At 39.6% G+C, this 72,089-nt stretch overlaps 1 protein-coding gene across 1 annotated transcript; it reads left to right on the top strand.

Moving 5' to 3' along the window:
• The first annotated feature begins 47,545 nt into the window (after positions 1–47,545).
• On the top strand, positions 47,546–67,879 carry Hhla2 (HHLA2 member of B7 family). Its single transcript, XM_057764642.1, has 5 exons — positions 47,546–47,906; positions 50,606–50,872; positions 51,623–51,940; positions 66,808–66,895; positions 67,804–67,879. Exons 1-5 carry the CDS (start codon positions 47,546–47,548, stop codon positions 67,877–67,879), a joined length of 1,110 nt encoding a protein of 369 aa, XP_057620625.1.
• Positions 67,880–72,089: the final 4,210 nt, after the last annotated feature.

Below are 72,089 nucleotides of genomic sequence, written 5' to 3'. Positions count from 1 at the left end.
AGTCATGTCTCAGGTTAGATGTCTGGGTCCGGGGAGTTTATAAAAAGCCAGAGTATTGAAGAGAGGCCCTGAATGGAGTTCTAGAGAATTTGAGCCCAACTGTCAATGTTGAATTTGAAAGAAAAACAAAAAACAAAAGGACTACAAAGGAAGTACTAAGCACAGCTCTGGAGGACTGTCCTGCGTTTCTTGTTTCTGAGCTCCCAGCGTCCAGCCGTGTTCCCTCTCTCAGAAGTCAGAGCGGAGCATTTTGCCCAAAGAAGATACATCTGTAAATCTGTACAGAGGGCTTCCTGGAGAAGAGAGCAGGAGATTTTTTTTTCTTGCTGATTTTTTTTATTAATTAATTAATTTAATTATTAAAGATTTCTGCCTCTTCCCCGCCACCACCTCCCATTCCCTCCCCCTCCCCCAATCAAGTCTTCCTTCCTCCTCAGCCCAAAGAGCAAGCAGGTTTCTCTGCCCTGTGGGGAGGTCCAAGGACCACCCACCTCCATCCAGGTCTATTAAGGTGAGCATCCAAACTACCTGGGCTCCCACAAAGCCATTACATGCAATAGGATCAAGAACCCATTGCCATTGTTCTTCAGTTCTCAGTAGTCCTCATTGTCCATTATGTTCAGCGAGACCGGTTTTGTCCCATGCTTTTTCAGTCCCCGGCCAGCTGGCCTTGGTGAGTTCCCGATAGAACATCCCCATTGCCTCAGTGTGTGGGTGCACCCCTCGCCGTCCTGAGTTCCTTGCTCGTGCTCACTCTCCTTCTGCTCCTCCTTTGGATCGTGAGACTTCAGTCCAGTGCTCCAATGTTGGTCTCTGTCTCTGTCTTCTTTCATCGCCTGATGAAGGTTAATATTCAGGGGGATGCTTATATGTTTTTCTTTGGGTTCACCTTCTTATTTAGCTTCTCTAGAGTCACGAATTATAGTCTCAATGTCCTTTATTTATGGCTAGAAACCAAATATGAGTGAGTACATCCCATGTTCCTCTTTTTGGGTCTGGCTTACCTCACTCAGGATAGTGTTTTCAATTTCCGTCCATTTGTATGCAAAATTCAAGAAGTCATTGTTTTTTACTGCTGAGTAGTACTCTAATATGTATATATTCCATACTTTCTTCATCCATTCTTCCATTGAAGGACATCTAGGTTGTTTCCAGGTTCTGGCTATTACAAACAATGCTGCTATGAACATAGTTGAGCATATACTTTTGTTGTATGTTTGGGCATCTCTTGGGTATATTCCCAATAGTGGTATTGCTGGGTCGAGAGGTAGGTTGAACCCGACTTTCCTGAGAAACCGCCACACTGCTTTCCAAAGTGGTTGCACAAGTTTGCATTCCCACCAGCAATGGAGGAGAGTGCCCCTTTCTCCACAACCTCTCCAGCAGAGGCTATCATTGGTGTTTTTGATTTTAGCCATTCTGACCGGTGTAAGATGGTATCTTAATGTTGTCTTGATTTGCCTTTCCCTGATTGCTAAGGAAGTTGAGCATGATCTTAAGTGTCTTTTGGCCATTTGAACTTCTTCTGTTGAAAAGTCTCTGTTCAGCTCAGTGCCCCATTTTATAATTGGATTGATTAACCTTTTACGGTCTAATTTCTTGAGTTCTTTGTATATTTTGGATATCAGACCTTTGTCAGTTGCGGGGTTGGTGAAGATCTTCTCCCAGTCAGTGGGTTGCCTTTCTGTCTTAGTGACAGTGTCCTTTGCTTTACAGAAGCTTCTCAGTCTCAGGAGGTCCCATTTATTCAATGATGTCCTTAGTGTTTGTGCTGCTGGGGTTATACGTAGGAAGTGTTCTCCTGTGCCCATGTGTTGTAGAGTACTTCCCACTTTCTCTTCTATCAGGTTCAGTGTGTTTGGACTAATATTGAGGTCTTTAATCCATTTGGACTTGAGTTTTGTGCATGGTGATAGATATGGATCTATTTTCATTCTTCTACAGATTGACTTCCAGTTTTGCCAGCACAATTTGTTGAAGATGCTCTCTTTTTTCCATTGTATACTTTTAGCTCCTTTATCGAAAATCAGGTGTTCATAGGTTTGTGGGCTAAAGTCAGGGTCTTCTATTCTATTCCATTGGTCGACTTCTCTGTTTTTATGCCAGTACCAAGCCGTTTTCAGTACTGTAGCTCTGTAATAGAGTTTGAAGTCAGGGATGGTAATGCCTCCAGACAATGAGCAGGAGATTTTTAACCCGTTTTCAAGATCGCCAGCTTCTTATGTGGGCTGTCCAGAGCTTTCTCTCAGGTCTTTGAAAAATGGTGCCATTCCCGGGCAGCGCATCTGTCTAGTCTCACCCCGCTTGGTTCTGGGCTGGCTTCCAGCTCCTACTTGAGGATGTTGGCCATCCATCCTGGGGTTCATTCAATCCTGAACTGCAGGAACCCGCCTTCCCAGGCCACGCCTCTCTTGTTTTTACATTCATTTTGGTGGACATTTGGTGGAGCGCTTTTCCCCACAGCTTCCTAACAAGGGGCAGATGGGTTATTTCTCGGAGGCTGTGTGAGTCTGAAAATGTCATTCTGCCCTCATAAGCTTTGAGCTGGATGTAATTCTAGTTTAGAGGTCATCTTCCATTAGAATTCCCCACGGCAGAGAATTTTCTTTTCGCTTCAAAGTCATGCTGTTGTGAAGCTGAAAATTGTTATGATCCGTGATCTTTTTCTTCTTGGGAGTCTGTAGAGTTTTTTTTTTTTTCCCCCCTTCTTATGTTCTGAACTATCAGAACGGAGACTCTTAAGTTTTTCCATTTACTGTGTCTGTTCAGTAAGGGTTTTCTGTCTTTGTGTTTCAGTAATAGACACTTATCTGGTATGTTCTGGAAATTTTGTATAGTAATTTTTCTCAGCTTTCTGTTCTTTCTCTTCTTTCTCCCCTTTCCCCAGCTTTTATAAAGCTGGCCTCAGAGTTTTCTTTTTCTCCTGTTTTGTGCCTCTGTATCTTTCTACTCTACTGTCAAGCAGCCCTCTTCTAGTTTCTCTTTTGTTTCTAGTGACTTCACCTCTGCTTGTTTCCCATCTCAAAACACATGGTCTGTTAATTTTTATGGCATTCCACTGCTCTTCTATGGATGCAGCATTTTCTTATCTCTCTGGGAATAAGAAGACAGTTTTATTGCAGGCAGTTTACTGTATTTGTTGATCTCTTACCTACATATTTATTTAATCAGGATGCCTTTTGTGGAAGATGTTGTTGTGTTTTATTTTCTGTCTTCTAATGACAGCTTTCCTCCTGGTGCCTGGAAGTCACTGACTGTCTCCTTAATATTAAGAATGGGAATCTAAGAAGCCCATAGAAGGTTGCAAGAACCCGTACTTAGGACCATGCTGATCATCCAGGTTTGTTACAGAGGCTCTTTGGCAGTGCAGTGCAAGGGCCCCTATACAGCAGTGGATTCATTCATTAACTATTCAATCCTCTTCGCAGTCCAGCTCTAAACTGTGTCTGGCTTATCAACTTGGATATTCATGCTTTTTAATTTCTGTAGGGAACAAGCCTCCAGGTATCTCCCAGAGTAGGTGCACTTGCTCAGCTAAGAGGGGTGGATGAAAGAGCCTGGAGCAATGCATAATTATTCCTCTTGTGTGCTGCAATAGAACTTGAGCCTTTTAGACTTTTAGACAAGGCCTCACTGATCTGCCTGGACTTCTGGAGCTCCCTATGCAGACCAAAGTGTCTTCATACTTACAGAGAGTCACAGCCTCTCCCTCCACAGATCTGGGATTAAAGGGGTGCGCCACCATGTTTTGTCTTGACTCCATTAAAAAAAAAATAATCTTTGTCTGCTGCGATCTATTCGTTCCACTCTCTTTCAGTCAGCTGATGAGGAAGCTTTTCCCTCTTTCCCTTGGCACAGCAGAGGGGTCAGAGCACACAGATAAACTCCCCACAGTTTCTCTCCTAATATAAAACAGATTCAGCTACTCCCATTCACACCAGCCCCAATTCCCTTGGCCACAGAGATCCCGCAGGCAAATTTCTGGGCAGCTTGGGCACTCTCCTGCTCTTCTTAGGAAGGTCTGTGATGATGAGGCCTTTGCTTCTTATTTTCATCTGTAGATGATATCACCAGGTAGGACATCACACCTACTTTTCCTTCCTTCCTTTTTTCTTTTTTCTGATCATTTTAAAATTATCTTATTGTATTTTAGTACATTTCTCTAATCACACCTTTCCCCTTCTCTTTCCTCCTTCAAGCTCTTCTATATACTCTTATACTCTTCATTACTTTTTTTCAAATTTATGGTCTTTTTTTATTAATTGTTTTTATACACACATTCACACAAATACACACACACATGCACGTAGACACTTCCAAATACATAAACACAAACTGCTCAATTTGCATAACTTTACTCTTGCATGTGTGTTTTCAGGGCTGACCAACTGGTGTTGGATAGCCAGTTGGTGTGCTTTTCCCCAGCATTCCTTGGTTGCCTGTAGGTTTTTGTGTAGGGTTGTGGTTTCTTGGGCTTCCCCTCTTCCACTGTCCATTGCTGTCGTCCTTGTTCAGCTCATGTGTAGGCAGTCATGTTGGTGAGACTTTATGGGCATAGCTTCTGACATTGCTAGGAGGTGCAATCTCATAGCTCCTATTAACTGAGATGGGTCCCAATTCCCTGTATTGGATGACTATAAGAAACTGTCTTCAGAGAGGGCTGTTTTGTCTTAATTATCCCCTCATATCCCTTCCCCCTAACCAGTTCCAAAAGCAGTTCCTAAGTCTTCTGGACACCCTCATACAAACTGGTTGACTCTCACAGTTTTCTAGTACTGTATAAATACTAATTTTCTTAGGCCTACTAAGTTCTTATCTATTGTTATGAACCCCTAAATTTTGTCCGCTATTTTTTTCTTTGCCTCTTTTGTTTTTTAAATAAATATCTTTGCCAAGTGTTTACTGAATTAAGGAGATGAGGAAACAATTAACGGCAAGTGTCTAATCTGTGTTGCTATCTCAGAAACCTTCCATGTGCTCCTTCTTCACACCTTGTGGATGCTATCACCCCGGGACTGCTGAATTCCTGAAGACCACACATGATTTGCTCTTACTGCTCTCAGAGCGCAGTTCAACTACTTTACTGGATTCTGATGGAATCTGCTGTCTGCATTACTAAGAGCTTAATGTTAGTTTCCCTATGTACAGTTGACTCTTGATTTCAGCCGTTTGGTTCACCTAAATCTGCTTCCTCTTATTAATAGCCCTCCATTGTAATAGAGAGGCAAACCCTTCAGTCATCAGTCTAGAAAGAAGTTACAATGAAAGGAAATTAACTTATCTGGCTAAAAAATCTTGTTAGAAAATGCTAAAAATAGAAACTGAAATAAGGTTGTTTGTTTGAAAACAATGATTTCATCTATTCGTAATACTATTTTGTTTTCATAGCTAATTTATAAATGAGTAAAAGTTTTATTGTTAAAATACAATTTCAAAGTAATCTTCACAATAAAAGCATAAAGATGCAAATTAATTTTTTTAGCATTATATACCACAGTTCTAGTCTCTGCTCCAAGTCAGTGAGCCAGAATAAATGTATTATTTATCCTTAAAAAAATGACTGTATGATATAATCATGATAGGAGTACATGAGCTTTAAAAACACAAAGAATAGCATATTTTGCCTGCTATTCTGTGTTAGATCATATTTAACTATGTTTCTGAAGATTATTCCATAGTCAGACAATTACATCTGCCTTATTCTTTTATTGGTTTTTGTGTAATAGAATAAAATAAAACCACATGAAACGGGGCATAGCTAAACAAATCAGCACAAAATAAAAGCTTCTCAGGTTAGCCAAGCAGTAGAATACTCTCAAGATTGTGCAAAACTGCTGAGGTCCCTTCCAAATCAGTAGTGTCTCTGCTTCCCTCACACGATGCCTCTCCCTACTGCCTATGGGCATTTCTTCTTTGTCTTTAATGTTGCTGCCTAAATATGGAGCCTCATGCATACGGTTAAGACACATCTGCTTTGATTATTTCAGGTAATTAGAATTGTACAAGAGGAATTGCTCTGTGTCTAACTTAGTGTTCTCATTTGTCCTTTCTGTTCTGTGTGTCCCTTGCCTGCCCTGCCCAATCTTCCTTCTGTTGGAACCTTACGAATAACTTATTATTTCAGTTTTCCTTACTCATTATATTGGTTACTTTTCTTTTGGCTGTGATAAAATAACTTAAAAATAGATAAATAAAAAGAAAGAGTTTATTTTGTCTCACAGTTCTGGGAAGTCACAGCAACCAGAGCTTGGGACAGCTGGTCACATCGTGGTCCTAGCTGGGGACTAGAGAGTTGAAAGTTTGTACCTAGACTTGCTTTCTCCATTTTGTTCAGTACAAGATCCCAGACCATGGAATGGCACTACCCTGCTTTAAAGGGTTTGCCTAGATCTACATAATCTCCCACAGAAGTGCCCAGAGATTTATTTCCATGGTGATTACAGATTCCATTGGTGGACAGTCAACTTTAACTATCGAGTCCTTTATATTCTTCTGCAGGATTACTAGCTGTGTCCTCGGTTCTTAGGACTGTAAGTCAGTTGGTAATTTACTGTCTGTATAAGGAACGGGAAGCAACTAAGGTTTCGTTTAGCCTTTTCTAAACTTTTGAGGCCCTTATTGTCCCTTCCTGTTTTTCATTCAGGTTTAAAATGTGTGTGTCAATAACGTACTCAAGTTGTATCTGAAATGTTTATTCTTTAAACCTTATTGGCATTTATTGCAGCTATGATACATGCAGAAATTAGTCTCATGTTCACCAGTTTATAGAGTTGAGAGGTTCTTTTTTCCTTTTAGCACATAGGAGATATTTTATTATTTCTTATCCCTTTATTTCTATTATGAGTGTTTAAAAATAAGGCATCTTTCTAATATTTACAGTTTTGAAGGCAGTCTATCTTTTTAGTTTGTGTTCTTTTGTCCTTTCTGGTTATTTAAATACTTTCTTTTTCTATTATTTGTGACAGTTTACTATGGTGTAACTTAATTTCTTTTTGTTTGAGGGTTTCTATGCTTTTTGAATCTTGCTAATTTTATGTTTTAGAGAATCTTTATGCATTATTTCTTCAAATAGTTTCCATATGCACTATTTTTCCTTTCCCTGGGGTATCACTTAAGGAATATAATAACACACACACCATTATCTATAGTATTCTTTGTTTCTTGTCTTCCATCCTAATGTCTCCCGTCATTTTATTTCTCTTTGCATTATGATGGAGGTTCTTTCTGATTAACCAGAATCTATCCAAGCTTCTTCCTTACTATTATTCTTTTGTACTGCTGAATTCCCTGGCCTTATTTCTTTGAATAAAATGAGTATTTTATGTTTAAAATGAGTAATTTGTGTTTAAAACCTTCAACATTTAAAGTTTTCGTGACTATTTGATAATTTTCTTGTCGTTGAGTACTTGTTATATTTTTTATCATGTGTCATGATTTGTTTGAAAGATATTGAAATAATTTTCAACCTGGTATAACATCCCTCAAAGAGGATTTATGTTCTGTTTTGCTGGGACACTCATCCTCTGGGTCAAGTTGATCTAATTTCATTAATACAACATGAGGAAAAACACTAACATGCTCAAGGTGAGATGATAATAGCCTTTTCTGAATTATGCCAAAGCTCACAAAGCATCCCCTGTAGTGAGTTGGGAGGAAAGCAATCAAGTTCAGTATGATTTGTATAGATATCTATTTGATACATACATATACATTTTAGTTGCTTTTCAAACATCATTAAGACAACCCTTGGAGCAATGAAACTGCAATGGTTATATAACCCTCCCAGGACTTCAGATGTGAAGCTGAGGCAGAGGGGAATCATGCCTTTTGGTCATGGAATAACTTGTGCTTCAAATCCATCCATCTGATTTTAGTTGTTATGGTAGAAGAACATCTAATATCTATGCCGATTCTTCTGAACTTGGTTATATTCCTGACTTTTTTGGATGTGCGTAACTAGAAGGAAATGCTGTTAGAATTATTTGGTTTCTTCTTTCACGGGCAAGTTTTGAGAATGGTCACCAGGCTAACTAAAGGACTGAATCTGTATAGTGACTCCTAGTCACACTCATTTCCACATAAACACAAACATACACAAATTAGAAGCTTGGATCCTCACATGAGAGCACATGCAGTGTTTATCCTCCTGAGCCTGGGTTACCTCACTTGATACAAGACTTTCCAATCTCATCCACTTTCCCGCAAATTTTATAGTCTCAGCATACTCAGTATACTCAGTATGACTGAATGAAATTTCATTGTATATGCGAATGACATTTTGATGACCTCTTTTTTTGTGGATACAAACATCTAGGCTGATTCCGTCCCGTCCTATGAAATACAAACACTTGTATCTCTGTGCTGTGGTGTACAGTCCTTTGCATATAAACCTCAGAGTGGGGTAGCTAGATCATATGACACTTTGAATCTTAGTTTCCATATTGACTCCTACTGTGGTTTCACTGGTAAGCATTCCTATCAAGAGATGTTCATGAGATACAGGGCAAAGCTATTTAGAAGAGTGATGTATAGGGCAACAGAACACTTGTGATGTGGAAGTGCGAGGGATAATCCTGTAGGGCATAAGAGGGGAGAGCAAACGGGGAGATGAGGGGGTTGATCAACTAAAACTAACCATGTACAAAAATGTCCTAAGAAAACCTACAGTTTATATGCTAATTATAAAATGAAAAGGAATTGGGTGGGTATAATACATTGCTATCACAGTCAATTTAGAATTAGGACAGCAAATTATCCTGTGGAATGGTAAATTTTAGCATTACATTATAGGGGGCAGTTAGGAGGGAAATTTTATTTTATTTTATTTTAATTTTTTTTATGTATTCTGCCTACGAGTTGAGAGGCTCTAATTTTATTTTTTTTAAATATTTATTTATTTATTATTTATACAATATTCTGTCTGTGCGAATGTCTGCAGACCAAAAGAGGGCACCAGACCTCATTGCAGATGGTTGTGAGCCACCATGTGGTTGTCGGGAATTGAACTCAGGACCTTTGGAAGAGCAGGCAGTGCTCTTAACCACTGAGCCATCTCTCCGGCCCTATTTTATTTATTTTGTCTAATGATTGTAAGGTTTAAATGTATTATCTACATGTCACCTCTGTAACTACTGGGTCACTGTGAGCAGAGCACCTGAGAGAAACAACTAAAAGAAGTAGAGGGCTTCGTTGGCTCATGGTTTCAGAGGATTGCAGTTCCTAGTATCTAGCAAGGCATGGCAGAGTGGCTCCGTCTCGTGATGGTGGGAGCTTACAGGTGTGCCTTATTTACATCTCAGTGGACCAAGAAGCAATGAAGAGAGGCTGAAGCAGGGTCAGTTATCATCTTCAGAGCCCTATTCCTAGTGAGCTGCTCCCACCCTCTAGGCCTTACTTATTGAAAGTGCTGCACCCATTAAAACAGCACCAGAGGGCCTGAGGAGATGGCTCATCCAGCAAAGGAGCGAGCTACCAACCTTGACTGTTTCAATCCTTCGGTCCCACATGATGGAAGAAGAGTACTGATTTCTGCAAGTTGTCCTCTGACCTCCACTTGTGAGCCATGCCCCCCCCCACTTCAATAACAAATGTAAAAATAAAATAAGATAGAACCATAAGCTGGGTATTATGCATTCAAATCATTAACCAGTAGGAGACATTTTAGACTCAAACAACAATGGATTCTTAAGAGAGAATGAAATAATGTCTGTGATGTGGGGAGAGGGACTCACTGGAAAAGAGCCCAATGTGCTGCTGTTCCTAATTGGGAGGAGGGAGACTTTGGGGTTGAGTGAATGCTGCCAAAGGCTCTTCTGCACCGAGAGCAACAAGTACGGGGAGACTGCATCTCAGAGCTTGGAAATGTTTGCTGGATTCATGTGTGACATTTGTTTACTGTGTTGCTTTCCTCAATGACTGCTCAGGCTGCTTCAGTTTGGATGGTTGGCTCAGTACCCAGAGGGTGGTTGATTAGCTAAGTTTTGAAGCAAACACATACACTGTAGAAGAAATTTACCCCAGAACAAATGCAGATCACGTAGTCAAAAGGCTATATTTTCAGTAATGTTAAGTCTTCCCTGGGAGAAAATGCCACAGGAGCTCTCTTAGAAGCACAGATGAACAAAACACATTTTTTTTTGTACCCAAAGAAACAGAGATGTGGCCTAACATGTGATTCAGAACCAGTCAACTTGACCTTGGAGAGAAAGAGGCCATAAAAGGAGAAAATTAAAGAGTGAGACACAAGGCTGATTCTGCAGAGACTATTTACCAGGCAGAACCATCATTGAGAGTGGCAGAAATCAGATGCAAACCAGCTTAATCACAGATATCGAGATGGAGAAGATGAACAAATTGCTGTGTTTAGCTTGACTATGAGTCATATCAATGTGAATTTATTCTCACTGAGTTGGGGAGAGAGACAAAATGCTTTAGTAGGTTCAAACATACTTAGAAGACTATGAACTTGAAATGAGTGAGGCATGCCTCTTGCCACAGTCCCAAAAGCAACATGGACAAGTGGCCTTGATCGGAACTCATTACGATCAGAAGGCAAAATAAACCTTCCCCTTTTCAAGTTGGTTTTCCTAAGTTTTTAGTCATGGGTGATGGAATTTGACTAACATGGCTATTTACTGCTGCATGACAATTTTGCCCTGAAGGGAAGAGTCTGCCAAAAGCACAGTGTCTCCTGTGACATTTCAGTTAAGGTGTGGCCAAGGATGTGGTAGCTGAAGTTGTTGAAGAAACTGCTTCCAAGCCATTCATACGAATTGCTCTGAAACTTTGACTTTTGTTCCTTGTCGTGTGGGTCTTCACACAGGATTGTTCATCAAAAGAGCGTAGCTATAGAGGGAAACAGATGAAATAATCATAAAAGTGGAGTATCACGATTTCTGCTGTGTTTTCTTTTTTATGTTTGTGTGTGTGTGTTCACACGCGTGCGGGCGTGAGCACGTGCATGTTCATTTATGTGTGTTTCAACCATCTCTGTTTCTATTCTGCTTCCTGGACTACAGGAATATTCATTCTGATGAGACAGATTGCTAACGCAGGCTGCAGAATCCTTTGAAATGCACATTACTCCACTTCCAAGGCCAGGACTACAGGTGAGTCAGCCATACAATTTAATGGATTCTAAAGTAGCACAGATCAGTGTCATGCCAAAGACAAAACACCACAGACTCCAGATGGCCACGGCCATGAATCCAAAGACACTTCTGTATACAGTGCTTAGGAAATAACCCAAAGAAGCAGAAATCTCTGGCTCAAACTAAATATAGGAGCTTCTGGGATTAATTAGAGCCAATCTTTAAAGCCTGTGTTTATTTATCTTCACTTTAGAAAATGAAACAAAAAAAATTTATTCTCGAAGTGTCATCAAAGTTGTATCACAGCCAAAACAAAAAATTAGAAAGGAAAAAGGTATAAATATCCATATGTCCATCCTTCTATGCTTTGAAAACATCCTAGAATGTAGTATTATTTTAATCTACTAGTTTGAAGAGCAAACAAATTGCTGCCCCCTGGCTTTCCTAATATACCACATTTCTATACATATAAAAAATGCAAGGTAGCAATTTGGGGACTCAGAAAGTTGGCAAGAATAGTCATGTAATCAGAGAAAAGCCTTAATTATAGACCCATGGGTACTAGTGAAAATGGGATGGTTGATACCCAGTGTATTCAGAAAAATATCATTCACATCAAGTATGTTTAATAGAGGGAGCTTAATGTAGGGAACTGGGCTCGAAAAGCTGAAAAACCAGCAGACAATGACAAGAAACCCAGCTGTAGTGTGCCTCTTCCTGGGGATACATAAAGAAATGGCTGTGTGCTCCAGATAGGCTAATGACAGATGAAAGAAAGGTTCCATTCAAGTCCAGCTTGGTGAGCCAATGAATTTATTGGGGTTATGTGCAAGAATACAGGGTGGCTTAGAAGCAGCTGTATCACTGAAAGGTACACCTTAGCATGGGTGATAACTCATGAAAGCTGCACCACTAGTGTCCCAGTCTGTAATTAAATGCCCATCTCCTGTGTACTGTAGCACCTTCCAAGGACATGCGTAGTTGGGGACAGGCAGGTGGGGATGGTGGATGGAATCCCAAGTAAGAATTTACTGATGCTCAGCCCCGCTACTATGGAATAACCTCATTATTACCATTACCATGGGCTTAGTCATCATTGTATTGCTTTGCTTATTTTGTTACCACGATGTAAGCCTTGATATTCTATATACTACTCAAATGAACCACACCTGAAATTACAGAGTACCACACCTATTAAGCCAATTAAGAGTGTAAGAGTTTATTATGGGATAGTGCCTCAGAAAGATTCTTGTTGGAGAAGCTCGGGGCACAGCATTTTTAAAGCCAGAAGACCTCACAGACCACATTTACATCAATCTTAAATTGAGGATCAGAGTAACATTGTAACATCTGTTTTGGCAGAACATAGTTATTTCAGATACAAGCTCATTAATTAAAAGATTTATGCTATTATCTGCTATTTTTGTTTATTCTTAAATTGTACAAACATTAATTATTTTGGTTAATGCATCCAGAACATGGTCAAGGTCGTGGAAAATCCAGAGTTGTCAAAACAGATGTGGCTGTTAATGGGGGGGTGGGTAGAGGGCTGAGAAATGTAGAAGCAGATGCAGAATAGAGTCAGGACAACATGGCATTACCTTAGTCTCTTCACCATAGTGACCAAGCCTCATTATCCAACAGTTATGTCATGCCCAGTGGAAACAGCTCCACTACACTGCTTCACCCTCTTCTGGCTCATACATTAGTTCTGCTCCCTTTTCCATTATGTTCCCATAGTCTTGGATAGTGTGTGTGTGTGTGTGTGTGTGTGTGTGTGTGTATCAAAGAGGGGAGAGAGGGTAGAAGGAGAGGGGGAGAGTATGCATATGCAGCACATACTGGGTCACTATGCCACACAAGCAGTATAACCCACAGCAAGAGCATGACAGAATAAACCACAGTAAAAGACACTTGTTCTCAGCAGCTAAAGTGTCTGAAGTATCAACAACTGCCAAGGAGGTTTTCTTCCATTATTATAGGCAACAGCAGTCATCTTTGGTTGTGAATACAAATGTTCAAAAGAGAATTAGGCAAAAACATTTTTTTAAACAAAAACAATATTAATAGCCTTCTCAAGGGGACTTATGATTTCACAATCACAGGTTTTACCCTCAAGTATATGAAACACGGGCTCCCTTCTATAGAACAGGACTTAAATACAAACCAAAAGTAATTGGTTTTACCTATAGCAGTAATGCCACTATTACACCGGCAGGCACATATGAGCTCGCATACTCACAGAGGAACATATGGGATTCAGAGCCAGACTGGACCCTTGGTGATCACCCTTCCAAGCAGCCTGCAGAGTACGTTATGGTACTACAGCATACAGCATACTCACTCTGGGCACTACTCTAGCAAACCTCATGGGGTCTGCGTGGCCAGCAGCTCAAAGGAAATTCACCCTGGGCCCACCAGTCATCCTGCCTGGTCTTCACAGGTAGACACACAGACCACTTAGTTAAAGAAGAAACTGGGACTAGCTATTACAAACCATGGAAACTCCTTTTGTGATAATTGTGATCTGTTACCCCAGGATTTTATCCTATGGAGATAAGGGATGATGAGATAGGTAGGTAGATAGATAAATAGATAGATAGAGGGATGGAGAGAGAAATATCAACCAACATGTTAATTGAAAAGAAAGTAAGAGAACTTGTACCTGATTGGTAATGAAGAAGAGTTCTTCCAAGACAAGATACTGTTCTAACTTCAAGAACACTGCCATGTCCTTTTTTAGAGCCCTGGAGCAAAGGAAACAGTAAGGGAGCAAAGGCTTTCTGTCTTCTCAAACACAAGCACAAGTTCTGGTTCTCTGTCATCATTTTCTCCAGCAACTCCTGCATGATATATATTTTGCCAGTTCCTTTCAAGTGACCCAGACGAGCCCCTTTGTCTACTTTACCCTTTCCTCAGCCCCTCTTAAATGTTTTAGTACTTCACAAATCCAATTTAAATGATGACTTCACTCACTCAGGTCCACCAAAGCTAATCCTACCTCATGAAAAAAATAATCATGTCCTACCATGAAACTCAATAAGGCCACTAAAACCTTAAATAGTCCTGAATTTTCCACTAAATTAAAGTATGCTTTTGAGACAGAACCTCCCTCTGTAGCCCAGATTGTCCTTCACCTTAAAACAATCTTGCCTCACCATCCTGAGTGCTATGACAGGCACATGGCATCGTCGCTGACTTAACTTCTCTTTTTACTATCGTGTCTGACCTGGTATATTGGACCTTAAACATTGCCTCTCTTGGGACCATTAAGTTTATTTCATCTCCTCAGTGCTGTCCCATTTACTGATTTTCCCCAATGCGCCTAGGTGTTTGAATCTCAGGAGGGGTTTAATCGACACAGTTTTTAGTGCCCCCTTACCCTGATGCCCTGCCCCTAGCTGCAAGTATCAGCATCTCATTCTTCCTCTGACCTTATTTTTCCTGGTAAATCAGGGCTAATAAGGAAGATTCTTCCACACATCTCTTTCTTATTCAGGACAGCTTCCCCTGGGCAGAAAGCGCAGCATCATTTGTGTTTTATCACTCACAGCAAAGGCCTCACAACTTGCCACAAGAACTTCCTTATAACCTTATTTTGTATGTGTTACTTTCAAGGACTGCAATGCATGACCTAGTCCATCTGGAATTTTGAGGGTATCCCCAGACTCATATGGCAGACCGCATTCACCAGGGAGGCGTGCTACTGGACACCATATACAAGATGGTTATTTTAGGATTTATCCTGTGGATGCTCCACCCGTAAATGAAACAACCTCACTTTTGAAGCACAAGCTATAAAACTGGTTCACTTAGACCTATCTTTGGTTTTGTTAATTTCTCATATGTCTTCCTAAGGAAATATAAAGAAATCAGTAGGGAGTTGATTGTGTGTTGCATGGGAAATTAATGAATTTACTGGTTTCAGTGGTCATCCCATACTCAGAAAAATTGTTTTGCTGAAACACTAGGCACATGTGGAAGTCACTTTCAAGCTAGAAATAATTCTATCATTTTTCAGAAGTCAGGTTACTTCAGGGAAGTTAGGGCCCTAGTAGGACTTTAAGTCATAGAAAAAGAAAACCTTCCCAATATATAATTAATTAGTCTGGTGTTGATTCTTAATGAAATTGTTATTCCATATGTTATCTCCTTAATAGAGCAAGTTTATGCAATGACTAAGGCAGATCCAAATGCTGGAAAATGCCTCTGGCAAATGCCATTAGAACAATTGCGACACACATGCTCAGATTTTGGAGAAAAACTGCTACCTTTTGCTGGGCTATTATTTTTAGAAACCTTGCTGATTCAGATTCTGAATCAAGAAGGTTCTAGAATTTTAAGTTCCATGGTAAAGAATTCAGAACCACAGCAAAGAAAGGAAGGACAAAGATATATTTTCCTGGCAGAACTCCATCAAATAATAAGTAAGTTTTATGAGTGTGTTGATTTCATGCCCACTGAGATTTCCATGCTTGTGATCCTTCCTCACAAGTTGTTATGGCTCGGTGAAGAGATGCTTTGGACCGACAGGATGACTCAGAGAGGAAGTATTTGCTTTACAAACTAAGTAACTAGAGTCCAGTCCCTGGGAACTCACATAGGATAGAAGGAAAGAATTGTCCTCTGACATTGCTTGTGGGGGCTTAAATGAGAACGGCCCCCATAGGCTCATATATTTCAATGTTTGGTTCCCTGTCAGTGGACTGCTAAGGGAGAATTATGGGGTATAAGGAGGTTGTTGAATTTTTCTCAGCACTTAGGGAAAGCCACCAAAGTCAGACATGTGGCGGGGGAGTCTTTGTATGAGGGCCTGGAGAAGCCATTGCATGAAGCTGTGAAGGTGAAGCCTAGACTGCATTGAAGTCCCAGAGATGTTGGCAATGCTAGAACCATAAAATACCTCGCAGGGAAAGCTGCAGATAAGACATGGAACCAGCCCTAGAGAAATAAGTATGTTGTAGTCAGCAAACCTGGAAGGAGCGGAAGACACAGAGCATAGATACAGAATTTAGAGTTCTGCTTTTGCTTTGGTCCAGCATTTCTTCACTATGCTCTCTTTGTCCACTTTGGGAGTGAGAATCTGTATTCTGCACCACTATATTTGGAAGTATGCAATTTGCTTTTTGATTTTACAGAGGGTTACAGCTAAAAGATTGCCTTGAGTCTCAGAAAGGATGCTAGGTTTTGAAATGGTATTAGGACTGAAAGACTATGGGAACTTTTAGAGTTGGATTGAATGTATTTTGTATTATGATATGGCCACAAGCCTATGGTGGTCAGGGAGCAGAATGTGGTAGATTGATCGAGAGTGGCTCCTATAAGCTCATATATTTGAAAGTTTGATTCCAAGTTGGTAGACTGTTTAGAAAGAATTAAGAGGTGTTGGTGTGTGAAGTCCTTCTGTCTATGTGTTGCTTTTATTGGTTAATGAATAAAACTGTTAGGGCCAGTGCTTTAGCAGAATAGGGTAATGCAGAAGTTCCAGGCAGTTAGAAGAGGAGAGAGTAGGCAGAGTTAGGGAGCTTCCATGGAGCCACTAGAGGAGAAAAATGCAAGCTGCCAGCCGGAACCTTGTTGATAGGCCACGAGCCTCATGGTAAAATATAAAATAATAGAAATGGGTTAACCAAAGATATAAGAGCTAACTAGCAACATGCTTAAGTTATTGGCCAAATAGTATTGCAATAATATAGTTTCTGAGTGATTTTTTTTTCAGGTCTGAGTGGCTAGAAAACAAAGGAGCAGCCTCCCCCAACAAGGTGTGACCTTGTTGAAAGAAGTGTGTCACTAGCCATAGACTTTGAAGTTTCAAAAGCCCAAGCAAGCCATTCCCAGTTCTCTCTTTCTCTCTTTCTCTTTCGCGTTCTCTCTCTTTCTTTCTCTCTCTCCCTCCTGTTTGTGGATCAGGATGTACAGGATGTGAGCTCTCAGCTACTGCTCCAGCACCATGACTTCCTGCCTGGTGTTAGACTCCCTGTCGTGATGGTCATGTACAAACCCTTTGAACCTGTAAACAAGCCCCCAATTAAATGCTTTCTCCTTTGAATTGCCTTAGTCATTGTGTCCCTTCACAGCAATAAAACAGTACCTAAGACATCCCTCCTTTACCCCCCCCCACACACACAATAATGATGAGCAATAAAATAAAATAAGGCATAGGAGAATGGCTTTTAAGGATACCAAACATTATCAGTACTGAGTAGTGTCTTCACAGCCACCCCACTTTTGGCAGGGTTACCTTTGGAGGACCATAGATGATGAAGGAAAACTTCCAAGTAGATGGGATATTGAACATTGTATCTCACTGCATTTTTTTCTTGGTGAAAAAGACAGTATTGGTATCCATTCTGGCACCTGCCACTCAAGAAAACAAAAAAAAAAAACTGACTAGAGGACTGAATTAAAAAATCTGAAACCGTGGATCACTGAGAATGGATCCAGAGTATAAGATAGCCCTGGAGGCTACTGAACAAGCATGTCACAGATACTAGACCAACCCAACTGTGCAGATGCTCCTGCACATATCTGAGAGTCTCTTTCAAAGTTGGGTTTTCCTGAGAGTGAAATGGAGCATGGAAGATAAAGCCACTGGAGTAGGAAAAGAGGTTTTAGGCACACTCCATAGATAACCTTCTTGTTATCAAAGCAGACAAGGCTACAATCATATATGAGTGTGCCATCTGCCTACCTTCGGGACCTGCCTACATCTCTGATTCAGCATCACCGTCAGCTCTATGTTGTGTTATGTTTAACCACTCCAACCAAGAAAGGGAAAGACATTCCATTTTCCTTCTTTCCCTTGGCTATGCTTCTGCCAGACCTGTCAACCCCAAACTTTCTTCCAAACACTTCATACTCCATCTTATTATTCCACCAAACTGGTTGTGAAGGAACTTCCTTGGTTAAAGAATAAAGCTGGTGAGCAAATTCAAAAGAAATTAGTTGTTTCATCTTCTCTATTGATGAATGTGATAGCCTCATGACTGGGTCAAATGGCCTCTAATATCAAGTCCTAGAAACTCACAGGACATCCTTTACCATCTGATTCTGGCCTCAAAATAATGTGCTGTTTCTTGTAGCTAGAAGACATGGAGTGGAAGGGGCAATGATGTGCCAAACAGTTCCAACTCATTAACTCTCTTGCGAAATCTTGACTGACTACTTCTTATAGTGTCATTCATTGCTCATTAGTGCCCAAGGGAGAAACCATGGAATACGTTTGATTGTTCTGAATTGGAAGACGAAATGAGCTACTTGGGTTCTTTGAGGTTGGATAAAAGTGGCAGAAGATGGAATTCTATCCTGTCTGTGGTGATGGGGCTTGTCTAATAAGGGGAAGTACAAATATATTTGGGAGAAACATGATAGGTAGTAGATCTTTTTCACTTCCTAGTCTGCTCAGTGACAAGGGTTCATAGGAGTCTCCTTTCCTTCCTATGGGCAAAGCCACTTAGAACTGACAGAGATCAAGCACCAAAAGCACAGGGTACTCCAGTGGGGAGATGGTTGAGGGGTGGCAAAAGTTAGTAATCACAGAGTCAGTAAGACAAGAGGGAAGATATTTATCCCTAAACCAAGGATGGTTTAGGCATAAGTGACAGAAACATGAGGCTTTTTTTGTTTGTTTGTTTGCTAGCTGTATTATAGCTTAAAACAAATGCTATCTTTTGTCTCCAAATTCTACAGAGGCTGGTGGTGGTACAGGGTGTCTCTTGGACTGTGTAAAGCAGAACTGGGCAGCAATGGGTATCATCTGGGTCAGTACAAGTCAAAGTAGAGGAACAGTTAATAGGCTAGCACCAGTGCACAGAAACGGAGCATTGCAATATTACTGTGACATTGGTGCTGGAAATCCTGTGCTTATTGTGTGTGATAATAATTTGAGGTTTGAAGAGGATGCCCTTTTAACTTAATTTTTACCAATTCACTTTTATTGCATTTCTCCAGTGATTTCACCTATAGCATATTAGAAACAAATGTTATTGCCCCTTTCCTACAGACAGTTTGATAAGCACTGACCTCCATGAACAGCAGCAGCCTACAAAACAGGACTTTGATTCTTGATGCAGTAGCCCTGTGGAGCTTCTGCTTCCCATTGTGAAGGGAAGTTTGCCACTTTTATCAGAGTATTTATTAGTGTTAGATGAGGAAGCTTTGTGAGAGAGAGAGACAGAGAGAGAGAGAGAGAGAGAGAGAGAGAGAGAGAGAGAGAGCTAGAGGAATGAGTGTGGATTGGGCAGTCAAAAGTAGTACACAGAGATTTGAATAAGCTGCAGTTTTTGTCTTTGTTACCTTCTCTCTTCCTCTCCTAACCAGTTGGTGTATTAGCCGTGGCTTCCTTTCCCAAGGACAGAAATGCATAACCAAATATTAGTCTCTATAAGAAAGCTGGATAGTAGAACAAAGACCCATCAGAGTAGAAGTTGATTGGAATCCAGTGGGCTAGACTTCTATTAGTCTCTAGTGTTCTTACTGCTGACATTCCTGGACTGCCTGGGTTTCTGCTGGTTTTGATACTTAGTTGATCCTTGTTCAGTAGCAGAGTTGTTGTTGTTGTTTAATCTAAGAAGACATAGGTCCTTCTACTCTTCTAATCTCTCTCTCCCCTTGAAACTCCCTCCCTTTTGCATAACTTTCACACTTTTTTGCAACCTGTTCTTTTGTCACTAAACCTACCTTAAATGATACTGTCTTGTGCTGTTCTTTTGCTGTGAAGAAACACCATGACCAAGGCAACTCTTATAAAAAGAAAACATGTAACTGGGGTCTGACTTACAACTCCAGAAGGTTAGTGCGTTATCATCATGGCAGGAAGTGTGATGGCATACAGAAAGGCAGGGTGCTGGGACAGTAGCTGAGAGCTTTACATCCTCATCCACAGATAGCAAGCAGAGAGATACTGGGCCTGACTTGGCCTTTTGAAACCTCAAAGCTCATCCCTAGTGACATGCTTCTTCCAATAAAACGACATGTACTCTACCAAGGCCATACCTTCTAAATCTTCCAGTGATCTTAAACAGTTCCAGTCACTGGTGACTAAGCCTTCAAATATATAAGCCTTCTCATTAAAACCACCATAAAAAAAGGACTTTACAGTCTTAAAAGTGTTTGATAAATATCGCTGATTTATTTTTCAGAAAAATTAAAATTTGTCCATGTCATTATCTGAGATTTAAGTGACTGTTTCCTGGTGTATTTCCCACAACAGAAAAGCAAATGCACATGTATATAAGTATATGCATGTGAAAAAGTGTGCTAGGTTAAACATGCCCAACCAAAAATTCTGAAATGAAATATCCTAAAACCAAAGTCTTTAAACAATAACAATGATGCCACAAACAGAAATAGTTGCCTCATGAAACTTTGTTTCAAGTACAAAGTTATTAAAAGTGCTATATAAGATTACATATAGGATATGTGTGTATGTAAGATATCTTACTATGTATATGTTAATATTCCAAAATAAGAAAGAATAGAAAACAGTTAATGCATGAAGCCTTTTGGATAAATGAAACCCAGTCTGTAGCTGTACATCTATCCATATATGTCGCTTGGACTAATGACACGAGCCTGTAAGTATGCATCTTTCTATATATGTCTCTTTGACATTCTTCTAAGTTGGAAATGGGGCAATATTTGCATTTTTTCATATCTTTTTATAAATCATTGACGGGTGAATTGGGTGATAGGAAGTGTCAGAATATTTTTATCTGCAAGTTATAGAAACTGAATTCAAATTAAATAAGACAGAAAGGGTTTTATTAGCATATATGCAAAGACACCAGTGTAGCTGATAGAACTGAATGAAAATGTATGGACCCAAGTCAGGAGAGCATGTGTTTTAGACAGCACGTTTGCTCATTCATGCAATCACCTGCTTTCCAACAATCACTCACCCTAAGCCCTGGTGGTCACTTCTTCCCTTTCTGTGTAAAACTTTCTTTTGTTTAGTAGGAATTATTGCGGCTGCATAAGTAGATCTTGGTTAAGGTTCAGCAGTGGTGTGGCTTCTCCTGCATCACTTTCCCTACTGCGCATAGGGATGGGTTGCTATGACTGCTGTGCCTGAGTTATTAACTTATCCTCAGTTGGAATAGTAAGACATGACTGTGATTAGCTAAGATCAATGATCCTTCTCAGAAAGAAATGAAAATTGGGGAAGAAAGACTGACTTAAAGGCAAGGTTACTAGGCATGAAGAAATAGCCCCTACTTCCTTGGTCGGGGCTCTAAATGTCTGAGCAGTCAACAGAGATATCATGATAAGATAATCATGAAGTTCATCATCTAAACTGGAGCATTTTTGTAAAGGAAAGTGGCTTTCATGAATAATTAGTGGAATATATACTTATCCTACCAGGAGAAAGCTGAGCAAATGAAAGAGAGGCGATTTGGAACTGCTGTACTAACTGACCTCTTCCCTGAGGTCTAACACAAGTTATGACTGAAAAGCAACATAGGATTTCACAATCACCACCCAGCACTTGCCAAAACTAAATAAATTCTTGGAACCAGGACCAAGACTCAGAAAAGGGTTATGACTCACAAAAGAAACATTTACTTGTTGATGATTGGTTCTCAGGGGAATAATTCTGGGGTGATGAATCATGCTTTCAGTTTACGATTTCTTAGCAGAGCAGCTAACAGAAATCTCAAAATTCATGAGCCTGGTGAAAGTCAAAGTCCCGACTGACATTTGCCAAGTATGACCTTGAACAAGTTATTTAGTGCCTTTAAATACTTGTCTTTGACTATAAAATGGTAATTATAATATGACACATGATTATGCTTAAAATACGTATTGATATATATATACAATGCTTTTATAAATTGCTTATAGTTAAATATTATACTTTGTTTAGAATTCTAAAAGGCTAAAATATCCAAAATGGAATAAAGAACATAAAGAAAAAAATCTGTAGGTGTTCCTAGTAGGTAGAATCTTCTAGTAAACATTGTTCATGCTAATTATTTCATTTATCTTGATTTACTTGTTATACCAATTGTTTCCTTTAAGACCCGTACAAAACCAAGCAAAATCCACCAAAAAGTATGAAGGAATGGCTGGATATCTCTCTTGTGGTTTAAGGATGTCTTTGGCATTGTCTGTTCTATAGCTAGAAACTTTCAAAGTGCCCTCAGGATTGGTAGGAAGAAAAGTATCCTTCACAGGACTTGCTTTCATATGTTAGAATACCACAACTAACTTTACTGGGATCCTAAAAGGACAAACCTGACCTGGACTCAGGTAGACAATTTCCACTCTCCTTCCTCTCCACCATTTCAATCTCTTCAGTCTCCTCCTCAGTTCTGTAGCAAAGTGTTTGTAAGGGCCTGCCCTTCCTCTTTTCCTCCCTTCGTCCCTGGAGACTTTGCTAAACCTTGCTATCCTCCCTCACCCAGAATCCACTTGTGTCAGCCCCTAATACCAATAAACACTCTCTACAGGATTCCTAGTGGCCACAATGGGAGGAAGAGGGAAGCGATAGAAAAAGAAATCTCAGGGTTTATAACAGGGTAGAAGAAATAGACACTTCAGTCAAAAAGAATGTTAAATCAAAAGCAATTTAGGCACGTAGTATCCAAGAAATCTGGGACACTATGAAAAGACCAGATTTATGAATAATAGAAATAGAGGAAGGAAAAGAAACCTATGTCAGAGGCAGAGAAAATATTTTTAATAAAATTATAGAAAAATGTTCTAACCTAAAGAAGGAGGTACACTCTCAAAGTAGATAAAAGAAGCTTTTAGAACACTAAATAGGAACAAAAAAGGAAGTCCCTTTGGTATATAAAAATTAAAACTGTAAACATAAAAAATAAAGAAAATATACCAAAGGCTACAAGGAAAGAGACCAAGAAACATATAAAGGCAGGTCAATTAGAACAGTGGTTCTCAATGAGTGGGTTATGACCCCAGGGTCAAACAACCCTTTCACAGAGGTTGTCTAAGAGCATCTGAAAACACGTGTTTAAATTATGATTTGTAACAGTAACAAAATTACAGTTATGAAGTAGCAACAAAAATAATTTTATGATTGAGGGTCACCACAATATGATAAACTGTGTTAGAAGGTCACAGAATTAAGAAGGTTGAGAACCACTGCATTATAATAACACCAGACTTCTCAATGGAGACTCTAAAAGCCAGAAGAGCCTGAACAAATGTAAAAATTCTAAGAAAACACAGATGTCATCTCAGACTATCATAACCAGCAAAATTATCAATCACAATGGATGGAGAAAGAAAATATTTCCTTGATAAAACCATATTTAAGCAGTATTTATTTACCACTTCAGCTCTTCAGAAGATGCTAGAAGGAAAACTTCAACGCATAAATTAATAATACCCAAGAAAACACAAAGAATATATAATCCTCAACAAGTAAATCAAAGGGGTCCGGTAGGGAAGAAATCCACACTATAACAATAAAACCTCAGGAATCAATAAACACTATTCATTGATAACTCTCAACATCATTGCCTTCAATTCTTCTTAGAAAGACATATTCTAATAAACTGGATTTGAAAATAAGATCCATCTTGTTGCTGCATCTAAGAAACACACCTTACCTTCAAGGATAGACATCACCTCAGGGTAAAGGAATGAAAAAAGATATTCCAAGAAAATGGACACAAGAAGAAAGCAGGTGTAGCCATTTTAATACCTGACAAAATACTCTTCAAACCCAACCTGTCAGAAGAATACTGCATATTCATCAAAAGAAAAAAAATCTACCAAGAGGATACCATAATTCTAAATAGAACTATAACCCTTAGTGAAATAGAAGCAAGTATTAAAAGTATCAAACCAAAAGAAAAAAAGAAAAAAGAAAAATATCCCAGGTCCAGATGGTTTTACTGCAGAATTCTACCAGACTTTCAATGAAGAGTTAATACCAACACCCCTCAAATTATTTTACAAAATAGAAACAGAAGAAATAATGCCTAATTCATTTTTATGAGGTCACAGTTATTCTGATAAGAAACCCTCATGTAGACCCAACAAAGAGAATTACAGATCAATTTTCCTTATGAGCATAAATGTAAAAATACTCAATAAAATACTTACAAACACCTACATGACCCACTGACCATGTAGATGTCAAGCTGTTGACTACCTAGGTTCTTCACCCTTACTGAATAGTGTTTATGGTATTGGAAGTTAATGCACACTTCCAGAAGAGAAAGGTAAACCCTTTCTCTGACATGCTTGCTTGATGTGGTGATGTAGTAGTGGGGCAAATGTTGTAGGAGTAACCAACCACTGTCTGATTGTATTTAAAGCCCCCTCCATGAGATGGGACCCATGCCTGACACTGCTTTGGTTGTCAAGAATCTGAGCCTAGAAAGGCAATGGACCTAGGGCAAAATCAAATATTGTTTTTTTTTTCTGCTAATGGAACATAGTGATAAATGACTCCTAACAACATTCTTCTATACCCATAGATCAGTATTTCACTCACTTATTAACAGAGAAGCTTTCTCCTGCAGAAGTTAGGAACTGACTGATATAGAACCAACATGTGAACTATGTTCAGAGAGTGAGAAATCTTGTATCATTCAGTCTTAAATGGGATGTCTTCATCAGATCCCTCTCCTCAGTGTTCAAGAAGAGTAAGTGGAAAACTTTTAAGAGTCAGAGGGGATGGAGATACCAAGGAAACAGTATCCTCCAGACACAACAGATTGATGCTCATATTGAACTCATAGAGATTATGACAGCATAATTGGGTCTGCATAGGTTCAAACAAGATGGAGTTCCAGAACTGAGATGGGGAAATAGACACAAGCTCCCATCCCCCTTTTTAAATTAAAAGCTACTTTTATTTTATTAATAATCACTTAAGACAGAAAAACTAGTTTTTCCAAGGGAGTCTCACTTACCTGTAGAAGGAGCGGCGGGCCGCTTTCTGCCACCTGGCTAGCTTTATCCAAATTAATTATATGGAAACTGTATTCTTTTAAACACTGCTTTGTCCATTAGCTCTAGTCTCTTACTGGCTAACTCTCACATTTTGATTAACCCATTTCTATTAATGTGTGTAACACCACGAGGTGGTGGCTTACCGGAAGATCTTAACCTGTGTCCATCTTGGAGAGGAGAGCTATGGCGACTGACTGACTCAGCTTCTTTCTCCCAGCATTCTGTTCTGTCTACTCCACTCACCTAAGGGCTAGCCTATCAAAGGCCAAGCAGTTTCTTTATTAATTAACCAATGAAAGCAACAGATAGATGACACTCCCACATCACTTACCTGTTTTGTTAGATTTCCTTAGTGGATTTGTTAGAATTTCCTATCTATAAAACCATGGCATCCTAAACAGAGATAATATTTTTTTATCTGGGTGCACTTTACTTATTCCTCCTGCTTGATTCTTGTGGCTAAGACTTCTATTACATTGATAAAATGGTGACAGTAGACACATGACTAGTTCAAGACCGTGAATGATATACTTTCAGATTTTCCTCACCAGCTGGCTAAGGGTTTGCCATGTAGCTTTTTGTCATGGTGCATTTCTTCCACACGTAATTCATTGAGTGTTCTTATCTGGACAGTGTTAGACTTTATGAGTACAACATCTGTATATATTGAAATTATCTTATGCTTTTTTAAAGTCACATATGGCATCTATTGATTTACGTACAGTGAACCATCCTTATATCACTTTAATAAATTCTCCTTGATCTTGGTTTATGCTCTTTTTATTGTGCTAGTCTTTAGTTGAGAATTTTTAAATCTATATATCCTAGGGATTCAGGTTTTTGATAGTTCTCTATATTTGGTTATATCCTTATTCTTATCTGGTTTTGTTATCAAGGTAGTATTGGCTTCACTGGACAAGTTTGGGGAAATTCTGTTCTTTGCACTGCTTTTTTGTTTGCTTGTTTGTTTTTGAAATAGTTTATAACCTTGTCTTAATTCTTTTTTAATAGTTTAGCAAAATTTACCAGTGAAAATATCTGGTCGCAACAGTTAGGGAGCATGCATTGGACCAGCTTAGGCCCTCTGTATGTGTGTGACACCTATATAGCTTGATCTGTTTGTAAGACTTCAAGCCATAGATCAGGATCTGTCCCTGGTGCTTAGCTGGCTTTTGGGTACCTGTTCCCCATGCTGGATTACTTACTTAGCCTTGATGCAGGGGGAGGAGCTGCCTCAACTTGATGTGCCATGCTTTGTTCAAACCCAAGGGAGGCCTGCCCCTTTCTGAGTGAAGATGGGAGAGGAGTGAATGGGAAGGAAGAGAGGAGGGAGAAGAAACTGTGATGGGTATGTAAAAATAAATGAAAAATCTTAATAAAATAAATAAAATAAAATTTAGAAAAAGAAAGTATCTGGTTCCAGGCTTCTTTTGTGGATATATTTTATTACTGATTCAATTTTATAACTTGTTATTGGCCTGCTCGAGTTTTTAATATCTCCATAGTACAATTAAGTAGATATATGTATACAGAAAGTTATTTCATTTAAAATTTCAAATTTGTTGGTATGGAAATTGTTCAGATGGTGCCTGACAATCCTATGTTTTTTAGCACTACCATTAATAATGTCATCTTCACAGTAGAATAATTCACACGGCCTAGGCAGGCTGAACATCATCGGACAGGGCACCCAGCCCTTTAATCAGCCCAGGTGTTCAAACAGAATGACTCCCCTGTCTCTGGACACAGTTGCCAGGCTGCTCTGAGGAACTATAAGAGGTCAAGCAAAGTTTCTCTTTTTTTTCCTTCCTTCCTTCCTTCCTTCCTTCCTTCCTTCCTTCCTTCCTTCCTTCCTTCCTTCCTTCCTTCCTTCCTTCCTTCCTGTCTTTTTCTAGACAGGGTTTCTCTGTGTAACAGCCTTGGCTGCCCTGGAACTTTCTTTGTAGACCAGGTTGGTCAGGAACTCACAAAGATCTACCTGCCTCTGCCTCCCAAGTGTTTGGGTTAAACATGTGGGTCACCACTGCCTGAGCCAGAATCTCTTGTTGTTACATCATGGTACTTAGAGTCTCCAAAGGGTAACATACAATAGTGACTGGTGTTAAATAAAATTCATTGGTTAATCTGTTTCTTTGGGTGAGTGTAATAACGTTAATTTGTTGCTGTTTCTGCAAATGGACTCATGGACTGTTAGCTTCTCCAAAAACAAGATATCATCCCAGAAAAAGCTCAGAAGCTAAAAGTAGTGGAATTAGGATAATACATAGAAGGAACAATAGCGCCAACAAATGTCTGCTGTGTGTTTGCAGGTATAGGAAAGTCTTCTAAATGAGAATTCTTGTTGAAAAACAGGAAAATTTATAGAGAGATGAGATCAGGGGCTAAGATAAAGATTCAGAGGACTTCTCAGAAGTTGGGTTTACTTGAGAAAGAGATGGGGAATTTTATATTGTTTGAAGTGGGTAACATTTGATCTTTCAATAGTAACAGACTGGAAGCCACCACAAGAGAAACAATCATCTTTTGGCAATACATTATGCCAGGTCTAGACTTCATTGTCAATACACAGGCCGTGAGATGCCTCACTCATAGGAACTTCTTCTCCTATGTGTTATCCACCACTGGTTGATTTCTTGTCTCTCACATCTGCTTGCCTGAGTTAGCAGACAATTCCAGGGCATCTCTAACCTTAGAACACAATGGATCTGGGTAGAGTTTGACTAAGTAGGTGCACTGGGGGACTTAATTTGTATGACTGAACATATATGTATGTCAGAATGAGTAAAACTTAAATTTTTCAAAAAGTAAAAGTCTATATGCCAAATTAAAGCTTTTCTATCGCCCCTCTTAATGTCTTAGCTGACTCAGCACTAACTCTATGGCCTTGAAGTACAAACAGTTCTAGTGTAAAATGTCAGCTTCATTATTTCTCAGGTATTTACTTTGAAGTTTCTTTACTGTTTTATAGGCTTATTTTTATAATCCCCTTGAAAACAAGGATTTATTTCTTTCCTTTTTTGTTTGAAATTAATAAGGAAGCACGATTTCCTGGAGAGTCAAATAGTCAGACAAACCCTTTTCTGGTGGAGCGAAAATCTCTCATGTTTGTAAAACGATGCTTCATTTGAAAGTCAGTATTTTCGTTTTAATGTTGATACTAAAAGGAAAGAGGAATTTTAAGGTAAATGTGCTTTTTCTGTTAGAAACTTTCTATACACAACATAAGGTGCATCCAGCTAGCTGTAAAATTCCAATGGCTCATATCTAATGTTTGTAGCTTCAAATTAAATGTTATTTGTACTGTTACCAAGCACATGAATGCCTCTTTACTCTGGTAAAAGATAATAGGACTTCTTGTGGCATTTTGCTGAGATAGGGTGAGAGATTACTTTCTTCTGTACTTTGTTATTAGAAAAATAAGAAAAAGCTTCAGCTGTTTTTCTTCACTGATTGTTTTAATTCAGTGTCACTTCTAAATACCTGGAGACATCCGAAGACTCATTTCAAGGTAATTTAAGCCTACTGCTTAATTAACAGTTCAGGAGTAGGGGATTCAGAACAAATAGGAGGAGGGACTCAGAAGTTAAACATGTAGAGCTTCTCATTATTCTGTCCCTTCATTCATCTCCATGACATTTAACTATTTCACTCCTCACAAACCTGTTAGATGGGTACTGCCCCTCTAGGCATCAAATCGATGCTTAGATGGTAGAGACAGGGAGGAAAGCAGCAAGCTACAGCAGGCATCCTTCTATGGACTTCTCTTCCTTCTCATTGTTGAGACAGTGACTGTTGTTTTTTAAATTGATTTCAAAAGTTTATCAGGGAACAAAGCAGTGGAAGAGATAGAACATACTTTATTGAATATACTTTATCACTTCCATTAGACTCAAAGTCAAGAGTAGGAAAGAGTGGACACACAGGCATTGTGGTCATGGTGCCACACTCAAGAGTCAAATACGCAGTTCAGTTGGCGGCCAGTTTTCAAGGAACTTGAGAATTTCTAGCTGGCTTACACCTCGCACAACTCAGCTTCACTTCAGTGTGGCCACCAGCTTATCAAACTTTGGAGGACTCCAAATCCTGTCTTGAGCCAGTCCTGACTATCTCAGCTACCTTTCCTGAACATCTCAATTCTCCACTAGCTGGAAGTGATTACATCCTGCAAGGGGCTGGGCAGAGGAATTCTGCGGACAGGGAAGGAATGGAAGTGGTGCATTTCACATCGTCCTTAGGGAGTTCACGCCCTTCACATTGGTGAGCTGCTTTGGAATGATTTCCTGCTTCCTTCTTAGCTGCAGACCGGCTCCTTTTGTTAACCATTACAGTTGTACTGGTGTACCCTTTCTAAAATAAAGTCTGACTTCATGATTAGCGCATATGTGCTTAGTATGAGTTCTAAGAATAATCAGGATTCATCCGTTCCACCTCTTCCCAGCACTTTCTATTCCGTGCAGTTGCTTGGTCGTAGCACTTAAGATTTATGTTGCAATGTGGCTGCAGCTTAGCTCTGTTTTCTGTTAGAATATCTAACTTCCCCCTCTTTTCCCTATTTCCCCTTCTGGGCCGGTTTCTCCTCGTTCTTCAAGCTGTTGCCTTGAAAGCCTTTTCTAAGTACCCTACCCCAGCAGGCTCCAGTGTTTTATAGCATCTCATGAGAGCTCTTACTACTGCTCATGTTTCTGTACTGTGATTTATTTATTTCATAATCCACCTGTCTTTCGGTACTAGACTGAACTTTCTGAGATTAAGGACTGTCTGACTCATCCGTGTAGTTTATGACCCATAGGTGATGTTCAGCTTGTATGGTTTTAGTGGTCCAAAAGATGTCAAATTTGCTGCATGACAAAAACTTAGTCCTGTTTCATAGGAAGTCAGAATAAATTTAAGGTACTTGTTCTTGTGTCTTATAATCTTAATGTTTTCTGACTCTAACTTAGGAATGGATCGTGTATACAATTCAGGGCTTCAGACACAATGCTTTATAAACAAAAGTTATTTGGCAGAACTGACCATGAGCACTACAGAAGTCTCACTGGCACAAAGCAAACATGATAACTACTGTACTTTAGAAGTGATTCACTGAGCTATGCCAGGTAGTTTTTCTTTTCTTATATACCAGGCAGTCAGGTTAGTAGCAGCATTAAATCCTAAAGACAGGAAGTCACTAATCCAGGTGTACCTAGGCGGGATGCTTGCTGGAAGTCATATATCATAAAGCATCACCGGATAGAAGTTCAAAGTCATATACGCAACTATGAATGAGTCTTCTCAAGATTGGTTTGATGCCTCAAATCTTTGATTTTGATATTCAGTTAGATATGGAGATACAAGGAGGAGATTCCTACTTCCTGATCTGAAGGAAGGAGACAGGGATTAAAATGGAGTGATTAAACTTCCCCTGGGAAATGTGGTATGTTGGATCTATCACTGAGAGGCTACCATAGTTGTATTTTTCTGCAGTGCTTCTGACCAGCAAAGGATGAAATTCACAGAGTTGGATGATAAATCCAAAGAATCATGGGGAGCATCCTATGTCAGTGCGGCACACCTCCTCAGCCTCCACATGTCGATGAGCCTCCTCTGCGGTACCTTATTTGTAGGATTTGGGACTGTTCCTTGCTTCAGTTGAAATCCTTACATCTGCATTATAAAAATGTAGTTGAACTCGTTTTTTAAGAAAGTTACATAGTCAACTAAATTCTAAATTTTGTAAACTTAGAGGGATCCACTTTTGCTCTAGGTTTTTGGGGAGGGAGAAGGGAGGCTTTGCTCTGAACATGGGAATCGCTATTTGATGTTTCTCTGAGTTTCCTTTCTTGTGCTACCCACACCTATAATGTCATATCTCACATCTTCAATGCTGACTGCTTGCACATGGCTGGGAATCTCTGCCTTGAAGAGACTCTATTCACGTTGGGGATTCTACAGTTTGCTTTCAGGTTTTTCCATTTATCCCTCTTATACTGCTTCGGAGAACAGAGGTTTTAAATTCTCCTTTTCTGTAATTTTGCTTTTATTTAGCCTTCCCTAAACATGCATCCTACTCAGCTTCCTTGCTGCAGAAATTCTATATTTGTTCTCATCTTTCTGCAGAATTAACATTCTATTACATAGCATTCTGTTAAATTATTCAAAGAGCATGCAGGAGCAAAAGTGCACGGAAATGGCTTTCCGCAAACATTTAGTGTGCTGTCGGCACTATTGACATGATTTAAAGAGGGAGAGGTCACTCTTTTTAAGAAGTCCTAGGTTTCCCATTGGCACATGCTCTACACTCCTAATGGAGTCTTTTTCCATTGTATCTCACTTCTATGTGCTTGACAAGGCGCCTGCTGTCTACTTTGTTACCTGTGGTGATTTTCTTTGTCTGTTTTTCTCCTGTGATTTTATAGCATCCTCACTACAGGAAAAGAAAAAAAAAAGGAAAAAAGAAGGAAAAACCAAAAGTTCACTCTTCAACTCTATATTCCTTCTTATACAGAATACTACTGTGGAGGGTTTTATAATTTACCCCCCCCCCAGCAGTATTTCATGCATGATTAGAAGCTAAACTGGAAAATGGTCCTTGAAAGCACAGAGACACATCTAAATCCTCTCAGGTGATGGTCTTCCATCCAAGTCTTAGGCTTTACGTCTGGGGATGCAAGCTGAGAAAGAATGTGTGAGCAAGGGTTCAGCGTGGTCCCACATGTTCCCTGTAAGGAAGTAACAACAGCTCCATAAATGCAGCTAAGCAAAGACGTGACCAGATAAAGGCTCAGCTTTGATCCAGGGAAGCGCTGGACTGCAGAAGGTGTTTTGTGTTAAACCTACCACCAGGGTAGGCAGTAGAGAAATAATCAACTTCCCTGATGCTACTGCTTCCGCCACAGGTCACTGCCTTCTGAAGAACTTTCCAGTTACTGAACAAGTAAAAGCAGCTAGATAACTCACATCCAAAAGCTAAATTGATTAAGGCAATTGTAGGGGACCGGGGCAGTCCATTAATTGCCTTCTAATTAGAAAAAGATCAGAAATTAAATGAGTACCTCTCCTGGTTAGGATTTCTATTACTGTGATAAAAACATCTTGACTGAAAGCCAGTCGGGGAGGAGAGGGTTATTTAGTTCTCACAAATTCTAGTCACAGTCTGTTAACCATGACAGAAGGAAATCAAGGTGGAACCTGGAGGCAGGAACTGAACCAGAGACCAAAGAAGGTGCTGCATGTTGGCTTGCTCAGCTTGCTTTTTTGTACACCCACCCAGGCAGTAGTACCACCCACAGTGAACTGGGCCCTTCTCCATCAATCATCAGTCAAAAGATGTAGCACAAGTCAATCTGGTGGTGCGTATTTCCTCAGCTGAAGTTCTTCCCAAATAACTTACGTCTCAAGGCAGAACTTTAAAAAAAAAATGGGTACTTTGATTGTACTCAGGTACCAACCACACTTGGTATGGACTGTTTCTTGGGTCCTTACCTTGTTGAAGGGTGATTAAGGAGAAAAAAAGTCCAAGTCTGAGTTGAACTGCCACATTTCTATGTGTCCTCATCAGACCCTGGCTCACCAATTTCAGCAGGTCTTCCACTGGACTCTCCACAGGGGAAGCTGCAGTCAGTACAGTCTGGAGACGTGCCTCAGAGAGACTCATAGAGATTGCGGCTCCTCACCCTCTAGAGTAGCGCAGCGTGACTTATGGTTAAGATTCCATACAGTAGGGCTAGGGAGATGGCTCATGGCTTCAGAGCACATACTACTTTTTTAGAGTTTGATTTTCAGCACACAGGTCAGGCATCTCACAACTACCTAATCCCAGCTCCAAGGGAAACCAACATCTCTGGACTCTGTGGGCCCCAGCAGCCACATGTGTGAGCGCGCGCGCGCGCACACACACACACACACACACACACACACACACACACGCGTATTCCATACAGTAATCCAAAGCATCTTGCTTCCTTAGTGGCTGTCCCAAGATGTGAGGTGCACAACCAGAAAGAAAATTGGAGTTCCTCTGGCCATAGGAAAAATTTGACCAGTATGCTTGTCCTGAGATTCTAGGTGCTGTGGTCCTTAGAGCTTTCAGCTGAGTGGCTCTTTGTTTTTCTGGTTGCCAAGAAGACAACCATCTTCTTGCATCTACTTTCCGCTTGTGCTTAATTCCCCCTTTCTTACACCCTTGTTGCTCTACAATTCTGTCTCTCCTTCTTACCCAGAATGCATCAGTGTGGACTCTTCACCTGGTTTCCAACACAAAACAAAACAGAAATCTCAACCAATAGATCCTAAGGCAATAATGGTACCCCCTAGAGATTCAGACTTTCAATTTAATGTATGAGTCCCCTGTGTGGTGGAGTTCTGCTGTAAAACATCAGGGGAGATATTTGCATAAAGAGGAGGCAATCCTAGTCCTATTCTTTGTTCTTATTCTGTCTAAACAAAGGCAATACTATTAAAATCTAAGTAGATGCTAAGGAGAAATCCCCAGGATGCTACAAAGAGTTTGCCCTTCTGTTTCCATTTCTTTTACAAATTGGCTCAGTGCCATGGGCCCTGTGGAGAGACAGTGAAATTTTTAAAAAACGCAGAGGAGGAGGAAGTATCCTGGAATCTGCCTTTTTCTCAAAGGAACTCAGAAAGCTGACTGGCCCCGTGATGTGTGATGTACTGCACTTTTTCAGAATAGAGCTGCTGACTTGCTGGCTGGAGACCAGTACTGGCCTGCGTTGGCAATGTATAGGTTCAAGCCTCTGGTCTGGCCCCAAGTGATGTGTGGCATCATTGTCATCTGCTACTGACAGTGCCTATTGTTTTGGTCTGTAGCTGCTAAGATGAGCACAGGGCTAACTCTTCTCTCACCCTTATGTTCCAGTTGTGGAAATAGCTTCAGCTTTCTCCTCTGACTGATAGCCTTTAGCATCTGGATTCCCTTTGCTCGTGTTCTTTCCAGAGGCTGGCTTCTGCTTTTCTCCTTCACATCTGGAACCTAGTGAGAGTGTACTAGAACAAACTGTTTCTAACATTTGAACTCTTTTGTAAGCCTGCTGATTGCAACTTGGGCAACCAGCTTCATCCAAGGTAGATGCTTTCTGCTGCTTTGAGGGGAAAAAATAAATGTCTAAAAATAAAACCTAGGCATAAAAATAGGGTCAAATACTCATTAACTGTCTGCCTCACTTAGCTGAATGCTGAAACTATTTCTATAGTGTTAAATCAAGCTTTTGTGTCCTTTATTCATGCCGCTTTATCTTAGATGATAAGTAGGTTACTGTAATTAGTCATTTTATTAAAAATACATGAATTAAATTGTCTCAAGGACCTAATTTTCAGTTCATGCTTATGCTGACCCTTCGACTGGAGTACTTGTGTTCATGAGTCTCTGAGAATATACACTATTGGATGCTGGGTGGGGGGGGCGGGGAGGCTGAAGAAGGAAGAAGGCAGAGCATGGAGAGCTTACTGTGCAGGAGGAAGAATTTAAATCTTCATCTTGGTGGTGGGAAGCCACTGTGGGATTTAATTAGGATAATGTCACAGAATGACTTATGTATTTTAAAAAGAAGATTCTTGACTGTTGTGTTGACAGTGATCTATAAGGAGGCAAGGACAGATAAGGATTATCATCCAGATGTCTATTTTTAGATTCCCACATACGAGACAGTGGTGCTTTGAGTCGCATGATTACAGAGGAATGGGAGAGAAGGAGACAGACTGGCCAATGAACTTGATATGGGCTTGAGGAACTGGAAGAAGGAAGCTTAGCTTTTGGGTTAAACAATGGAAGACTTTGGTATCAGTTATCAGAATGAATACTCGAGGGAGCACATGATAATTCTTACCATTTGGTTTTGTTGAGAATGGAGCCAAATGAAAGGGGGGATAAAGCACATATCTCAGGCTCAAACTGAATTTGTGAAAAGGCTTGGCTCATAGGAAAAATTTCAGAATCCTTGGTTCTGTCAGCTTGCATTTCCATGGAATAAAGGAACTCACTTGCAGAGGGCCTGGGTAGAAGAAAGCTTGGGAACACTCCCTATTTCCACACAATCAGGACAAGCAGAGAAGAACCAGAAAAGGACCAAGGATCCAATAGAAGGAAAAGCAGGGAAAACAGTACCTTGAAGCAGCCTTTCAGGCATAAGTGAGATGGCGGGGATGCGGGGGAGCGTTGGGGGTGTTAGCAGTCAACTGTGCTATGGGCACTCTGGGACTGAGTAAGGGGGCATGATATCAGATGGGAGTTCTTGATGCCAGTGACAAAGGTCAATTTTGATATAGCCTACAAAGAGAAAGATAGGATAGATAAGGTGAGCCTAAAAAGGGAAAAATCGAGATAGTTACTTAGTTGATTTTTTTTTTTAAGGACTACTGAGGTAAAAAATAGGTAGACACACACAGGCATCATACAGATAAAATAAAAATGAATAAATCTTAAAAAATATGAGTTTACTGATATTTTCATACAGATTGTCATTGTGATATAGTATCTTTTCATACCTTGCACATGTAATTAGGTCTGTAAGAAGAAATATACCTTATTTTAATAATTAATGCTATTTTTTAAAAGTTTTCATTTTACCAAATATTTTGCTTTGAAGGGATAGAAGCTGATAGATAACACCTTAGTCCTGCTGCAAATGTTCATCTGGTTTATATTTTAGCATTTGTTTTTGTCTATATTGCTCTTCTGAATTTTATGCAGCTATATTTTAATAAAAATGAACAAGTTTAATAGAAAATGAACACATTTTAATAGAAAGTCAGAAAATGAGTCAAGTTAAAGAAACTCTTTGCAAGGTTGCAAATTCAATTATTTCCTTCCAGCCTTTAAAATGTAAAATTGAAACTATAAATTATTATACTACTGGGTTTTGTTTTGATGGAGGAGTCTAATTTAAATTTTTAGAATAATTCTAATCATTCTAAAATTTTACATCTTATGGCACATTTAAAGTATTCTCAATTGTAGAACTGCCAAATGATTCTTCAAAATCTTCTAGTGATTTTAAAACAAATTATAGGCTATTCTTAAAGGCACTGCTTCTCAAAGAGAAAAATTAACTCTAATCCCATCATTCAAGAAAAATCAGTTCTATTTTATGTGAAACTATGTTGTGTGTGGACAAGGAAGTAATCATCTGTATTAGACACTTGTCTGGAGCTGTAATAACACACCATGACCAGAAGCAACTTACGGAAGAAAGAACACATTTGGGTTTACGGTTCCAGAGGGATAAGTGTCCATCATGGTAGGGAGTCATGACAGCAAATGACAGGCTTGGTAGCAGAAACAGAAAGCTAAGAGATCATTTCTTTAACGACAAGAATGAAGTGGGAGAGGGGGCTGGAAGTAAGGCCAGACTATAAACTCTCAAAGTCCATACACTACCCAGTGACATACTTTCTCTTCCACTAGCAAGTTCACACAAACTAAGCTTCCCCAAACAGGACCCCCAACTGGGGACCAAGTGTTCAAACATCCGAGACTCTGAGCAGCATCCCTCACTGAAACCACAAACACTATGTGTTGACCCCAGGCCCCTTTTTAAAGAGCAGCCTTGTGGTGTGCGCCAAGGTTGGTGTCATCCTTGCACTGTTTTTATGCATGATTATAAACAACGCCATAGCTATCATCGGCATTTAATATTGAATTGAGTTTAGTTTTAGTATATTTTACTATAAAAACCCTGTAGAAAGCTTCACAAATAACAGCTATTGTCTAGAGAGCTACGGCAGGATGACTGCCAAATCCCTGTTCATTCAGCAGCCATTTATCAGTGACTAACACACCGCACACCCAGCTCTGGGTGTCAAGTCCACCCTTTAGCGTCAACATCGTCATGTAGATTTGGTGATGGACCCTACTATTGTCTTGTATGCACAAAGGCGTGTTCTTCAAACAAACAAATAAAAAACAGGAGCACAGTGTTTCAAGTTGTATCATAATTGAGTTTTCTCCTATGCGGCAGGAAGGGATTCAATGCCACTGAACTGAATAATATTGTGTGTAATGGCTACAGCAAATTATTAGTATGATTGTATAATAACTTAATCTCCTGGAGTCAGACACTGTAATTCTTTTCAATTGTATACTATGGTTCTTCTGAAGTTACAATTCATAATGTGAATTTTTTTCTGTTTTTCAACAGCACAGTTAATATGACCTCCACAAGACATGAAGGCACAGGCACTGCTGTGTATCTTCTTTGCTGTCACATTGTACCCTTGTGGATCTTTTGGTAACTTCTTTTGTAATACGGGTGTTAGTTATTCGTATCATTTGAGATTAACAGTAGCAGAAAAATAAATTGGATATGAATTGTACATTCCTTATTCAAACAGCTCCAAAATCTAAAACAGTTTGAGCATTGACATGACACCACAGTTGGGACCTCGTGTGACAGGTGACAGTGAAAATACAGATAAAAGTTTTCCATTAGGTTATGTGTATAATGTGTACACAGAATGAAAGTGTTGGAGATCAGCCTCAACAAAAATACCACTTACTAGAGAAGGGGTGTGAGAATTTAGAAAAATTAGTAAAGAATATGAAGATGAGTGAAAAATAATAGAAAAAATAGAACAGAAAGTAGAGAATAGTGTTGGGAGGGTGTTCCAGTGAATACTGAAATTGCCTGTGCTTTATTTTCCATATGCTTTTATAGCCCAATACAAAAGGGGAAAGAAGGCAAAAAAAAAAAAAAAAGGTTTCTTTAACATTGTACAAAGGACAACTCAAAAAGTTAATTGCTTTAACACTTTGAAGCATCAAATCATCAACATTCGGTCGTTTAGGTAGTGAAGCCACTCTAGACCAAGTAATCTGAAGGCAGCCATTCCCCAGGTAACCTCCAATTACAAAAGAAGGACCAAAATTATGCTTGTATATCCTGACCATCCGTCGGGATGGAATGGACCTGCTTGTATAAGCCATCTTAACATCAAAAGAACCAAGTAACCACATCCTGAGTCAGGATATGTGGCTACACTTGTCAACCATTTTGAACAACCTCCAAACTCTCTGATGATCAGACAAGGTGGCAGTAGGCTCACACTTTTGGGTCTCCATATGTAAATGAGGGGTACTTAAATTGGGGTCCTTTCCTCAGTCATCTCACTATGTATGTTCAAATACCCTAAATCTGCAGAAGTCAGAACCAGCTCTGATTTCACCTGTGGGGACTCAAGCTGTATCTCCGCAGCCCTGGGGGCTTGCTTTCCTGAGTGATCAGTTTGTGTCTTAGCAGAAACAGCAGCCCAGAAGTATACACAAATGTTGAAAGCCACATTTTCCTCTCTGTGCTCTATTTCTAGCTCTGTAATATGTTATCTTCTACTAACATCACTAGAAAAGAATGTTTGACTAATGCAGTGTCAGAGTGGAAGTTCGGGTACCCCAACTTGACAGATTTCCAAGGTTTTATCATTGACATTCTTTTTTTAAACCATCATTATCATTTTCCTTTTAGAGATGCCATCTAGATAAACTGTTTTCATAAGCATCGAATCTTAGAAGGTTTATCACACACAGAAAAAAAGCACCAGCAACAATTAGCATCATAACAGAAGCACACAAAAGTCCTTTACATACCAAATCAGCTTTACTAGGCAAGTTAAATTCAGAACTTTCAGTTGAATACAATAATGGGACTATCACATTGGCAAAAACTAAAATTTTAGACTTCTTACAGATTTAGAGAAAGGTTTCAGTTACACATATTGGGTTCACGGTGTGTTTGTGGGGAGGAGCAGGGGGCTTGCGCAAAGATGGCAGACCACCAAAGTCTAGTAAACCAGAAGCAAACTTTATTCCAAGAAAAAAATTAAAAATTAAATTTCCATGGAGCACAAATTCTTATCAGCTAGCTGAGCCCATATTCAGAGATGGATTTGTAAGGTTATGGCAAAGGACAGCTTTTGAACCCTCCCTTTTTATATTAAGAAGCAACAAGCATTAGGCAATAGCAAAGAAATTTTTACAATCTTGAGGTGAAACCTAGACACAAATTGCCCTTCTTTGCAATTTCCATGAACAGAGTTTTTCAGCTAAACTAGTGTTTGTATTTAGTCCGTTATTTTCCCCTGGTGTTCCCTGACAGTGCTTACGGAGGCTCTGCATCTGCTAATTTTGCATGGCAGGGAAGGGTATGGGAAAATGCACAAGCAAAAAGTGAAAAGTCATGTACATCCCATCATTTGAAAGTTAGCTCACATCAATTGCTGATCATGAGTGGCCAGGGGGTTATCTAAAATATGACCGCCAGTTTGCAGAGCAACCCAAAGTTTGCAGAGTGCCGCTTCAGCCTCACAAATAGAGCTATGGGTTGTAAAACAGGGTAACCCACTGTTAATAGTTAATCCTTAAGCTGCTGAGGAAGCTGCTGACAGCCTGCTCTCATTCTCCTAGGCTTACAACTTTATGTTTATTTATTTATGCATATTTTTGGAATCTATATATTCTTATTCTTGGACTCTTTACACATACATTCTGTGTAAGTGTATAATATATAAAACATATATATATATATATAATATGAAATCAAAACACATTTTTAATTGAAAATAATTTTTACAACACATTTTGACCATGGTTCCCCCTTTCTCATCTCTTCTCAGAACCATGTCACCTTCCCACCCATTGAACTCCATGTCTTCTTTCTCTCTCTTTATAAAAAAAGGAAAAAAAAAAAGAACCAGAAATATTAATCACAATAATAATAATAATAAATGACTAAAACAAAGAATAAGTATGAGAAACACACCTACACACACATACACACACAAAACCCATTGAAAACACCAAGTTAAAAATCATAATATACAAGCAAAAGACCAGTAAGGTTAAAGAAAAATGTTCAAACAAAGCAATATGAGGCAAAAACAAAATAACAACAACTAAAAAATACTCCAAAATACCATTGAGTTCTTTTTGGCTATCTATTGCTGGACACGGAGCCAGCCTTAAAATGTGGTTTATATTTCCAGTGACATTCTATTGGATAAAACTGATTTTTTCTTTGCCAGAGTTATCAATTGGAGATAGTTTCTTGGTTAGGGATGGAGCTTGTGTTCATGTTCTCGTCTCAACACTCCAACCTTGTCTAGCTGGGACCTAGATAGGTCTTGTGTTTTGGTCTCTGTGTGTCGGTACTGGTAAAGCTGTTATTTAGTCAGGACAAATGGATGCAGAGGACTTTTTTTTTTTTGAAAATTTGTTATTTATTTATTTTCATTTTTATGTGCATTCGTGTTTTGCATGCCTGTGTAGGGTTTTAGGTACCCTGGAATTGTAGTCACAGACAGTTGTGAGCCACCATGTGGGTGCTGACAATTGAACCCAGGTCCTCTGGAAGAGCAGTCAGTGCTCTTAACCCATGAGCCATCTCTCCAGCCCCACAGAGGGGGTTGGTTTAAATAACAATCCAGATGCCAGGCTCTGCATCCGAATATAGTGAAAACAGCTTTTCCAGGTCTCTTTGCACACATGAAGCATATACACCTTTACCATTTATAAATATATACGATGTAGATGCACAGTTTTGCTGCTGAAAGTCACAGGTACGTAACCCATCGAATGTACAAAACCCACTTCAAAATAGCTGCTTACAAGGTAGCCATTCAAAAGACTATAACCCAAGCAGACTCTTGAGTGAAGCTTTACTTTTTGTTCTTTTATTTGTTTTAGACATTTTAATTAATTCCTCAAGAATTGCACACAACACACTGTGATCATATTCACTTTTCTTTTTCTTTTTCTTTTTTTTTTGGTTTTTCGAGACAGGGTTTCTCTGTGGTTTTGAGCCTGTCCTAGAGCTAGCTCTTGTAGACCAGGCTGGTCTCGAACTCACAGAGATCAGCCTGCCTCTGCCTCCCGAGTGGTGGGATTAAAGGCATGTGCCACCACCGCCGGGCTGTATTCACTTTTCTGACTCCTCCCATTTCCACCCTCTCCATTCCCACACCCAGCTTAGAGATGAGAGTTGAGTGATGTGTTGATCTATGGTTATAGCAGTATATGATTAAGAGTTGTTCTAGGGCTGTGTTCATGCAGCTGAATAATATTTGATTATATAAATATACACTATTTTCACTCCCCGTTCATCAAGCAGTGGACACCTAGGCTGTTTCCATTTCCTGACTATTGTGAATAAAGGAGCAATGACTATTGAAGAACAAATATCTCTGTAGTAAGATGCAATGACCTTGAGCACGTGTACAAACGAGGTAGAGCTGGAACATGTGGTAAATCTATTTCTAGTTTTTTTGAGGAAACTCCTCACTGATTTCCATGATGGCTATACCATTTTGCACTCCTAGCAGCGGTGAAGAAATGTTCCCCTTTCTCATTATCCATGTCAGCACTTCCTGTCTAGTTTTTCTTAACTCTTGGCTATTCTGATCTGAGCAAAACAAAATCTCAAAGTAGTTTTAATTTGCATTTTCTTGATGGCAAAAGATGCTGAACATTTCTTTAAAAATTTCTTAATTTAGAAGAAATTTCTATTTCATCTTTAACGAACTCTACGTTGAGTTACTTGCATGCCCCATTTTAAGATTTCAGTGTTTGTTTTCTTGAGGTTTCATTTCTTTGATTTATTTGTATATTCTAGACACCAACCCTCTGTAAGACGCTTAATTGGTAAAGATTTTCTTCATTCAGTAGGCTGTCTCTTTACTCACTGATTGTGTTCTTTGCTGTACAGAAGGTTTGGGGTTTCATGTGGTCCCATTTGTAGTAGGGAGTAGAGGGGTAGGACAGTACAGTTAGAGAGTCAACAGTCACTTACTGTCCCATGTGTTTTTTTAAACATAATGCCACATCTCTTGCATTTGCTTCAGAGACTCTACGCCTCTCTGAGAAAGAGCAATAAAGCATGGTCAGAGAGAAACATCCACTGGGGAGTGGACAAAGGACAAAGGCAAAAGAGAGTTGTGCCAGTGCTCAACTGTTCAGTCTTAGACAACGTTGGCAAAACTCCCAAAGGATTTATTCCATTATCCATAATGGAAGGTTCTTTCTCACCTTAATATCTCAGAATTCAGTAAAGAAAATAGGACCTACTTACATTTTTTTATGATTAATCAAAGAAGTAGATACAATTTTCAATGCTGTGATGTGGTTAAGTGTGTTTTCATTACAAAACACTTACTTGTTTGGAGTTATTTTGACTTTTGAAATCTCACATTCACAATAAAACAAGGTCAAATCCAATAATTCAAGAGTATTAGAATTTTACACTTATAGCCAGAATTATATTCCCCAAGTTTCATTTATCTGACTCATAGAGTATTGTGAGTTTGGTCTTACTATGATTTCAGTGTGAATTGTCCCTCACAGACTCCATGTTAAATATTTGACTTCCAGTTACTAGTGTTATTTTGAAAAATTCTGGAAACTCAGGAGGCGGGGACTGTAACACATGTTGGAAAATCGTCGCGTGTGTATGTGAGGAGGTGTAGAGAAGAAACCAACAAAATGGCTGTTCTGTAGAATGGTTAAGGGGGTGAGGTTGTTATGAATGAAAAAGAGAATATATCCAGAGGCATACGCAAGAGTCCAGAGAAGAGCGAAAGACGAGGAAAGCGAATGGCCAGTACTATCTGTGAGAGACAGGAGAACATCAGGAGAGAACAGTGGAGACAGTGAGATAATGCGAGACAGCATGAAAGCCAGGAGATAGCAAGAGAGAGGATAGAAGAGTGGCTGGGTTATAAGGAGAATGAGTAGCTGTGGACTTGAGAGGGAAGTCCAGGAGGCTATCGTGGGCTTCGAAATTTGTAAGAAGTAGTGTGAGTTGAGACTGAGGGAGCCTGGAGGCCAGCATGGGCTTTGATATGCAACCACATGTACATGTCCATACAGAGCCATCTGTTCCTTCTGCCAGAGGAAAGGGAAATGATCTCTTTTAGAAGATGGCAATTGATTTCACAAGTTCCTGAATAATGCTGGCTTTTATTTAACCAGCAGAAATCCTTCGGTAGTCCAGTGTGAGCTCTTTTCTGGATATATGAACTTCCTGGATCTAGCAATGTGCTACTTAAACTTTTTGAAAGCAGGTTCTGAGACTGTGGAGCCGTGCCTCTTATAAGACTCAAGCATGGTTTTATCATGCAACCTCTAAAATCCTGGGCTGAATTAGGCTGGCCACTTGGCTCTCTGTAACAGGAAATACAGGTGGGGAACAAACAGATAAACACATCAAAAACATTGTGTTCTTGAGAACACATAGAAGCTAAAACATGCCTCACAGACATTGCTATTTCTTATCCTGAGAAAAAAAACAAACAAACAAAACAAAACAAAAAAAAACCAACAACAACAACAAAAAAAACTTCCAGTGGGAACAGGAAGCTAGAAGTTTATCAATGTGGAGACTCTCAGCTGGGAACTCAGACAGTGATTTGAGGGTGTTATCTTTGTTTCTCTCTCACTCAGGCTGCTCTGGTTATTTCTGCTTGATGCTAGAAGCACATGAAAGACGGTGTTTTGCTCTCTGTAGTAGGAGCTGCGGGCCTCTTCCCACAGCCCGGCTCCCGCATGGTTAGCTTTATACCCAAAATAACAACACACGCATTGTATTCTTTTAAACACTGCTTGGCCCATTAGCTCTAGCCCTTACTGGCTAATTCTCATATCCCGATCAACCCATCTCTAATAATCTGTGTAGCCTCAGTCTTACCAGGAAAGATTCAGCATGTCTGACCTGGCGGCTTGCTTCATCGCTTCTGCTGGGGAGAGGGGAGCATGGCGTCTGCTCCAGAGAGCAGAGCTGTCGAGTCTGAGCTCACTTCCTCTTCCTCCTATCATTCTGTTCTGTTTACTCCACCCACCTATGTTTTAACCTATGAGGGCCAAGCAGTTTCTTTATTTTTAACCAATGACCTTCCTCCATCATTTCCCCTTTTTCTGTTTAAACAAAAAAAAAGGAAGGCTTTAACTTTAACATAGCAAAATTACATATAACAAAACAGTTATCAAGTAAAAATTACAATATTTCCATCTATTTTATCTTTATCATAACTAAGGAAAACTATAACTATCTATCTATTCTTCAACTCCATCAAAGACTCCAGAAAGATACAATATTACCCAAGCAAACAAAAAATAAGCAACTTTCAAACTCTAGAAATGACAGAGACATCTCGCTGCCTTGACAGTCACCCAAAGTTTCTCTGTACCATTGGGGCATCCATCTTCGGCCTACAGGCCCATAGTTTCCAGCAGACATTTCCATGAAGCAGGAAATTTCAAAGGCAGTTCAGTCACTATCTGCTGTGTCCTGCAGAATGTCTCGCATGAATTCATGTCTCTTTCATGAATCAGGAACCCCAAAAGATCATCTCACCTTTAGGCAAGTTCAGCAGTCCTCTCTCTGCGGGTTCTTTGTGTCCAGTTTATACAATAGTCCAGGCAAGAGCAGTTTCTTGCCCAAATAGCTATCAAACTCCATAAGGTGCCTCTTCGATGCCCATCTTTTTTCTTCTTGAAGTAGATTGGTGCTGCCAGGAGCAGACGTGTCTCGTTGTCATGAAAAGTCCTAAGTTATTAAAACATTTAAAATACCATATTCTCTAGCCTTTGAAAGATATGATGAATGCCTATCTGAAATATATCCATGCACATCTAGAAAATCTAACTAACATGACTACAAACTTGACTATTATAGATGATTATCCATTAACAACCTATATACATTACATTTTTAAATGAACTACACAATCACAATACCTTAATCAAGATCAGAAATACATATACATATAACAAAATTGACCTTAAATCTAAATCACTAAAGCAAAATCCATATCAATACAAATTATTCATACCTATATCATAACCCCCTTTAGATGTAAAAGAACATTTATAAACAATATTTGGGAATATGGGCGCAGTTATTTCTCTCCAAACTGCTTCCTGCTGAATGGGGGCGCTGTTATTCAGATCTTTCATGGAATAACCTGTGTGCCAGGGTCATCTCAGTCGGCAGTTGAGTGAAGTAATTTTCTGAAGGTGTTCACAGCAACCTTTCAGGAGGGCGTGGTCTATCATACCATATTGGAATAGAAAAAATCGACAGGGTCTCATCCTCTGTGAAAACAAAAGAAGAAACTCCTTTCCAAAGCATCATGTCCTTAGATCCAAGTTCTGAAGTCAAGGTATTTTGAAAATATCTATCTTGGATTAGTTCGGCAGCATTTATAAACAAATATCTTTTAGCATCTGTTGCTCCTTCCTCAGCATTCAAACAATTCAAAGAGAGCATAATAGCATACAGAATCAAGATTCTCTGTGTATTTTCCATCTTTGTGCAGCTTTATTTTAACTCCATTTTGTTTATTTTTACTTTTGTTTTATATTCTCTGTATATATTTGTCCTGGAATAACTCTGTAGACCAGACTGTCCTTGAACTCTCAGAGATCCTTCTGTCTCTGCCTTCCAGGCATTGGGATTAAAGGCATGTGCTACCACACCTTGAAGTCACAGAGGTCAATCTCCCTCTGTCTCCAAAGTGTTGGGATTAAAGGTGTGTACTACCACACCCAACTACTTTCTTCCTTTCTGTCTTTTAGCCTGCATATATTTTTTACACACTGTAAATCATTTAGAAATTTTCTTTGTCTTTGAATCTCTCTTTACTGTATCTCTCTCTTTTTCTGACCACACGAGCCTTTAAATTACTGAGCAATATGGGTAGGAATAAAGCCGTGGCTTTGCCAGCTAAATCCAGCCTATTCCTTAGCTTTCCAGCCTCATGGTGGAGGTACCGGCTGTGGCCATGTTTATCACCACAACTCTGTGGCGTTTCGAGGTCTTTGCCAACAAGCAAACTGCAGCATTACGGCCACAGACAACAATCAAGTCCTCTCTCTGTAATCAGCCCTCCTGCCTCAAACAGTCAGAGTTTGCCCTGGCAGGACAGACCAGAACGCCAGCACTTTAAAACAGCACAACTTTTTTCCTGCTACGGCTGAAAACAAACAAGCATGCAGTCAGCTTCTATCAATACCATTTAAGTGTTTCGTGGCAGAACCTCTTAATGAGCTGCAGGATTTTGCAGCTAAAGCTGAGTCAGGAAGCCTCTCTTAGATGAGAGCGCTTGCTTGCCTCTAGCAAGCAGAGCAGACCCGAGAAATTGCTGCTACCAAGAAAACATGCTTTATTCTTTCCCAAGCTTTCTCAGGCTTTCAGTGGATTCAGTCATCCACGTCTGGGCGCCATCTGTAGTAGGAGCTGCGGGCCTCTTCCCACAGCCCGGCTCCCGCATGGTTAGCTTTATACCCAAAATAACAACACACGCATTGTATTCTTTTAAACACTGCTTGGCCCATTAGCTCTAGCCCTTACTGGCTAATTCTCATATCCCGATCAACCCATCTCTAATAATCTGTGTAGCCTCAGTCTTACCAGGAAAGATTCAGCATGTCTGACCTGGCGGCTTGCTTCATCGCTTCTGCTGGGGAGAGGGGAGCATGGCGTCTGCTCCAGAGAGCAGAGCTGTCGAGTCTGAGCTCACTTCCTCTTCCTCCTATCATTCTGTTCTGTTTACTCCACCCACCTATGTTTTAACCTATGAGGGCCAAGCAGTTTCTTTATTTTTAACCAATGACCTTCCTCCATCAGCTCTCTGTCTTCAGATTATATCTACCTGCTGCTTGCTACTTGCTTTTACTTTTGCTTGCTTCATGCTTAATAGTCACTTAATTGAACCCGAAAGGTACAGCTATTGCAGGTCATTGTCCAGACCACACTGAGCAGGGCCTTAGCTGAAGGAAGTAGGTCACTGTGGATCTTCTTGGGAGCCATACCTTGCTTTTGTCTCCTCTCCTTTTCTCTGTCTCTGCCAGATACTTCCACCATCACAATGATCTGCTCCACCACTGCTCTGGAAACAATCAAGTCATCCAGGATGAATTGAACCTTCTGAGACAATGAGCTCAAATGAATATTTCCTCCCTTAGGTTGCTCTTAGTAGGTATCTTCTCACAGTAGCGAAAAATCACTAGTACAGTTTTAAAGCCAGAGTCAATGAAATACTTCATTTCTCTTTTTTTGGTCTCCTGTTTGTGTTCTCTTGGACTGAGACTGTTTTCCAGATTACTGACTGTTGAACCCAAAATTGTCTTCTATATTCTCCACATACTTATTGACTAAGTAAAACTAATTTATCCCCAGTTTTAGGGTCTTCTGGATCTAGTTAGCTTCAAAACCTACTAATATTGCAGTAGATATCAAAGATGAATTCTTATGAATTCACTCTTCCCAGTACCACAGCAGTGATTTGGAGAGAGGCAGACTGCTGGTCAAGAGGGTCACAAACTAATATGCTTCAGCCTTGAACTTTGCCAATCTCACAGTTATTTTGACTCAATTCAACTGAAAGGGAAGATACTCTGTCACATAGTCAGGGTTTGTTTCCAATGACTAGCAAACCAGAGCTTCTTGAGATGTGGTCAGGCTGTTTTTCTAGGAGGTTCTCTCAGGAAGTCCTGACATAAACCCTGACAAGCACCTGCCACTAACCTGTTCATTTTGTCTCTGCTCTGCATGTTAGACGTATTCCTCCCAGTCCTCCTCAGTCGCCGTAACCGTAATAACGAGCAACTCATTCTTGGAAGATATGATGAAGATGTCATTCTCCCTTGCCTGTTCACGAGTGGGTCTCAAGTTGTAATTCACTGGATAAGTCAAGGAAACTATGTTCACAGTTACTACAGTGACAAGGACCAATTGGAAAAACAGTATTTTAGATATGCACACAGGACATCCCTCGTTCATAGTGAAATTAACAATGGGAATGCCTCTTTAACTGTCAGAAGATTGAGTCTTCAGGATGAAGGAATTTATATCTGCTACGTGGGAACAACAAGTACAAGTACTGAAAACACAGTGGTGCTAAAAGTGGGAGGTAAGTGAGCATGCAAATTTTAATAAGGTGTAATGATATAATTTGATATAATTCTGAAAGAGCTTTTTCTGAACTTAATATGGTAAGATATTTTCAAGTCACTTCCTACAAATCTACCTCATTATTTCAATGCATAATATCATAGACAGTGCCCAGTGTACAATATTTCACAGTATGGGCCTGTGATGATTCATATATCCATTCTCCATGTTGGTGAGGGTTCAGGGCTTCCAGTGGGTTTTTTTTTTTTTTTATCACAGACTCTGTTATGGTGCATGTCTTTATAGTTACATAAAATGATGACAAATTATCTGAATTAAAAATATCAGAAGTAAGGTTTTAATATTCCAATAACATTAGCAGCCTAAGTACATTCATTTCCTTAGTAGTTCTAACAGCACTGAATATTATCAGCCCTAAACATCTCTTCCAAAATGGTGACAGGAAATAGTGAATTTAAGTTGCCTTTTTAATTGTTTTTATTGACCCTTATATTTTTGTCTGCTTCCCTCCTTTTCTCCCCTTCTACCCTCTGCTGTACCCCCTACACTCCCAATTTACTCAGGAGATCTTGTCTTTTTCTCCTTCTTATGTAGATAGATGTATGTCTCTCTTGGGGTCCTCTTTGTTGTCTAGGTTCTAAGTTGGCCCTTTTGGTTTTTTTTGTTTGTTTGTTTTTTTTTTTTTTTTTTTTGGTTTTTCGAGACAGGGTTTCTCTTTGGTTTTGGAGCCTGTCCTGGAACTACCTCTTGTAGACCAGGCTGGTCTCGAACTCACAGAGATCCGCCTGCCTCTGCCTCCCGAGTGCTGGGATTAAAGGTGTGCGCCACCACTGTCTGGCTAAGTTGGCCCTTTTAAAATAAAATAGAACTTACTGTGGTATTACATCACTTTATCTTCTCTGCAGTAACTATTTTGTAACTCTAACCATACTATTTGATTAATGTACTCATGGTTGCCAATGGTTAAGTTTATGTTTAATTAAACTAAAATGCAATTTAAACTTAAGAAATAATAGAAATAATATTGTGGCCCATTCATAATTAATCATACTACCAAGAATTCTTGTTGATATGGCATGTTAATGTTGACATGGTTGTGAGATAGTTTTCTTTATTTCACAGTCAGTTTTGCTGCTATTATGAATTTGTTGCTAGTTCAGTGGTATTTTTTAGTTTTAAATACATATACTGTTTTCATTTATACAAATTTGCAATGTATTTTGATCATATCCAATCCCCTTCCCTGTTTCTAAACTTCTCTTGAATCTATGTTCCCTTCCCAACTTCCTGTTTGTTTTTTTCTTTCTAAATAACCCACTGTACATAATTAGTGCTTCCTGTATATGTATGAATATGGGGTCATCTACAAGACCATGGTCAACCTACTAGGGGGTCATACTCATAAAGAAAATGATCCCTTCCCTAGCTACATCAACAGTGACTCCTCAGCCAGCATGGAGGCTCATGCCTTGCCTTCTCCACACTGGAATATCGATTGGCTTGATTTTTTGCAGGTCTTGTGCAGGCGACCATAGCTTTTGTAAGTTCATGAATGCAATTATTCTGTCATGTCCAGAAGATACTACTTTACGTCAGTCCTCTACAACCTGTAATTTTTACAGTCTATCTTCCCTTCTTCTATTACAGCCACTGAGCCTTGAGAGGATGTGACTTAGATGTCTCATTTGCTGAGAATAGATCTTAAGATATAATGCTGTTATTACAGAACATAAGGTGGTGACATGTACTCATAATTCTAAGATTAGGGAGGCTGAAAAGATAGGATCTACCGCCAGGTGGTGGTGGGGCACACTTTAATCCCAGCACTAGGGAGGCAGAGGCAGGAGGATCTCTGTGAGTTCAAGGATAGCCTGGTCTATGAAGTGAGTTTCAGGAAAGCTAGAAATACATCCAGAAACTCTGTCTTGAAAAAAAGAAAGAATGAAAGAAAGAAAAAGAAAAAAATAGGATCCATGACTTGAGGCCAGACTACTCCATAAAGAGAACCTGTTTCAAATGAAACAAAGCAATTATAAAACTATTGCATATGTAAGTGACTTTGTAATGTAGAACTGCTTTCATATGCTTCAGGAAATCACAAAAATCATATGACTTATTCTATTGCAATATTTGCTGTACATTAGTGGACCAGAAGAAAAAAAATCACATTTTTTAAGTACTCTGGCAAGTGAATATGAGTGCATGTAAGTGTGTGCACAGCTAGAGTGTTCTGTATAATAGAGTGTTTTACAATATTGTATGCGTCAGGGGGATATCTTCTAATATATTTTTAAAACTTAATTCTTACTCTTTCTTCCTCTGACTCACTTAACTGTTTTATATCTTGACTCAAAATTGTACTTTAAAAAATAAAACTTAAGTTGGCTGATTCAGTAGCTAAGAAATCCAGAAAGTGCTGCCTGAACTCTAAAGATTTTTACCCCACTTCCTTGCTTAGTGAGGCCATTAAATTTGTCAAAGAAGGTTCCAGAGAGTAGTGATTATTTGTTGTGTATCATGCATGTTCTTTCTATTCTTCCTGGACAAAAATTCACAATCATCTTTAGTTTTTTGGGGGTTTATTTTTTCTTTAAGTAATTAAGAGATTTTGTTCTTAAAATTTAGCTTTTATTACAAAGGTATTGATAAAGAAACTAATGGCCCAGCTCTTCATAACTCACTGTTTGTTTTGTGCAGCTTTTCACACACCTTTAATAAAATATGAAGAGAGGAACACAGAGAGCTTTCTGGTATGCAGTATCCCGAGTGTTTACCCTTGTCCACATATCACATGGAAAATGGACAATACAAATGTCTCTGAAAGCAGTTCACAAGTAACCGGAGCTCCGGGTCCTTTTAATATTAGTAGTACACTGAATATTACAGGATCAAATTCTTCTTTTGAGTGTACTATTGAAAATTCACTTCTCAATAAAACATGGAGAGGAGAGTGGACATTGGCAGGTAGGTTCCACTGGACTTTCTGTGTTTAGTGCTATATCAGAGGCTGGGAGGTACTGGGGATAGATCTACAAGGAAACAAGAAAGAAAACCAATCTGCAAAAAGGATAATTTGACTACATTGGTTCTGAGCATCAGCTCCTATTCATAAAATAGTACCTCAGTAGGTGCTTTTACACTGAGTGAAAACACTAGAGATCTGTCCATGAATGTTTATCCTTTTACGCTTCCTCCTCAAAACAGGATTTCCCACCTGCACAGGAATATGTGTCTTTTAGAAGATCACAGCCCCTGATTCTCTCCAGTCAAAAGACTTATTAAGTTTAACTATGATTATTGTTGGGTTTTAAACATTGATCTCTAAAAGCATTTTTATTTTACTTATTGGGGGCAACATAATGGTCTCCTTCCACCACGTGGCTCCTGGGAATTGACCTCAGGCTTCCAGCTTAGCAACAGGTCCAATGTTCCAAAGTGCTTTTTTCAGAGTAGAAGAGCTAAAATCCAGAAGTTTTCCTCCCTGGAAGACCCCACTCCAGCACAACTTGAAGGTCTACTATAACCTTAGAGGGAAACTTTAAAATAGAACCCAGGCAGTTTCTCATGTGTAAAACTCTACAATACAGACACGAGAATGCTTTTCCCACAGACATCAGTACTGTAGCTTGTATTCTTTCCTAATCTTAAGTGAAATTTACAAAATCCACCCAAAAGTTTGGTCTTTACTAGTTTCCTTTTTGTTTCTGTTGTTAGGTAGTCATTGGAAAAATGAACGTGACTCTATTTCGCTCTGGTGTAAAACCAACCACAAGTTTTTTCTACTAAATCAAGACTTCCAAGTTTCTTGGTCCAAAGTCATAAATGGGGCATCCTTTGTCTTGGATTGGCACCCGAACTCTTCACAGGACACAGCTACTAATGACCCTCAGTTCTCAGGGAATAAAGAGCTGAGATATCATAGTGACTTCTCCTTAATATTGAAAGATCTTCGTGCTTCAGACAGTGGGGAATACTTATGTAATGTTTCTTCTACTGAGTACACATTACTCACCATCCACAGGCTGAATGTAGGTAAGTTGCAAATATGGCACACTAATGGTTATTGGGTGTTGCAACAAAGGTTTGTTAAGACTTTTCACAATGTCATTGATGGAGATACCTTTGCTCATGGTGGCAGATGACATGCCATCTTTTGATCAAAGTTACTCTTAGAAGATCGCCTTTTCTTCTTTCTATGTTTTGAAATGAAGGAAAACGTGCATTTTGGTGGCTCTAGTACCTTCAACTTCTCTTCACTGCTGTGTGTACTATATACCTTCATGTTGAGAAGTTGAGGCTATAGGCACAGAGGAAGTTAGAGTTGGGAACTGCTGGATGCTGGGAAACATGGTAATGTCTGTTAATCTGGTGTAAACAGCCACATAGTATTTCAAGCATGAAGAATGTGCCTGGTTCGGATCACTTTCCACTGCAGTCAGTTGCCAAAATTCTTTGTTTATAAAAACTATTCCTAGTCCACTGACCAGACTCGGAATACGTGAAGTGAAATTGGCTTCCTGGGTGAGGTGGCTGGCCTCCCCGCCTTCTTCTATCACCCTGGTATAGAGGAAACACTAACAGCTCTCTTTCATCCCTTGATAAGGATATTTGAGATTGTTAAAATTATTACATGTTTCATAAATTTTTAGTTATCCATGTGTTATATCGCTTCCAATGAAAGCTTCTATGCTGAATGGTAAAACTCCTTTTGATGATATAGAAAATAAGAAATATAAGGATGCATTTAAACTTCCTACTTTTCTCTCCAATAAGAGTGTTAGTTTTATGTAAAATGCAGTGAAGCCCAAATTCTATTTTTAAAGCTGTTGCCTCATACTGGATTCATTTTGGAGTATAGAAAAACAATCAGGAAGCAAATGTGTGAAGACTATATGTGCCCCATCTTCCTAAGCAGAGATTCAGTTTTCAGTGCAGCCAAAGTGAAGCAACAGGAAAATTCCATCTATGGAAAAGTTTTTTGTTGTTGTTCTTTTGAACCTTGCGTCCTCAAATATACCCTGTCAAGTATGGCCAGGGAAAGAGTCTTCCCAAACTCTCCAAGAAGAGGCATAGCAGAAGCATTCTATCAGGGAAGAGACCAGAATGAACAGTCATGGTACTGGAAAAGAATTTTCTACTGAGGCTTGGTTTCTTAGTTCCTTTTCTATTGCCATGACAAAACACTATGAACAAGACAACTCAAAAAAGGAAGCATTTAATTTGGGATCACAGTTCTAGAGGGTTAGAGCCCATGGCCATTATGGAAGGTAGCATAGCAATGGGCAGACTAGCATGGTACTGGAGAAATAGCTGAGAGCTTACATCTGATCTACAAGCAAATGACGAGAGTGGAGAGAGAGAGAGAGAGAGAGAGAGAGAGAGAGAGAGAGAGAGAGAGAGGTAACTAAGTGGGAAAGACATGAACTTTTGAAACTTCAAAGCCTACCCACAGAGACACACCTTCTCCAACAAAGCCACACCTCCTAATCCTTCTCAAATAGTTCCACCAAGGACCAAGCATTTAAATATATGAACCTGTCGGGGCTATTCTTATTCATACCACTATATTCTTCTCCCTAGTCCCCATAAACTTGTGGCCATATTGCAGTACAAAGTGCATCCAGTTCACCTTCAAAAATCCTTATAGTCTTTCAGTCATAAGACTATTTAAAAGTCCAGTTTCTTCTAAGATTAAGATGATCCCTTAACTATTACCTGCTATAAAGTCAAAAGTGAAGCCTAACAGATTCAACACCAAATCATTTAACTCTATGTCTGATGTCAAACAGCTTAAATCGCTTTGCACTTCTAGTTTTCTGACTGGAAAACACTTCGTTCTTTTGAGATGGCTCTACTCTCTGTACATAGTTATCCTTGGCTCTCACGTTTCCAGCATCTTGGGGTCTCTAACACAATCCAGGCTTCACCTTCAGAGCTTCACACAATGGCCCTTCCAGACTACCATACAGGGAGTACCCTGCTATATGTCTGGTTTCAAAAGTTCACCTTTAAATTTATTTTTACTAATTTATATTTATGCTTTCATATATTACATCCTGACCACAGTTTACCTCCCTCCTCTCCTCCCAGTTCCTTGTCTCTCACGCTTCCCTTCAGAAAAGAATAGGCCTCTTAGGAATATCAGCCAAATATTGCATATCAAATTGCAGCATGATTAGGCATCTCTTATCATATTAAGACTGGATGAGGCAACCCAGTAGGAGGCAAAGGGTCTCAAGAGCAGAAAAAAGAGTCAGAAATAGCCCCCTGATCCTCATTAAGAGCCCCACAAAATATCAAGCTACACAACTATAGCACATGCAGAGGGCCTAGGTCAGTCCCATGCAGGCTCCCTGGTTCTCAGTTCAGTCTCTGTGAGCCCTTGTGAGTCCAAGTTTGTTGATTATGTGGGCTTTTGTGTGGTGTCCTTGATTGCTCTGGCTCCTACAATTCTTTCTCCCTGTCTGCCTAATGTTTGGCCGTGGGTCTCTGCATCTGGATGGAGCCTCTCTGATGGTGATTATGCCAGGCTCCTGCCTATGAGTATAGCAGAATATCATTAGGAATCATTTGATTTACTTCTTTCCCAGGGCTTTTTTTGGTTCTATCCTTGGTCTCTGGGCTGTCCAGCCTCTGGTTTCTGATCTTCCAGGCAGTTTCAGGGATAGGCTCACTCTCATGACATGGGTCTCAAGCAGGACACATCATTGGTTGGCCACTTTCACAATTTCTGTGCCACCTTTGCCCCAGCACATCTTGCTAGCAGGTCAATTTGTAGCTTGAAGGTTTTGTGGCTGGGTTGGGGTCCCAAACCACTGGAGGTCTTGCCTGTTTGTATAAGATGGTCAGTTCAGACTCCATATCCCCATTATTGGGAGTCATAACTTGCATCACCCAAATGGATTTTTGGGTGTTTTCATTGCACCAGGTTTCTTACCTTGCCCCAAATTGTCCTACTAATTCAAGTTGTTTCTCCCAGTAATCCCTCTCTATCTTTCCCCGACATGATCCCTCCTGCTGCGTGTCCCCATCTGCCTTCAGTCCACCCACAATACCTGTTCTATTTCCCCTTCCCAGCGAGATTCATACATTCACCCTTGAGTCTCCTTGTTACTTTGCCTTTCTGGGTCTATAGCATGATTACCCTTTACTTTACAGTTAATATCCACTTATAAATAAGTACATGCCATGTTTGTCTTTCTGGGTCTGGGTTACCTTACTCAAGATGATTTTTCTGGTCCTACCCATTTGCCTGCAAATTTCATGATTTTCTTTTTTTAACAGTTGAGTAATAATCCATTGTGTAAATGGATTTTCTTTATCCATTTTTCTTTGAGGGACATCTAGGTTGTTCTGAGTTTCTAGATATTATTGATAAAGCTTCTATGAACATAGCTGAGTAAGTGTCTTTGTGGTAGGATGGAATATCTTTTGAGTATATGCTCATGAGTGGTATACCTGGGTCTCTTAAGATAAATTAATTTTCAATTTTCTGACAAACTGCCACCACATTGGAGGGGTATTCCCCTTACTCCACATCCTCGCATGCATGAGCTGCCACTAGTGTTTTTGACCTTAGCTGTTCTGACTGGAGTAAGATAGAATCTCAGAGTTGTTTCAATTTGCATTTCTCTAATGGTTAAGGATGTTGAACAATTCTTTAAGTATATCTTGTCCCTTTGAGATTCATCTGCTGAGAATTCTGTTTAGATCTGTACCCCATTTTTAATTGGATTATTTGTTTTTTGATATCTAGTTTCTTAAGTTCTTTATATATTTTGGAGATCAGCCCTCTGTCAGATGTGGGGTTGGTGAAGATATTTTCCCATTTTATAGGCTATCATTTTGTCCTATTGCCAGTATCCTTTGCCTTACAGAAGCTTATCAGTTTCATGAGGTCCTATTTATTAATTATTGATCTCAGTTTCTGTGCTATTGATGTTATATTCAGGAAGTTATCTCCCATGCCAATGTGTTCAAAGCTATTTCCCACTTTCTCTTCTATTAGGTTCAGTGTAACTGGATTTATGTTGAGGTCTTTGATCCACTTGAAGTTGAGCTTTGTGCAGGGCAACAGATATGAATCTATTTGCATTCTTCTACATGTTGACATCCAGTTATGCCAGCACCATTTGTTAAAGATACTTCCTTTTTTCCATTGCATAATTCTGGATTCTTTATCAAAAAACAGGTGTCCATAGGCATGTGGGTGAATAAGTGGGTTTTTGATTTAATTCCATTGATCAACTTGTCTGTTTTTATGCCAATACCACAAGGGTTTTATTACTATAGCTCTGTAGTACAGTTTGAAATCAGAGAGGTGATACCTCTCGAAGTTCTTTTCTTGTATTTGATTGTTTCAACTATCCTGGGTGTTTTGGTTTCCATATGAAGTTGGGTATTGTTCTTTCAAGGTCTGTAAAGATTTGTGCTGGAAATTTTGAGGGGAATTGCATTGAATCTGTTGATTGCTTTTGATAAAATAACATTTTACTATTGCTAATTCTACCAATCCATGAGCATGGAAGATGTTTCCAACTTTGTGTATCTTCTTCAATTTTTTCCTTCAAAGACTTAAAGTTCTTGTTATACAAGTGTTTCACTTGTTTGACTAGAGTTACCCCAAGATATTCTCTTTTGTGGCTATTGTGAAGGGTGAAGGGTGTTTTTCCCTAATTTCTTTCTTAAGCCATTTCTCCTTTGTATATAGGAGGTTTACTGATTTTTGTTGTTGTTATTGTTGTTGCTAATATTGTATTCAGCCATTTTGCTAAAGGTGTGTATCAGCTGTAAAAATTCCCTGGTAGACATTTTGGAGTTGCTTATGTACACTATCAATCATATGCAAATAGCCATACTTTGACTTTTTCTTTTCAATTTGTGTCCCCTTATCTCCTTCAGTTGTTTTATTGCTTCAGCTAGAGCTTCAAGTACCATATTGAATAGGTATGGAGTGAACAGCCTTGTCTTGATTCTGGTTTTAGTGATATTGCTTTGAGTTTCTCTCCTTTTTATTGATGTTTGTTATTGGCTTGGTGTAAACTGTTTTTTATTATGTTTAGGTATGTCCATTGTATCCATGATTTCTCCTATATTTTAATCGTGTCAGGGTGTTGGATTTTTGTCAAAGGCCTTCTTAACATCTAATGAGATGATAATGTTTTTGTTCTTTCAGTTTGTTTATATAGTGGATTACATTGTCAGATTTCCATATATTTATCTCTGGGATAAAACCTACTTGGTCATGGTTTTTTTTTGGTGTGTTCTTGAATTCAGTTTGGGAATATTTTATTGAATATTTGTGAATCTCTCTCTCTCTCTCTTTCTCTCTCTCTGGTTTTTCGAGACAGGGTTTTTCTTTTCTTTTTTTTATTGAAAAAAAATTTCTGCTTCCTCCCCACCTTCCATTTCCCTCCCCCTCCTCCCGCCCCTCTCCCCCTCCCCCCACTCCTCTTCTCCTCCCTCTCCAGTCCCAAGAGCAGTCAGGGTTCCCTGCCCTGTGGAAAGTCCAAGGTCCTCCCCCCTCCATCCAGGTCTAGGAAGGTGAACATCCAAACTGTCTAGGCTCCCACAAAGCCAGAACATGAAATAGGATCAAAACCCCATGCCATTGTCCTTGGCCTCTCGTCAGCTCTCATTGTCTGCCATGTTCAGAGAATCCGGTTTTATCCCATGCTTTTTCAGTCACAGTCCAGCTGGCTTAGTGAGCTCCCAATAGATCGGCCCCACTGTATCAGTCGGTGGGTGAACCCCTCGTGGTCCTGACTTCCTTGTTCATGTTCTCCTTCCTTCTGCTCCTCATTAGGACCTTGGGAGCTCAGTCCGGTGCTCCAGTGTGGGTCTCTGTCTCTATCTCCATCCATCGCTAGATGAAGGTTCTATGGTGATATGTAAGATATTCATCAGTATGGCTATAGGATAGGTTCATTTCAGGTTCCCTATCCTCAGGTGCCCAAGGAACTAACTGGGACATTGCCCTGGGCACCTGGTAGCCACTCCAAGTTCAAGTCTCTTGGCAACCCTTAGGTGGCTCCCTTAACTAAGATATGAGTTTCCCTGCTCCCCTATCCAACCTCCCTTTATCCCCAATCATGGGTTTCCCCCAGTTCCCCTCATCCTCTCCTTCACACTTTTCTCTACCCATCTCCCCTCACCCCCATCCCACCCCACCCCCAAGATTCCAATTTTTTGCCTGGCAATCTTGTCTATTTCCCATAGCCAGGAGGATAACTATATGTTTTTCCTTGGGTTTACCCTCTTGCTTAGCTTCTTTAGAATCACAAATTATAGACTCAGTGGCCCCTATCCAGTGACAGGGTTTCTTTGTGGCTTTTGAGCCTGTCCTGGAACTAACTCTTGTAGACCAGGCTGGCCTTAAACTCATATAGATCTGCCTGCCTCTGTCTCTCGAGTGCTGGGATTAAAGGTATACACCATCACCACCCGGCCCATTTGTGTTTTCTTTATTGCTTTTATTTCCATCTTCAGGTCTTGATCAGGTTTATGCACTTCCTTCAACTTTTCTTTTCTTTCTTTCTGTTTTTTATTGGCCTTTTTAAAAGAAATTTATTCATTTCCTTCAATTATTTATTTGTATTTTTCTGAATTTTCTTGAAGGATTTATTCATTTCCTCCCTAAGGTCTTTAATCATCTTCATAAAGTTGACTTTAAGGTCTTTTTCTTGTGCTTCTCTTGTGTTATAATATTCAGAACTTGCTGTAGTAGAATAGTTGGGCTCTGGTGGTGACGTATTTCCTAGGCTTCTATTTCTTGTGTTTTTATGCTGACTTCTAGACATTTGGGTTTGGATAAATTAAAAGTCTAGGTATTGATTCCTGAGTTTGTCTTTGTTGAGTTTGTCCTTTTGGATGGGTGTTTTGTTCCTTGGTTTATGTTTCTTCTCTGGTCTTATGGTCTGGGTGGCCTGGACTTCTTCCAATCTGTGTGGTCTCTGGTAGATCGGGGAGTATCTGTTCCATTTGGAAGTTACAGAAAACATTAGGAGGGTGCAGGACTGGTGATAAAAATGAGGGAACTTAAGATGGTGTAAGATTGGGGGAGTTTGGTGGGCTGGCAGCATAGTTGGGCTTCTCCCAATTCCCTGAGCAGGGAATCTCTGACCCTATTAGAGGTTGAAGCAGAGAAAGTAGGACATGGAACTAAGGATAGTGTGGGAAGGTGCTGGGATAGTGAGAAAGTATGGAAGTTTGCAGGGAGGTGTGACCACCTAGACTTCTCTCAGTCTGCAAGGTCTCGAGTAGAGTGGGTCAGTAATTCTCCTTAACTGTAGAGAAAAATTCCACAACCTCTTACTCCTGTGTCTTTCCTGACTCTAAAGCTAGAACCCTGTGGCCAGTGCTGCCAAGTTCTGCTGACTTTGACCCCCTTTGAATGACATTAACTTAAGCTTTCATTTGTTGTTTCTCTTTAGGATCAAGTTCTTTCTTTTCAGAAGCTGCAGGACTCTGAGTGGGGTCATGTTTTCCAAGCTCCTATAATGACAGCCCACTTAGGCCTGCTTATAGTATTCAACCCCTTTCCTAAATCCCCAAATCTGCTCCATTTCTTCAAAACCAGCATGGTCATGTTGGTCACAGCAAGGGCTCACTCCTTAGTACCAACTTCTGTCTTAGTTACTTTTTCTATTGTTGTACTAAGATACCATGACCAAGGCAACATATAGAACAAAAAAACTTATTAAGAGCCTTACAGTTTAAGAGGGTAAGGCCATGACCATCATGACAGGGAGCATGGCAGTAGATCAGCAGGCATGACATTGAGCAGTAGCTGAGAGCTTACATCTTGATCTACAAGCATGAGGCAGTGTGGTGCATTGAATATATATGAAGCCCATTGACTCAAGTGCTTGAATGCTTGGCGCATAGTAAGTGGCACTATTATGAGTATTAGCAGGTATGGCTTTGTTGGACTAGATGTAGTTTTGTTGGAGAAAGTGTCACTGTGAGGCCACAGCACGCAAACTGGAAATCCACATTGAATTCCTAGTGTTTAGATCTTCTCAATGAAAGTTTCATTGAACTGAAGGGACCTAAGCAATCTTGTCTAAATTGTCTTTCTGAGTTAATATGTGACTTTGTATCTATCCACTCTGGAAGGGACTACAGGCCAAAGAAAAGAATGTGAAGTAATTATATTGTTCCATATATATTTTTCAGAAGGGAAAACATATATTTGGATACACATTAGAAATTGAACTTGTCCTTTCTACCTAAACTCTTCCTCCTCACAAGAGATAGATATTCAGAATTAACAATTGAATGGAAAGATTAATATTTTCCTTGTTAGAATGCAGACTTACTAAATAATAACTGTGTTCAGAACTGCTTCTGTGTGACATATAAATAGAGATAATCATTTTAAAGAACAATGCATAAACATTATTTTCACCCTACATCAGCCTTTGTGCTCTAATACCACCTACTATATGGTAGGATTGTAAGATCAGCTGGGTCTCACTTTAGTAATCCAAACTCCTTTACCAGTTTGCTGGAGGAGGCTGCTTGTTGGTTCCTGGCTGCTTAGACTCCCATAATAATCACATAGAAGCTATATTAATTAAATCACTGGTTGTCCCATTAGCTCTAGCTTCTTATTGGCTAACTCTTACATATGTATTTAACCCACATCCAGTAATTTGTATATTGCCACGTGGCTGTGGCTTACAAGGAAAAGTTTCAGCATCTGTCTCCAGCAGGGCTACGTGACTTTCTTTGACCCCACTCTTCTTTCTCCCAGCATTTAGCTTAGCTTTACCCACCCAGCTCTGTTCTACTCTATCACAGCTCAAGACAGTTTCTTTATTAACCAATGATATTCACAGCATACAGAGGGGAATCCCACATCACCTCCCCTTTACTGTTTAAACATAAAAGGAAGCTTTTAACTTTAACATAGTAAAATTACATATAACAAAACAGATATCAAGCAATAATTACAGTTACAATATTTATATCTACTTTATATTTTGTTATAACTAAGGAAAACTATAACTATAAATATAAGTTCTTCAACTCCATAAAAGACTCCAGAAGGATATAATATTACCTAAGGAAACAGGAAGAACATTGTAAGCAACTTTCAAAACTCTAGGAATGACAGAAACATCTTGCTTCTTGGACAGTCATCCAAATTTTTCCTGTACTGTTGGGTCATCCATCTTTAGCCTACAGGCCCATAGTATCCAGCAGATCTTTCCACAAAGCAGGAAATTTTAAAGACAGTTTTGCCTATATTGGCAATTTGCCGGTCACTTTTTTCTGTATCCTGATGAATGTCTGGGAGACTCTTTCATGAAACAGGAACCTTGAAGGATCATCTCACCTTTAGACAAGTTCAGCAGTCATCTCTCTGTGGGTAGTGCATGTCCATTTTATGCAACAGTCCAGGCAAGAGCACTTTTTTTGCCCAAATGGCTAACGAACTCCATAAGGAGCCTCTTCAATACCCATCTTTCTCTTGAAGTAATTGGTGCTGCCTAGAGCAGATGTGTCTCATTGTCATGAAAAGTCCTAAGTTCTTAAACATTTTAAATGCCATATTCTGAAGGTCTCAAAAAGATTTGAAGAATATGTATCTAATTGAAATATATCTCTATATATCTAGAAAACCTAACATGATTACAACTTGACTATTATAGTTGATTTTCTATTAACCTATATTTCTTAATTATACATTACACTTTTAGATGAGTTGCACAACCACAATACCTTAATCAAGAATAGAAATATGTATAACAAAATTGACCTTAAATTTGTATAAATAAACCAAGATCCATACCAATGCAAATCTCTATAGCATATCCCCCTTTAAACGTAAATAAACATTTATAGACAATATTTGGGAATGTGGGTGTAGTTCTGTCCAAACTTTTTTTTGATGTTTATTGGGCAAAGTAATTTTTTTGAGGGGTGTTCAAGGCAACCTTGCTTAACTCTGCTTCTTTGTGTCTAGGATTCCTTTTTAACTTTATAGGTTTTATGTAGATTTAGTTAACTACATTGACATGCCAATTTGTTGTAGGAGACTGCTTGTTGGTTGGTTTCTGGATGCTTAGACTCCCGTAATAATCACACAAAACTATATTAATTAAATCACTGCTTGGCCCATTAGCTCTAATTTTTTATTAGCTAACTCTTACATATTAGTTTAATCTATCTCCATTAATCTGTGTATCCTCACATGGCAGTGGCTTACTGGGAAAAATTCTGGCATCTATCTCTGGCAGGGCTACATAACTTTTCTTTGACTCCACTCTTCTTTTTCCCAGCACTTAACTTAGTTTTCCCCACCTAGCTCTATTCTTTCCTATCTCGGTCTCCAACAGTTTCTTTATTAAACCAATTGTATTCACAGCATACAGAGGGGAATCCCACGTCACCAGTTCATGCCTCCTTAATAGTAATTTTAATAATCCTAGTCCAAGTCAGCATATGGGAAGCTTGGGCTCCCCCAGTTATTCCTTTTTTTTTTTCTTGATTTTTCTTGATTTTTGAGATAGAATTTCTCTGAAGCTTTGGGACCTGTCTTGGAACTAGCTCTTGTAAACCAAGCTGGTCTTGAACTCACAGAGTTCAAACTATGATTACCTCATGTTTAAATAACACAGGTCAAAGAATACCAGGCTAACCCCAAGATAAACCAATTCTATTTTTCTTTATTATAAGGGGCAAACTCATGAAACAAGAACAAGAAGTCCAAGTCCAATTGTGTAGTACAGGAACCACAGAGAGAGTAAACCCTGGGCCACCTGGTGTTTTTCTCTGGGTACCCAAAAGGTGATGCCCTAACCTGGTCTCACCTCTTAAAGATTATTGGCTGATGAGATTCCCCATTAGTCCCAGGCCTTTATCTCATTACTATGAACAACCTATCACTGTTCCCTTAGGACTGTCTTTTCCAGACCAGTGTGGAAAGACTCTTGCATGAGGGTCTGAGGAGATACAGGCTAACACAGGTTTCCATTCTTAATCAGTCCTTTTTCTAAAAAAAAAATAAAAATAAAAAATGTTAATTTCCTGATATAATATAAAATAATAGAAAATTAAATGCAGAGTTGAGTGCTTGCTGTTTGAGCTTTCAAACTCTTTTGCCTCCTAATTTTTCCATTTACCTAGACCCAAATTAATTGACATTATAGTGACCCTAAGTTTCTTATAACAGAGAGGCTGAGAACAGCCTCGTATTTATGCTAATGGTTTACTCATACTATTTCTTTCTTTTTTTTTTTTTTTTGAGACAGGGTTTCTCTGTCTCTTTGGAGACTGTCCTGGAACTAGCTCTTGTAGCCCAGGCTGGCCTCAAACTCACAGGAATCTGCCTGCCTCTGCCTCCCAAGTGCTGGGATTAAAGGTGTGCGCCACTACCTAAAAGTTGTTTTTTTTTTGAGGGATTTTTTACTCTGTGAATCATTCTCTATATTAATTCTGTCCCCTTTGCCACTATAACAATCTTAAAAATAGTAAACATCTGTCCAGGCACTAGCCTTCTCATATTTTTTTCCCTTGGTATGTTTCCTAACAGTTCACAGCCCTTGTTACTTTGTTTTATTCAGCTTCCAGTCTTTTACAGCAAAAACATGTTGGAACTTGGATATCAGTTTTACTGCTTCCGACGTTGCTAGCAGCATATTGCTGTTGCTATAAAGTGAGAAGAGACACCAATGACGCTGAAGGTAATATGGAGAATTTGACTTTAACAAAGCACCTATATTACTGCTGGTTGTGGATGTAAACACCTTATTTTTCCGCAAGTCATTCTAAAATTTATCAAAATCCATTAACACTCTTTTGCATTTTCACCTAAGCATTCTGCTTCTTAAAATTTGTTCTGAGCAAGAGGTCAGAGGCACGTTAAGGCATATATAAGCACAATCACTGTATCTTACTGTGAATATTCCCAGGTTTTCACTTTTTTAATCACCAGTAGGGAAGATGGTTTAATGAACTGAACATCATAGGTGCTCTTTTACAAAAAATTCAAAATTTTATTTAAAATAGTAAACAGAATGATCTGATCAGCTTGCACTGAAAAAATAGCTAGAAGGAAATGAAACTAAGCTGTAAAAAGTTGTCTTTGTAGTGATTAGATCATAGATTTCCCTGTTATGATTCTGCGTGCAAAAGACATGAGTGGGTGAGAACCCAGAGGCCTTAGGATGGGCGAGAGACAAATAACACCTGCAGACAGAGCTTAAGTGAGGAGTTTATTGAGATAAAGGGAATGAAGGAGGGAAGAGAGACAGAGAGAAAAAGAGAGAAGGGGACAGAGACCTGCTTGTCTCTTCTGAAGAACAGTGGGAAAGAGAACTGAAATGGGCAGAGCTTGTCTCTTAAAGGGACCTTTTGCACCTGTGCACAGATTACATAGTGACATATCAGTTGTAGGACTCTGGATGGGTCAGGATACTGCCTGAGTGCATCCTACCAGGTGACAGGTCAGCATAATGCCTGAGTCCTAATTCTCCACCCTCCACCTCATGCAGGTAATTCCTTCATGTCCCCAGACTCAGTTGTGTGCTGCACAGACGTTGTTCTATGTATGATGCTTTCAAAAATTGCTATAATTTTGAGTCGTTTTTTTGAAATCCTTGACACATCAAAAATGATTTTCTTAATTTTTGTGAAACAAACTTGTATTGTACAATAATGACTTAAAACAATGCCTTAAGATACTGTGACCACCCATCCTTAGATTTCTATTGAAATGTGCGTCAATGCTCAGAACTTGACCTGGAAGGAATCTGTACAAACTAGGGATTAGTTTACTTCCACATTCCAAGAACTGTGAATCTAGCGAGGTGTTCAAGCACCGAGTAGACTCAGGAAGCAGGTCTGTGTGACTGTTCACTAGCGATCCCTGTGCCCACTAGTGTCAACAGCACAGTGCTTCCAAAAGCACCATCTGGCCCCCAAGAAAGCCCCGGTTTCCTGGGGGGGGGGGTTCAGATAAATCTCATGTCCCAGAAATGTGTTTCTTGCAAGTAAAAGATTTTGGTTACTGGAAAACCATTATTGAGAATGAGGTTTCAAGGTGACATCACAGGATCATTTCACCAACTTTGACCTTGTGATCATCCAGTCTAATAAGCAGGCTGGCCTTGATTGTTACACCTGCCACTTAATTGACTAGAAATAATCAGAGATGGTGCATCTCAAGTAGTCTAACTTGTTTCCAGGTTCATCCTTTGGGTTATGATAATGGTCCTGTGGTTGGATTAAATTCAAATTATGGGAGATGGGGTGTCACAAGCTGCTTAGCAACGACAGCTTCTGCACTGGAAATCTGCCCACATCCAGATCTATAGAAAAACACAGAGAACACTCAGAACTTACAAAGTTAGCATAAGCCGGGCAGTGGTGGCGCACGCCTTTAATCCCAGCACTCGGGAGGCAGAGGCAGGCGGATCTCTGTGAGTTCGAGGCCAGCCTGGTCTACAAGAGCTAGTTCCAGGACAGGAACCAAAAGCTACGGAGAAACCCTGTCTCAAAAAAAAAAAAAAAAGTTAGCATAGAAGATAATGCATTTACCTCCCCCCACCCCCCAGCTCTCCACATCTGAATCAAAATCGAACTTAAACTTGAGGTGGCAAGGAGAGAGAAGAGTTCCCCAATCCTGCAACTGGGAGTCACATCAAATCACTCCCTTAGGTTAGAGTGACCTTCAGTGAGAAGACACAGCCAAAGTAAGAAGAGTATGCAAGGGAGAAGCTGGGGGGATGAACATCTACTTATCCCTTTCTTCCCTCTGATCTGCAACCAAACTAGGGACCAGAAGATATATGTACTCTGCTGTTGGAGAGCAATGTGTCCAGGTTCCCCAGCCAGAGGAAGAAGTGCAATGTGGTTCTGATGAAGTAAACAAACACAATTCAGATAACGGTAGTATGTTCCTCTTGATCATAAAGAGAAATGTTCTTTTTTGTTATATGATATCTGATTGCCCTGTGATATTCTGAGACTGTTATCCTTGAACAGGGGAGGGGGTGAGCAGGACCAGTAACTATCTGACATGAATTAGCCATAGAGAAGCCAGGAATTTGGATGAAGAAAATGAAAAGGAAGGAAATGGCATTACTAGTTTGGTGCTTCGTTTTAGTTTTTGGGACAAGTGGGCCAACAAGCAATTTCATCTGGTTGCTTCTCAGGTTTTCTGATCTAGCAGATTTTCACTGCTCCCATATCTGACTTCCAAGTCTTTGCTGGCAAATAGAATGATACTTAGTTTAAACCTACATATCTAGGCTGAAACAATGGTGAAAATATCAGTAGACTCAAGGGCAGCCACTAAGTTGACAGAAAAACATCCCTACACTTCTGTAGTTAGAGGTAATGAAGATATATTTGGAGCTCTACTAAATCCTATAAAATCTAACCTGTCTCCAGGTTCCCGGTTGTTGTTTAATATGCTATGGTTCATATGTTTTGATTTTTAATTCAGTTTTCTATTGCTTAAAATGCTCTTACTCTAGGCTAAGTTTAGATGGTTCAGAGTTTTCAGCAAGGCTAAGAAAGAAGGGCTTCCCTTACAAATGACTTTCTATTCTTGTGCCCTAACTGCCGCTCTCAGGCCTTTCTTGGTGAGGATATTTCCTTTGTTAGTGCTTGGTGGAAACCTGGCCAACAGCTGTAGTGAACTAAGAATTTCTCATTGTTTGACTTGTATTTATTCTCCTCTTTAGAGCACTTGAATCAATCATAGAAATGCGTTGCTACTTTGGATGCCATATTGCTACAGTGAAAGTATTTTTAATATTGTTTGTTGAGATAATATGTGAAGAGAGAAGTAACCAAGGTGATTCTCATGATTACAAAGAAATGGGAAAGAGAAAGAATGCGAATTCTTAGAAAGAGAGTTTTATTCTGTTCTTTCTTTCTTTTAGAAATGCGCCCTGTCTCTATTGATGAGAGTGTTATGAATGGTGATAACTCCAATGAATATGACATGCAACATTGTGGGGACCAACAGATGTAAGCGTATTCCACCCAGACTGAAGGTCAGAGACTTTGAGCTTACTTTGCTCTTTGAAAGTTGTTGACAACAGCTGTGGCTACAAATCCTGACCTAGGGTGTGGTTATTTGGTGTTTTAGACATTAACATGGCTCATAGAGATGGATCTACTCCACCCTGACCAAAGGTCAGAGAATTCAAACCTATTCCTGCTCCTTCATTACACAATAGAAAGTTTTGACATACTTCACAGACAATGTATAGTTTAGTTCATTTTGTTGCATCAGTTTTTACAGTTTTGCATGTTCCCCTAATCTGAACATAGGTAAGGAGTAGAACTGAGACTTGTTTTTAAAACTTTTAAAACTCACGGACATCTAGAAGGTAGATTAAAGTTGGCTGACATGACCCAGGCTGTGTCACTATTATTTTATAGCTGATTCATAGATCTGTGATCACAGATATAGTGATGACTCGGACCTCCCCATTCCCACTTCCACAAAACCAAGTAACATCATTGCTTAAGATAAAAGTGGTTATTCTGACTTGGTTTCACTTTCTTGCTTCTAGTCTTCTTCAGAAGCATCAGCCAGCAAGCGAACTCTTGTGCTTGTCTTACAGAAGAAATCCTCTATTTGATTTCCCCCATTTACCTGCAGATTTACTTGACTGACATAATGCTCACCTCTCTCACTGTCATTCCAGGCGATGGCTTGTCAGATTTGACAGTTCCCACATGCACAGACTTGAATGCAGTCCTAAAGCTCATGTATTAGAAACATTGTGTAATAGTGTTGGAGGGTAAACCCCCCAAAAGAAACAATTGTGTTGAGGACTTCCACAACATTATGGAAGTAGGTTAATTACTGGGAAACTGGTTTGTTCTAAAAGTACATTCTCTTTCTCTTGACCTCTTTTGACCTTCAGACTTTTGCCAAGGGATGCTCTGCAAAAACGGCCCAACCCAGATGCTAATACCTTAATACTGGACGTCCAAGCTTGAAGAATTATAATTAAATTTATTTTCTTTATAAATTACTCCCTGTGCAACAACACCAACCGAAGACCTCCAGAACTGTATTGACTCTTCAGGATGTAAACGTCAATTGCAGATCTGCTACCTTCAATAAAACAAAGGATATCTGTGTCGAGAGAATTCCAGCTCCACTTAGAAAACAAATGTCTTATTAATGGACATCACTGTTGCAGCCAGGTTAGGATGTTACTGTGCATTTCCACCAATAACTCAGTAGAACTGTACGATTAGAGGTTGCTTCAAGATCTGAGAGCAGGTGGGAGCAGGATTATCCTTAATGGAACTGTAAAGAGCTATTTAGGGTCTGGAAACAAGACAACCGATGTGATTATTATACCCTAGTCTTAGGTAATGGTTGTTTGAGCAATACTGATTAGCATTAGGATGAGTTACGGGACTCTGGAGAGTAAGAATGTCAGTGTCCCCAAGACTACTTAGGGAAAGAGATCTCATCATCACTAGAACTGATCTGTCTGCTGGGAGTTACAGCTGGCGACACCAGGCTAGCATAGCTGCTGACAGATAGATTTGAGGACTATTTGAAGAAGGCTTTCTGGCTCAGTTCTAAGAAGTGGAGAGTTCCATGTAACCGTTCTGCAGGGATTGAACGTAGAGCGTGGCTGGTTTGATGATCTGTTGCCTTCATTTTAATAATCAACTTACAGAAAAAAGACGGATGTTAGTATTTAGAAGTTTGTCAATATGATATAACTGGACTTTTTTTTTAACTTAGATAAGCAAATTTTTGAGATTGTAGTTGGTTTGATTGCCAACTATCTAGAGTTTTTTATGATTTGATATTGGTATCATATTTGTATACTTTGTATTTGTATTGATAACTTTTTGTATCGTGCTGTGTAAGATATTCATAAACAGTAATGTGTTAAAGATTCCAATGTAAAGAAAAACTCCCTTGAGATAATAATTATAATTCAATCAATTGTAATACCCTTGATACCTAGTGAGGCAGTAGTTAAAATTAGCCTATGAAAAACACAGGTTGGCAAAGAAAGAGTCAAGAATCACTCCAGTCAAGGCCAACTAAGACTCACTGCCAATCAGATGTAGTGACTCTTCATTGTCCAAGAGTAACTTATGGTTCAGTATAATACACAACCCTGGGCAGAGACTTAAAATGCTGATTAGACATATGACATGAGAAGTTGCAAGTTGAACATATGACAGATTGAGTGTGCTTAGAAAAGTTAGCATTATGCAAATAGATAAAAAATTCATGCTAAACCAAGAAAATGTTCAGAACTCTGGCTGGAGAGATGTCTCAGTGGTTAAGAGTACTCGCTGCTCTTGCAGAAGATTCATGTTTGATTACCAGCACTCACATGATGGGTTACAACTATCTATAACTCCAGTTCTGAGGATTTGACACCCCTTTCTGACTTCCATGGGCACAAGGCAAGCATGTGGTATATAGACATACATGCAGGCAAAATATTCAGATACATAAAACAAAAAGCAAAATACATCTTAGAAAATAAAGTTCACCCCAAGGGTACCCACCAGGAAGCTTCACCAAGTCCCTGCCTTTGTAAATTAATTTTTTGCTATTGCTACAAGTGTCCCACCTGCTGTTTATAATAAAGGCAGATGGGTGACAAGAAAGAAAAGGAAAGAAGGAAGGAAGGAAGAAAGAAAGAAAGAAAGAAAGAAAGAAAGAAAGAAAGAAAGAAAGAAAGAAAGGGAAAAGTTTATAGTGAACAAAGTTGCTAGACTTCCTCCATGCTACTGCCCTTGGCTCTTCTCTTGGAAGAATATTCTCAATAAAGTAACTCTGATTTAGCTACACCTGTGTTTTCGGCTCAATCCTTTGTGGATATAAGGGCCTAAAACCCTTATAGTGATGTCCTCGCAACCTGACATTAACTGGTAATGTCAGTTGGTGAACTAGCCAGGAGGCAAGATTTGTGTTTCTAATCTCTTAAACTTCCAACTCATTTTGGGGTGACTGATAGGAGCTGCTTCAAACTGTGAGCAGAGGGAGGGGACCATTCAAGGGCTATTGGGACACCAGCTGCTTGAAAATCACCTGGACAGGATTATCTGGTCATGTGCCAAGGTGAGAAGTTGGTCCTCACCAAGGTACCCTTCAGAACAGCACACTGTCCTACTCCTGTATCAGCTCCCTGATAAGGACTAATAATGGCAAGGAAGCCTTGAGTATTTTTCCCATCTCTCTCCCCTAATGAATCTCCTCCTCAGCCATTCTTTCCTTCCTGCTTCCTCCTTTTGCTTTCACTTCCCTGCATATCCTCGCTGGAGACCCTTGGTAGGAGGGGGAGGGGGCTGTCTGGTGCTCATGGATAGTCAGACACTAAGGATTCAAGTCACAGTGGCCAGATAAATGGTGCCAGGAAACCTAGGTGTTTGAGAGTCTGACCTGTAGGCCCAGATGTGATAAGTGTGCCATGAATGTGACAGAGCAGCCCTAGTTCTGGGGATATCCAGCCCAGACTACCTCTACTGGATCCTGAACTGGTCCCCTGAGCTGGTGGAGCCTCCCATGCCTCTCCCCATTCTCAACCTCTTCTGGACGCCTTGCTGAACTTGTTCCATGTATCCCTACTGTCTTTCTGTGTCGCAACTATCTACCAATTTTCAGTGTGTGTTTCTGCTCATTTACTACATGCAATTCTGGCAGCAAAAGCCTAGATTTAGTCTCCCAGGTAGTAAGACACTTCCTGAAATGTGATGTTCATGAAAACACATGAATGGCAATATGGAAAAAGAGACCAGAACCATTTGTGGGGACAAGCCTCTTCTCTGATGGACCTAACTTCTTGAGCTGTTTGAGAGTCTCAGAGGAGAGACACTTTGTTCCACCCAAGTAGAAAGAATTAACCTGAGAGATCCCTAGAACAAGGGCTTATATCTCAGTCTTGTGATAGTTACTGCAGAATGTGGTCCCTGGACAGATAACACAAGGGTCTGAACCTGCAGCATTCCAAATTCTCGACAGGCATTGAAGGGGTGCTTTCTTTTAATTTTGAAATTATAATGAAATCATATTATTTCTCCCTTTCCTTTCTCTCTTTCCAAATTCTTCTGTGTCCCCCTCTTTTTTCTCTTTCAAATCCATGACCTCTTTTTCATTGCTTGTTGTTATAGATATATAGGTATATGCATATATATTCTTAAATACAACCTGCTCACTCTGAATAATGTAACTTGTATGTATGTTTCCAGGACTGACCATTTGGCATTGAATAACCAGTATGTGTTCTTCTTCCTGGAAATTATTTCTTGCATTCTCAGCATTCCTTAGTCACCTGCTGTTCTTTGTATAGGGTTGAGGCCTCCTAATCTTTCCCATACCCACTTCTGTTGAGCATGTCTTTGGTGTGGTCCTTGTTCAGCTCATGTGTAGGCAGTCATGCTGATGACACTTTATGGGTGTACCTTCTGACATCACTAGGAGAGAGTCTCATGACAAACTCCCCAGTCCTCTGGCTTTTCATTTTGATGGTTCAGTGAGCCTTGTAGCCAGCCACAGCTTCTTTACGGGAATCCTCTTTCACAATAGAGAGAGCTGGACTTGGTTCTGACTGCTTTTTGTACCTCAAAGGGGAAAGATGACCTGGGTGGAAGTTAGGGGGCATGTAAATGAGTGACTTGCTCAAACCCTATTGACCATTTTCCCACAGTACAGACACAGCCAGATCAGGAAGCACTGCTTGGGATTACAGCACCCCCGGAGATGCCGTAGATCCTGTGCATAGACTCCTAACAGGGATGAAAATTACACTAAGAAATCTACTAACTCTGGCAAGATCAGAGAGGTCACTTAAGGAAGGGGGTGTTTCTCAACAGGCTAATTGAGCTCTTTACAATATTAAGGTTACCCAAGATGCCCTTCCCTCTGCCTTTTATCTCCTAAACAGGAAAAGATATTAACCTAAGTCTACTTAAGCTTCACCTTGCGACTCCTTTTGCTTTCCTTGGGGCCTTTCTTTCACCTCAAAGATGTAGAGGTGTAAACTTTCTACTCTGTTCAATTAATTGCCCAGGCTGATTTAATGTAATTCTGTCATGTATGTTTATAATTGCTTTCACATAATTGTTTTTAAGGTATGATTTTCGCCTGGGCCAAAACTCAATCTGCTTCCCAAATTGCTGAAACTGAGTAGTAAGATCCATGATAGTTAAATCTTCCTTTCATATT

This window comes from Chionomys nivalis, chromosome 3 (genome assembly GCF_950005125.1).
Source record: "Chionomys nivalis chromosome 3, mChiNiv1.1, whole genome shotgun sequence".
NCBI lineage: Eukaryota > Metazoa > Chordata > Mammalia > Rodentia > Cricetidae > Chionomys > Chionomys nivalis.
The sequence above is the reverse complement of the archived record's forward strand: the minus strand, read 5'-3'. Positions and strand labels throughout refer to the sequence as shown.

What these genes read in the sequence shown, in the direction of transcription:
- Hhla2 (XM_057764642.1), top strand. Translation starts at nt 47,546, where the DNA reads ATGTTAGACGTATTCCTCCCAGTCCTCCTCAGTCGCCGTAACCGTAAT. An exon ending in AGTGGTGCTAAAAGTGGGAG is followed by an intron (nt 47,907 to 50,605) that starts GTAAGTGAGCAT and finishes TGTTTTGTGCAG; the next exon opens with CTTTTCACACACCTTTAATA. An exon ending in AGGAGAGTGGACATTGGCAG is followed by an intron (nt 50,873 to 51,622) that starts GTAGGTTCCACT and finishes TTCTGTTGTTAG; the next exon opens with GTAGTCATTGGAAAAATGAA.